General features: G+C 36.9%; 1 protein-coding gene across 1 annotated transcript; it reads right to left on the reverse strand.

The window, feature by feature from the left end:
- Positions 1 to 28,032: 28,032 nt before the first annotated feature.
- Positions 28,033 to 55,584, reverse strand: LOC131070887 (uncharacterized protein C12B10.15c). Its single transcript, XM_058006547.2, has 5 exons — positions 55,164 to 55,584; positions 54,849 to 54,941; positions 37,256 to 37,449; positions 37,032 to 37,095; positions 28,033 to 28,556 (listed from the first exon to the last, which is right to left on the reverse strand). The coding sequence occupies exons 1-5, from the start codon at positions 55,333 to 55,335 to the stop codon at positions 28,516 to 28,518; spliced, it is 564 nt and encodes a 187-aa protein (XP_057862530.1). The 5' UTR covers positions 55,336 to 55,584; the 3' UTR covers positions 28,033 to 28,515.
- Between the last annotated feature and the right edge of the window lie 16,505 nt (positions 55,585 to 72,089).

The following is a 72,089-nucleotide window of genomic DNA, read 5'->3' on the forward strand; positions in this document are numbered from 1 at the left end:
CATAGATAAATACTAGCGATCACACCTTGGCATGCAATGGGTACACCCAAGAGGCTTGGAAGGTCAATTAAGGAATGTTTTGGTCTATTTGTCTGCATACAAGTGTTGTAATGTGGTCGATTGATAGGGAGATATATATGAGTAAAAAGAGATGGATAAACAATGAGGTAGAGATAGAGGGAGATATGGACAAACAAATATGGAGAGGGGAATAGATCGATATAGATGTGTAGGAAGAGGGAGAGGGATAAATATGGATGGATAGAGAGAGGCAAACATGTCCAAAGATAGAGGAGGAGAGATAAAGAGGGGGTGTGGGGGGGGTAGATAGATGTAGAGATGAATATAAAGTGAGAGGGAAAGAGGGAGATGAATATAAAAAGAGATAGAGAGACACAGAGGGAGACATAAAGATAGAGACAGAAAGGAAGTTTGAGAGAGAGACAAAGAGAGAGATATAGAGGAAGAGGGAGAGGGAGAGGGAGAGGGAGATAGATGGATAAGTAGAGAGAGAAATAGAGAGTAGACATAGAAATATAAAGGGGACGATAGAGAGGGAGAGAAAAAGATATATGAAGAGAGAAAGGGAGATATCGGTAGCGATAGAGAGATACGGGAACAAGAGGGATTGAGGTAACTTACATCATATGAGACTACTTCGGACTTTTATTTATAAGAGAGAGGAAAAAAACATTATATGTACCCTACCTCTACAAAATTCAAACCTATAACCTTTCTTTAGAAAATGAAATTTGGCAAATGGCAAGTGAATATTTGTTTAAAATGCCTTTAAAAACATAGAGTAGAGACATGGGTCCTTATCAAAATAGTGGCAAAATTACCATTATTTGTAGTAATCAAAGCATTGAGGGACATAATTTGTTTGGAGTTAGAATATTTTTCCCACAAAGCTCCAAAATTAGGAGGAGGACAGAGACAGATTGGGGTTTTAGTCCAATTTGGAACCAACGGTATGGCCCTCTAAAGTAGACATAACCAATTGTTTATAAAGCCAAGCTTTCTGTGGTACATTTTCCAATTGAGCTTTCTAAAATAAAAGGAGTTTAAGGATTAAAAAGCGAAGGAAATTCCTTCACAGACAAAAAATAGAGGAAGATATATATAGAGAAAGGGAGATATACAAAGATAAAGAGGGATAGGAAAATAGATAAAGAGATAGAGAGATAGATAGATAGATAGATAGAGAAAGGTGCAGATAAAAAGAGATAAAGGGCAAAGAGGTAATGATATATGGAGAGAGATACAAAGTGAATAAGAGATTGTGTGATATATATAAAGGGAGATATAGATAGATAGAAAGAGATAGATAGATATACACAAATATTGGGAGATAGAGACCTGGAGAGATATTGATAAAAAGAGATAGAGAGAGAGGGGGGGATAGGGAGATACATATAGATGTGGAAAAAGTGAGAGAGAATGGTGATAGAAATGAGAAATAGAGAGAGAGAGGTGTAGAGAGGGGGGAGATAGAGAGATAGAGATGGGGAGGGAGAAATAACAATCTGTGTAAGTGATAGAGAAATATGGAGAGAGAGGGAGAGATATATAAAAATAAATCTAGAGAGGGGAGGGGGAAGAGAAATACAAAGAGGAGAGAGAAGTAGAGAGATATATAGAGGGAGTGATTGGGAGATAAGGATAGCAAAGGAGGGATAAGGATAGAAAGGAGAGATAGAGAGATGTATAATTTGAGAAAGATAGAGGGGGCAAGAGAGAGATAGAGAAGGTGATGATGAGATATAAAGATAAAGATATAGAAAGCAATATATAGAGAGAAATAGAGAGCAAAATATATATAGAGAGGGGAGTCGAGAGTGAGAGATAAAGGAGGTGATAGGGACACAAAACAAATATTGAGGAGAGAGATAAAGAGGGGGTGAAATAAAGAGATAGATATAGAGATAGGGAGGGAGAAACTGTAATTTTTTTGTGTGAGTGAGAAAGATATATATATATAGAGAGAGAGAGAGAGAGAGGAAATTATATATTATAGATTTTTATATATTAATTTAATTTTATACTATATAAAAACATATTATATGGTATTTAATATTTTTTATTATAGAATCTAATACATAATAATAAATATAGTTATAGTATTATTTTTAAAATAGAGTTATTAATCTACATTATATAAATACAACATATAATATTGATACAATTTATATCATATAAAATATTATATATAATACTAAATATAATTATGTTGTATATTATTTTAAATGTTTATATATTATATTAAATTTATATTTTAAAAAAATTATTATAAAATATAATATAAAAAATTAAATATTACTAAAATGGTATTTTTCAAATGAATTTAAATTATATAATAATAATAATATAAATTATATTTAAATAGATATAATTTGGGAATTACAAGCTTTTATTTAATTTTTCAAATGTGAACCATGGATTAAATTTGTCAAATTGCACTCACAACCATTTTGGTATAGTTTTAGAGTTTATAGATTCTCGTTAGACCTTCAATGTCCTAAATATCTTTTACGAACCAAAAAAAGTAAAAATAACACAAAACTTGGAAAGGACATAATAGTGACAAGTGTAATATAATTTTTAAATAATTTTATTACAAAAATCAAGCATGCATTTTTTATTTGATCCTTAAATAATTGTAAAATAAATTAAATTCATATCTTTCATATTTTTTAAATTAAATATTAATTACAAAATAAATTATATAAATTACTCTTAATTTCTTTTTCTTAAATATTTTTTACTAATATAAAATAAATGAAAAAAAATAAAATAATAGAAATAATACCACTCCATAAAATGACCCATATTATTTTTATTTATTTTAAAGAAAATTAAATTAATATTGACATAAATTTAACAATAGCTCCATGATCTTTGCTCAAAAGAGAGACAAATAAATTTAATTGCATTGGCTACCGTGAAATAAAATTTTGAAAATGAATTTTCATTTTATATAATAATATAGGTTGTATTATATTAAATATATTTTCAAATAACCGAAACTTAGGTGATTTATATGTATTTATGTATGCTAGTTAATATTCTTTTTATTGCATCGCATGGGACCAACCGCTCAAAGTCAAGTTGCCCTGCTCACTTTACTATACCACACACTTCACTACAACTTGCTCCTTCGGACTCACAGAAAATACATTTCATAGTATGAAAGCAAATACCAGTGGTTTTCATTAAAAACGTAAATAAATCTGATGGGGAAGGGAAAAAAGTACCGACGAATGAAGGGCGAGAACAAAAACGATGATCTAACGGATCTAATGGACGAAACCATTTCAATGGTCTTGCATTTTGTGTAAAGCATTTTGCACCGTTGATATTTGAAGTAAGTTGCTCAACTTCATATAGGGAATGAAGGGTGAGAACAAAAATGATGATGTAATGGATCTAATAGACGAAACCATTTCAATGGTCTTACATTTTGTATAAAACATTTTGTATTGTTGATATTTGAAGTAAGTTGCTCAACTTCATATAGGATACACCTTTAGTATAAAGATATTCTACTATGTTAGTACTCATATAAATTTGTATAGAAAATAAATGTTATTCTCTTCCTATTACTTATGAACCTCACTCATATAATTGACATTGGAAAGACACACACCTCTTCATTGCCAAAAGGCACAAGTGTTGAAGTGCATGTGATTGGTTAGTTGACCCATTTATTTATTTGCGGGTAGCCTTATATTTGTAAGCGACTTTATCCTATTGGTTGGCCACCTTTATTTGTTACAAGGCCCTAGTACATGTCGCTTTATTACATGTATGGTCAGACGTAATTTTGTCTTGTCAACGCATATAAACTTTTGTAGGACACATTTTTATTTTTTATTTTTATTTTGCAATGTATGTGTTAGCATTTAAATTTGGTGGTCAGTGCCTTTGTAAGTGGTGCTATCAATGGTATAGAGTAATTTCCACATAAAATAGCATTTTTAAAAAAATCAGATTTGTAAAATATAATATTTTTTGTGGGATTTTTTGTAATTTAATAGTAATGGGGATGTAAAGCATGAAGATTTAACTCTTAAAAATTTCACATAAAACTTTGTGTTTTGTAATTTTTAGAAATCGCACGACGAACCGTTTTGTGTGAAATTTAGCCACTTCCCTAATGACCATTGATCCTAGCAACCATGAGCCCACTATCTGCTACCATTTCAAATCCGTTCTTTACATGCTTCCACTTGTTCATACTAAAGAGTCACATTTCAAACCTTAACAACTTCAAAGTCTCAAAAAAGTAAATTCCTACAAGAGGCTTGCTTGAGGTATTCATGTTTTTATTTCTGATGTAGATGCAGCTAACAACACTGGCATCATCTAAGTTTTTTATGATTGTCCATATGTTCTGGCTATTATACAAACCAAATTATTTTTCATAGAAAATATTTTCTAGAATCTGATTGTGTTGACATTGAATTCTCTTCCCACCAAAATTCATAGACTTCATGGAGACATCCAGGACCAGAGGTTTAGCCCATTAGCCTCCTGCTTCTCCTCCTCAGTGTCAGCATAGCGTTCCCTCAACAAAGAGAGGGTGAGTGCGAAGCTGTGTAACACCTACATATGGAATTTGTTCAGGCCCACCATTTGGGCTTCCCAAGTATCCATCTTGTTCTTGAGTTGTTTAACCTCATCTTTGATAGACTGTAGATCGAGAACAGGGTTGAGGTTTTCAATTCTCTGTGTGATGTCTAGCACTCAGTTTTTCCATTTGCTACAGAGTAGGGGCCTCCTGGGGGTTCTCAGTAGCCAAGTCATCAGCAGTTCCAGTAGTCTCTTTGGGCTTGCCACCAACAATGGAATTAGCAGTATCCTTACCCATGTCCATCAGAGGGATAGATTGCATCACCTGTTCAGCCAAGTTTAAATCTGTATCCAAATTTCCAGGATCTAGAGCATTGTTGTCAAGGATTTACACACCCATAAGACCCTCAGTGTCCGTGTTCATAGGGGTCGTATCTTTATCATCAATGAGTTCCTGGGTTTTCCTTTCAAGGGTAGTCATGTCAACAGCACCAACAGTGGTCGGGACTATGGGGTCCCTAGTCATATTTTTTTTTTTTTTTTTGTTATGGTAGGTTCATGAAACAACAGCATAAATAGATGCTAATACAAAATATCATCAACAAAATTAAGTAGCTACAACAATAAAATATAGTAAATAATTAAGTATATTTTACAACAAAATTACAAAGAATATGAGAAAATTGCTACTAAGAATCATAGCAAACCAAAAAATTTCTTAGCTCGCAGCAACAAGAGGCTACAACAACCACAAAGGAGAGAAATATCAGTAGTACAACTACACTATCACATAGCAAATCAGCAAAAACTGAACTCCTTATATAGCTGGAATGCACCACACAAGTAGAAATTCTCCAAACATAATATCGACTTTGATACAGCAACTTCTTCCGAAAAAACTTAGCCTTCATTTTAGGAAACCATATAGCAGCATGAAACCTTTTCATAAGATGCATCTCATTATTTTGGAACAAGACAATATGATCATTAATCGCTTAACATATTACCCTATCCACCATTCCTACAATCAAAGCCAAAAGTATTTTCCTCAAAAGCATTGTATGGCACTTGAATATTGCTAAGGAAGATCTTGAGATCTAAGTTATTCTGGGTGACGGACTACAAAAGTTTGATATGGGGGGACAATTTAGCACAAATCATCAGGTATTCCATTTGAATGGTATAGAATGTCAGGGAGAAGGAAGCCAGGCATCAGAATTTCCAAATAAACTTTCGGATGATTTTCCTGATGTTGAGGCGCAACATTATGGTATTAGGAGAGGTCGAGGATAGATTTCCAAGTCCAAATCTGTGGGCAATTTGAGCGATGAATCGCCTAATTGACTGAAGTTGTCCTTGTAGAGATATGAGTTGGTTGATGTTCTTTGGTGGTCGCATCTCCATAATGGCTTGTACTTTTGTTGGATCCACTTCAATACCCTTAGCTGAAACTATGTAGCCTAGTAACTTGCCTAATGTAACACCGAAGACACACTTCTTAGGGTTGAGCCTGACTTGGAATTTTTCCAATCTTTCAAAAATCTTTACTAAAATGCTTAGATGTTTTGCCTGGGTAAATGATTTAGCTAGTAAATCATCCACATAGTCCTCCATGAAGGTAAGCATCATGTCATGAAAGATTGTTGTCATTGCTCATTGATAAGTTGCCCCTGCATTCTTTAAGCCAAAAGGCATGACATTCCAATATTACGTTCCCCAAGGACAAGTAAATGTTGTTCTATCTTGATCCTTTGGGGCTATCTTGATTTGATTATAGCCTGAAAAACCGTCCATTAGTGATAACATTGCATGGCCTACTATGAGGTCTATAATTATGTTGATACTGGGAAAAGGAAAGTCATCCTTTGGACAGGCTTTGTTGACATCTCTAAAATCAGTGCATATTTTGATACTACCATCTGGTTTTGATACTGGTACGATGTTGGAAATCCATTCAGTATAATCAATAGGTCAAATAAATCCGACGTCTAATAGTTTCTTCAGCTCAGCTTTAACCATGAGTGCTACATGTGGATTCATTTTTTGCAATTTTTGCTTGACTGGCTTAGCTCCTAAAACAATGGACAAATGATGCATGATTAATTGTGGATCAATCCCGAGCATATTTGCATATGACCAAGCAAAGTTGATTTGCTTTTCTTTGAAAAATTGGATAAACTCTGATTTTTCTTCCTCTGTCAAAGATTCTGCAAGGTGTATATTTTTGGCTGCTTTTGTAGTACCAATGTTGATTGATTGAGTGGGCTCAATCAATATGGGTGATCGCTCATGATAATGCTCAGGAAGAGTGTCAAGTCTCCCATCTATAGGTGCCTTAAAAAAGTTTTCACCTTCAGATGCGTCCTTTATTTTTACTTTTTCGTGATCTATTGCTGCCATGGATTGGTTTTCAGCAGTAGATCCTTTATTTTGTTCATTTTTGCGACTAAGAGACTTGGCACTCCCCTGATTGAAGATGTCGTTACTTTGTTCACTGGTAGAGTCTATTTTCGGGTTAACGGTACACAAGTAATAGATAATGGATTCATCATTTGGGAAATTTGGTATATCATGAGTTTCGGGTTCGTCCCAGTCTATGAGGTGGTAAGGAGTCATTAGGTGGATCAAATTCAGTTGTTGTAAGTGTCAGGATGGAGGTATCATCATGGTTGGCCTGGGTGTTAAAGAAGTTAAGGATTTCGTCGAGGTCTTCGATGGTATCATCTTCTGTGTAGACTTGCTCATAATGTCGCTGCTCATTTTCCTTGGCATCATAGATATTTTGTGGACCAAATTCAAGTGGTCTAGATTTTGTGTCGTGTTCTTCTTGAGAGATGGGTGTATGGCTGTCATTTGCACCAATATCTTCAGTAACATTAGAACAACTGCCCCATTCATATTCATTGGAATCAGTCTCAGAGGTATTATCCTAGATTCTGGCAGTGCTATGGACTGGTATGTTGTAGGGTGAGAAGGGATCCTTGATGATTGATACAAGTTTGATAGCTTTCTCTGATTCTGTGTCAGATCATGCTTCCACTCTTTGTATTTGTTCATATATTGTCTCTCCTTGGGGAGGAATGATGTTACTAAGAGGTGATTCCTCTTTGTCGGATATTGGTTCTTGAATATGATGTGTTTCTGTAGTAGATGCTTCCTTCTTTTGCTTGATGGGCTTCCTTTGATATTGTTTTCATTCTTGATTTTCACATTCTTTGCGTATTGTCTCTGCTGACTCAAATAGTGCTTCCTGCCAGGAGTCCTCCTTGTATTTCTTCTTTGCTTTCCATTGAGGTTTTTGGTATTTGCCTGGTGTCTTCCTTGGTGGTAGAATGTATTCATAGCCCAATCCTATTTTGTCTTTACTAAATTGTGAAGGAGGATCTAATGGTTCTGTGACACCTTCCTGATGTTTACCAATAGGTCATTTGCCATTGTATCCCATTTGTTGCATGATCAAGTAGCATTTTCCATACAGGTGTGTTGGTATAGCTACTTCCACAGTAGCCGCTCTATCTTCTTCCTCATCCTTGTATAACCAACTAAGGATGTCCTTTTCCTCTGATTCATGTGCTAGAGTGCCTAATTGGATAAATTTGTCAACAAACTTGGTGATGGGCTGGTTTGCTTGATGTGTTGATGTTGTAGGTAATCCATGAGATTTAGGCAATGTTGGTAAGTTGTCCAAACACAAGGGTTCCAAAAAGTATTCTCCCATGCCTTTCTCCTTGATTTTCATTTTCTGCTTGAAATCCATAGATAGTGATTTAGACTTTTCTTGTTGAAGATCTGGTGTTGAGTAACTTTGTTTTTCTCTATTATGTGGAACCAAGCTGTCTTGGGCTGCCCCCATAGCATTACAATGTTGAAAAGGGTTATGATCTGCTGATATAGAAATCTCCTGCCCATTGTAGGGGAACTTAACACACTGATGATAAGTAGAAGATCTCGCTTGCATTTCATGTATCCAAGGTCGACCCAATAAGATATTGTATGTGAGGTCTATGTCTAAGACTCGGCACATAGTGTCCTTTTGTATTGGTCCTACTTGAATTGGCAACATTATTGTTCCTTTGGATGATCTCTCTTCGTCATCATATGCTTTGATAGTGATCTTTTTGTGTGGATCAATAGATTGCTCAGAGAAGCCTAATGCACGGATAAGTTTCAAGGTACAGATATTGAGGCCAGCTCCTCCATCTATTAATACTCTTTTGACTTGATGCTTGTAGACCAAGACTTCAATGTGGAGTGGAGTATTGTGTGGATGGCTCAATGAGATATTATCATGCTCAGAAAAGGTAAGGTTATGAGGCCCTGTCATATGAGCCACCATGGCTTGAAATTTGTCAGCATCCAGATCTTGAGGTACATTTGTTTCCAATAGTACTTGTTCCAAGATGTCTTTGTGTTTTGGCAAAAGTTTTAGCAACTCCAGTATAGATATTTGAGTAGGAGTTTTGCGCAGTTGACTGACTAGATCATATTGAATTTTGGGTATGGTGTTTGTTGTTGATGTATGCCCCTTCAAGACATATTTTTGAGCTTTGGTTGTTATGTTGACGGATTCATGTTCACGCTTGTACTTGATTGTGATAACATTTACTTGATTGTCCTCAGTTGATATATGATTGATGGTGGTATTGTATATATGATTGATATGAGCTCCACGTGTATCGTTTGATGTTGAAGCTCCATCCTTGTTGTAGTTGGGAAGAGGATTCTTAAAGGCTCCATGGTCACCATTTGTCTTGAGACCATCGACTGTTAAATCGCCTCTATCAATCATGTCTTGAACAATGTTTTTCAGTCTCATGCAATCATTTGTTTGATGACCTTTGTTGCGATGAAAATCATAAAAGTGTGAGTCATTCCACCATGGTGGTTTGATTTGTGGTTCAAAGTTATTGATCGTGGGTAAGGAGATAATTTTGTTTACCAGGAGTTCTCTGAACGCTGACTCCAGTGATTTCCCTAGTGGTGTGTAAATGTGTTTTTGATAGTTGTTTGCGTTACCTCGTGAGTTTGTATTAGGTCCTCGATTGGTGTTATTGTTGGCGTTGTTTGTGTTGAGTTGATCTCAATTGGTATTTGGTGCATAAGTGGTAGTACCTTGATTAGCACCTTTGGGATTCTTTGTAGCTTAAGGATTACTTGATAACGCTAGCACATGTTGCTTGGATTTTGCATCATTTGATTCATTTCCTCCTTCATTTCTAGTGTTTTTATTTCTGGTCCAGAATCTGGATTTGTCTAAGTTGTTGTTGTTTTGGTTGTTGTAATTGGATGAACTTGTTCCTTCTTTGAAGAATTTCAATGATCCTTTCTTGACACATGCTTCCTCCACTTGGATGTCATTTTCAATCAATTTGGCAAAAGATGGTATGCATTGAAGTTTGAGTATGTAACTCATCTCACTATTCAAGTTGTCGATGAAAATTTCCATCTTTTCTTTTTCAGGTACATCTCGAGGATATCTCGAAACCATATGTCGCCAACGTTGAAGGAATACCATGAAGGTTTTATTGTTTTCCTGTTTGGTATTGCAGATATCTAGCATAGTGATAGCATGTTGAATGTTGTAGGAATATTGAGTTATGAATTTGTTGACTAATTCATCGAATGATCTGACAGGAGGTGTGATTTTGGATAACCTTTCCATTGTTTTTCCTCCCAAGATTCTTGGGAATAACCTCATCAAATAGGTGTCATCATGGGCAAATTCAAGACTCATGGTACAAAATTCCTGAACATGATCATGGGGATCGCTTTTCCCATCATATTTGTCAAATTTGGGAATATCTAAGTTTGGGGGAAAAGGCACCATGTTTAATCGTCTGTCAAAAGGATAAAGACAAATTTCAGTTAAGGAGTACCGTATTGTTGTCCCTTGTTGCATGTCTGGCATTTGTCTTTGTAACATTTGCATTTGTTGAGTGAGAGAAATCAAAGGTGCATTATTTTGTCGAGGGAAGAGTTCTTCTCTTGTATTAGTTCTAAGCTGAAATGGTGTGTGGAATGGTATGTTTTGCTCTGGGATGTTTTGTTCAGGGATATTTTGCTCCGGTAGATTTTGCTCGGGTATGTTTTGTTCAGGGTCACGTGCTTCCTCCTCTCTTTGTCATTCTTGATAGTCATTATTGCAAGATCTTGTTCTAAATATATCAATGTCAAAGTCTTCAGGGAGTTTAACTCCTTTGCTTGTGAGCATGAGTAGATATTTTTCCTTATCGTTTTCCATGAGTCTTTCCATAAGTTTTTGAAATGAAGCACTTTCTTGACACTCTTGGAGGAGTTCCTCAGAAATTTTGGTGTCCTCTAGATTTGGACACTTGAAAGGATTTGATAATCTTCGATTCATGTTGGACTCTGGTTGCATTTTGCTTTGTTTGTTTCATTGAGAGCGAGTAACAGCAGGCATCTAATAAAATCTTTATGTGACAAAAGGAATGAACTCCTCTTCGATGTTTTGTTCAGGGGTTGGTGGTTCAAATCAGGGTATGTTGTAAGTGATGCACTCTCTGGGAAAGAAGGTCGGATTGATCTTTCCTCCTTGATTTAGGCGTTGACTGAATGCTGATTTTTGACAGAATGCTCTACTCCTCAATGGTTCTTTGTCAAATTCGTTTGTTTTTTCTTGAAGATACAAGCGAATATGACGAAGAAATGTTTGATGAGATTTGAAGAGTTGGCGATTGATGTATAAAAATTTATTCCATTTGGCAAGTTTCAAAGAACTGGGTTGTTGTTTCTTCAACTTAGTGTTATGATAAATACTCTTTCTTCTCAAAATATGAGGATTACTCATGCACAAGCGATCAATGGTTTCCTTTGATTTGTTTTGGATTTAGTTTAGCTTGTTTTGGAAACTCAAGATTTACTTTATCAAATGAAGGTTTAGATGCCCCCTCACGACAAAGCGCGTCAAATGATATGGAATACGAGCTTTCCTAATATGGAAACTCGATTTGACAACTTGGAATTTTAAAACAAGTGTGTTTTTGGATAGAAATCCATTTGATTGAAGGACCTGTTTGATACTTGTGATGAGGTTTTCTAATTTTGATAGGAGAGATGTGTTTTATCTTGCGACTAGTTTTCAGATTTTGGACAACTTTGTTCAATGGAAACCTTGCTTTGAGAATAGTTTTTAATACTCTGTTTTGATTTTCTGTTTGATGAAGTTCAGGTTGAGGAAGGAAAGTTCCCTAAATTGTTTTCAAATTTTTCAAAAATGACCTCTGTTTTGCCCCCTGTTTTCTTGGTTTTTTCTATGTGCTAAGACAGAGATGCAATGCGCTACATAAAGTCCTTAATGCGCTAAGCTGCCCCCTGTGACGCGTTAACTGGTTTTCTTTGATTTTGTCTTGGTTTAAAAGGTTATGCACTAGTATGGTCCGCCAATGCGCTGACTATTGATCTCTACGCGCTAAAGTTTGGTCTCCACGCACTAAGTTGATGCTTCAACGCGCTAGACAGTTTTCAAAAGGCGCTACTTTAAACTACTAGTTTTGGATTTCTATGAAGCACTAATGTTAAGACTTAATGCGCTAAGTGAAGGTTGAATGCGCTAAAAGATGGTTTCCACGTGCTAAGAGGTTGCTCTTACGCACTAAACTACCCTGATAGTTTGACTTGGTTATTTTTCTGCAATTTTTGGAACTTTGTTTTTAGTTTTCAGTGATGATGGATGATTTTATGAAGTAACAGATGAAAACACAGCACAAAAGAGACAACCATTTTGCCTAATCTAAACAATAAGTGTATGTTCTACGAGGATGTGTTCAAATCCTCAATGTTTTAACAGGTTTAGATACAACATGCACTTCAGTCGAACTCTTTATTCAAGGGTCATAAGCAACATCATAGCCCACTAGTCTCGTTACTCTGTTAGCTCAAACAGTCGTGTCACCCCCTAGGGGGTGCCTGTTTTTTGGCTTTTTGCCAGAAATTAACCCAAAGTGAATTGCTTCACAATTGAGTAGTTATCTTGGGAGATATATCGTGAGCGATCTTGGGGGTGGATTCTTCCCCATCCTTGCACTATGATATTACAAATGTCTGGATACTGACTCGGCTCAAAGTTTTTATGCTAAAGTTCGTAATCAGGCTTCTCGTTCGGCCGTCAGTGATAAACTCCCTCAGGAGACTTCCCAACCTTTAGAACAAAGGCTTTACGTATCTCAAGGATATTGGGGGAAGGCTAATCATTGCGCGCAACCGTTGAAAAGGACTTTCGTCACTTTCCACTTTTGATTATAGTGGGTTGGAACACTTGGCTTCAAAGTCATTCCCCACTTAGGTCGTTCCCTTCACACCGGCCAAAGAATGGCTTTAAGAGTTTTCCAACCCCTTGGGAAGGCAGGCCTGCTAAAATATTTAATGTAATATCACTGAAAGCATAAGAGTGGTTTGGCTTTTTGATCACCCAGTTAAGGGGAGAGCATATACCTTCCACTTTCGAGACAAGGCAAACAAGGTTCTTTTTATCCTTCAAGGCAATGATTTGCTAAAATCTATATGGAGATGTTGCTCCACAAAAACATGGTGTTTATTTTACCCCTTTAAAGCAATGATTTTCTGATCTATGAAAAGGAACTGGTCAAGAAAGCAAATTCAATGTTTGGTCAACAAAAGAAATCGATCAAAAAGGGAAGATCTTCCCTCTTTAGTTGCAAATGACTTTGGACATGTGTGATTCTTTTTCTTTGCAAAAATTTGAAGTGGATCCTTTTATGCACCAAAGGATGGTGAAGTTCTTTTTAAACACCTTTGTTTGCAAAAATGAAAAAAATGCTTTGTTCTTTTTAGAGCCCAAATTAAAAAACAATCTCCTAGAAAAGCAAGAAAAGATTGTTTTTGTGGTTCTTTTTATATCCCAAATAAGGTGAGTTCAATTTTATCTAGCAAGAATTAAAAAGACTCTAAATTCTAACTAACTTAAATAAGTTAGTAAAAATTTAAACTATTTATAATTCTAAAAATAAAACTAAGCTCCTCCCTACAAAAAAATGTTAGAAATTCTGCAAAATACTGATTTAAAATAGTTAGAAAGATTTTTTTTCTTGTGGACTTCTACAAGTCTAAGTTTTATCTTGGTTGCAATTTAATTCTTTCTTTTTGTCTGTGATGTGCTACAGAAAGGACTGTACGCGCTACAAGATAACTGGGATGCGCTATCGGAGAGACCTAATGAGCTGAACTGTTTTTTGAATGCGTTGCTCTATTATTTTCCTGCACCAAGACCTACAGGAAAAATGTTAATAAATTTTATGTGCTAAGTGATGGTCGGTACACGCTGGGGAAAGAGTCCCACGCGCTAAACAGTGAGCCGGATGCGCTAGAATGTTTCCAAGATGCTCTAAGGGATGTTCCCTACGCGTCGATTCTTGTTTCCCACGTACCTGCAAAAGTGATTAGTTTTAAAAACCGATTTGATTAATGGGGTAGAGCCCCACGGTGGGCGCCAGAAATGTGTGCGGGAAAAGCAGGTCAATGATGTTAGAGTTATCTTGTATTAGCTAATAATTATTTATTTAATTATTAGTCTATTAAACTCTACGCTTAAGCTAAACTTAGGCATTTAATAAATATTGTAAGTATTTAATAATTATTCTAATTATTAAATACACATTATCCCTTTAGGGTTTCTTTAGGGTTGCTATTATCCTTTTATAAGGATTATATTGTACTTATTCATTCAAACTGATTTTCTTTCTGAATGATAATTTTCTTCTTCAGAGCATTTATGCTTTTTTGCTTTATGTGCTTCCATTCTTCTCTTGTGACAAGTATTTGCATGCAGGTGTTCTTGGGATCTCTGAAGTTGTATTTCCTCAACTTCTTCATGGTATCAGAGCCTACATCTACTACTGCTTGTTCCTAATTTTTCAGAAGATTTTTTGGAGGAGGGTTTTAGTTTTTTCAGAGTTTTTTATTGGATCTGGGGTTTTTGTTTTGTTTTTTATCATTTTGGGCTCAAACGGACCTCATCGTTGAGTTCAAATGCCCTAAAACCCCCATTTCCATATAAAATTTGTCAATTTTTGACAAATTTGGGTTCTGAAATTTTTTCTTTGGTTTTGCCTTTTTTTGGCATGGATTTCGAGAAATTTATCAAAAAAATCATAGCAGTTTGGGCCAAAACGAACCTTACTGTTGGCTTCCGAAGGGCATTTACATTCATTTTGATATATAATTTGACCTATTTCGGTGACAAGTGCATCTGGGCCATGATTTTTTCATTGACATGCTTTACGAGACACAAAAATCCATATGGCTGTACCTACAAATGCGTTAGAAAATTTTCATCAAAAAAAAAATTACCCTTTTTATGCCCAAAAAGAGGGGTTTTTTTCTTTTGGCCATAACTTGGTCATACGGAAGCGCTTTTTCAAAAACCTTATATCGTCGAAAAGCTCTTTCCGAGCTCTCTCTAGATCTGCAGGTTTGATCTTCTGATTTTTATTTTTTGATGGTTTTTTTTTCTGTCAAAGCTAGAAGTTCCTATTTGCACTCTGGGAGACATAGAATGAGCATCTGAACTCTATTTTTTTTTTAAATTATATCATTGGAAATATTGTCCTATGTCATTTCCAGCCATATGAGTTTTTTTTCCAAATTCTGCTCCAGGAATATTTTATTCAGTTTTTTGCTTTTTAACACTCTGGTGGATATCTTGGTTGTTTCAGGTCCTGGGATCTCTTCTCTGAGTAGGATGTCTCAGTTTTGGTTCTTCTTTCTGTTTCCAGTCTTCTTATCATTGTAGCTTTTATTTATGCAAACGCACAGAGATAAAGTGTCATCATGCATTGTTTACTTGGGATCTTGCACATCTTGTGCCTTATTGTACATGCACTTCTTATAAAGTGCCATGGGGGGTTGGTGTTTGCCTTTTGTTTGTCATCTACCTTTGTCACGTGAGTGTTCCTTCCACGACATTAACCTCATGATGTGTGTCAAGTGAGTGTTCCTTCTACGACACTATGTACTTTCTCTGCACCTTCGATGTTCCTGGTTCTTCATCATGCAGTTCTTGTTGGCCGTTCTTTTCAGTGTACCTGTCCCTCTCCATTTTCAGCATTATGGGGAGGTTTGTCCTATTGGTTCTAATGCTTCCGTGGTTCGATTGATCATCTCTTCAGGCTTTGGTGTTTTCATGCCATCTATATCTTCGATTTCAGTTGTTTGCCTTGTTTGCCTTCTGATTCGAGTAGTGTCATTTGAGGGCACTCATACAGATTGTAGTCTTCTCTACCTGGTCATGTTCTATTTCAATGGAGGTTCTTTAGATTAACAGTTACTCTTCGGCAGTGTTTGCAGCTATTTCCTGCTTCAGTGGTGTTCTTCTTGCTTTTCCATCTCTTTTTGGAGTAGAGTTTTTTCCCATGTGGTTTTCTCTATTTCTCCAGTTCATAGATATTTGGTTGTGATTGGGTACCTCATCAGGTCTTGTTGTCAGAACCCAAATTTGCCTTCACCATATAGTTGCATTTTTTGCTTTATGCATTTAGTTTTCTAACTATGCCCTAAGTTCATCTTAAGGGGGGTGTTAAAGTTATCTTGTATTAGCTAATAATTATTTATTTAATTATTAGTCTATTAAACTCTACGCTTAAGCTAAACTAAGGCATTTAATAAATATTGTAGGTATTTAATAATTATTTTAATTATTAAATACACATTATCCCTTTAGGGTTTCTTTAGGGTTGCTATTATCCTTTTATAAGGATTGTATTGTACTTATTCATTCAAATTGATTCCCTCTCTGAATGATAATCTTCTTCTTCAGAGCATTTATGTTTTTTTTCTTTATGTGCCTCCATTCTTCTCTTGTGACAGGTATTTGCATGCAGGTGTTATTGGGATCTCTGAAGTTGTATTTCCTCAACTTCTTCAAATGAAACTTAAAATGTGAAAATTATGTTCAAAGGGACTTGTCCACACACCCACAGGACTTCTTGGTGCAAATTATGGAGTCATGAGGAATGACTCAACTTCCCAAGGTAGGTTCCATGGTTCTCTATCTCACAAGGTCCCTCAAGCCAATGTCTTTGCTCTCAGATCACTGAACAAAGTGACTTAGGGATGACGAATGCAAGAACGAAGGATGCTTTAGATTGATTTTAACATGAAATGCATCTTATCTATGCATGATTCTACAAATGAAGTAAACTAGATTATAAAATGACAAAGTTAGTAGCAATGCTATCCTAACATGATATACTAGTTAATGATTTAAGCTAATGATAAAGAACATACTCTAAAATGTTTATTAGATTAATTCCTATTACAAAGAGAAGCTAGATGTATTGATAAATTTGAGCATAAATGAGATACTAAAAGCTTGGATGGATGTTTGAATGGAGGAATGAGAGCTCTATTTATAGTGAAATAGGGCAATGGAAGGTCAGGATTGAAGGAGTTAATCAAGGGTCGGGATTGAAAGTTATCAATTCATGTTTACAATTTTCAGCAATGAAACGGTGACAATTGTCAACATAAGACTACTTGAGAGGAGATGTAAGAAGCATTAAATGCTTGAGAAGACCTCATGGTTACCTTAGAAGGTAAGGGTTAAGGTTAGGTTAGGGTTATCCAATGGATAAAGCTTTTACCCAAGGGGTAAACTCTTGTGCAAAGGTTAAAGGGATAACCATGGTCAAAGCAATAAATGCTTGATGAGACCTCTGGGTTAGATGAGGGTTAAGTTAGTCAAAAATTCTCTAACCATGCCACTGAGGGTTAGTTAACCATTAATGGTTTGAAGACTTTGGGGACAAATTTGTAAGAGTCCTTCCAAATTTGGGGGTATTCAACAAGTTAGCTTGTTGAAGGCATAAAGGCTTTAATGCCTTTTGAAGACTTTACTCCAAATTTGAAAAATGACCTCCTCAAATTTAGGGAAAGGGGATAATTGATGGGTTTGGGTTAATTGATTGGGATTAAATGGATTCTAGAATAATTTAGGAAGGGGATTAGGATGCAAGTGGGAGATGTAGGAAAATGCAAGTGGATGAGGAATAATTAAAATAAATTGCTTTATTTCAATTTGGTTGCAAGTTGGGAAATTAAATAAATTAAATTTATTTAATTGGGGTAAACTATTTAATTAAATGTAAATTTAATTAAAAAGTAGTGAGAAGGGATTTAATTAAATAAAATGATTTATTAATTAAATGACATAAAGAGCTTAAGTGAATTTAACTAAATAAATTGAATAATTTATTTAATTAAATAGAAGAATGTGGGTGATTTAATTAAATTATATTTAACTAAATAGAGGAATGAGAATAAAATGAACATTGAATATTCATTTAGGAATATGGTCATTTTTATACGTCTATAGAGGCAAATACCTTGAGTGTAAGGGTCAATGACACCCAAACCCCCCTTGTCTTTTGGCCGAATGCAATGGCTCCGGGAAATAATAGGCAAGCCTCTTTTATTGCCCCACTCAGCTTTAAAGGAAGCTTCTAATAAGCTGAGTCAATTGACTATAGCATGCTTTCGATGGAAGCTAACAAGAGGAAATATAGACATGGCTAGCAAGGAAGATTTTGTCGGTCACTTGAATTCTCCCAACCATGGAAATAAATCTATTGGTCCAATTGAGGAGCTTATTTCTATTTTTGACGAAGAACCACTTCTACATATCTTTAAGAGAGACTCCAATCCTAAAGGGTATCCCATGATATCTTGTGATGACACCATGTTTTACCTCTCTCCACTCATGGGGAACCCAAGGAGGGCAAGAGGAGGATCTTGTCTTTATAAATTCAATTTTATGCATGGCAAGTTTAGATCCCAAAATTAAATAATATAGTTCCAAAATATCAAACATATTGGCCACTTCATCCGATGAGTATTGGATGAAGATCAAATTGTCATCATCAAAATGTGAGTTAAGGGTTGTAGCATTTCTTAGAAGCATGATTTCTCTAACTAGCTTATTGGCAATGGCATGTTGGAAAAGATATCTCGATGCATTAGTAGCAAGCACATATAGGTACAGAGCTACAAGACACCCTTGAATGAATTTTTGCAAGGAAATTGAGGAGAAAGAATATGTATAGCCACTCTAGCATTAGCATGCATATAAAGCATTTTAATTTGTTCATAAAATTTTGGGCCAAAACCAAGCCATTTTAGCATTTTGAGGATAAAAGGCCAACAAATGCAATCATAGTTTTTATGAAAGTCCAATTTAATGATAAGAGCATCTTGAGCTAATTGTTGGGCCCATTCCATAGTCTCCCAAGCTAGGACCAAGTTATCTAAAATGAATCTTCCACCTAAGAAATTAGTCTACTCTGGACTAACAATTTGTTGAGTGATATGTTTGATTCTTCAAGCCAATGCTTTAACAATGATTTTGTAAAAGGTGTTGAGGAGCGTAATAGGCCTCCAACCATTGGCAATGTCCTCCTCCTTCCCTTTAGGGATAATTTTAATCAACACTTGATTGATAATGTTACCTAAGGTCCCAGTTTCTTTTCCTTCAAGGTAGACATTGTAAAAATCCTTACAGATGTGAGGCCAAAGAGTTCTATAAAATTCAATTGGTAGCCCATCTACACCTAGACTTTTTTCCAAAGCCATGATTCATCAATTTCCTCTATAGTGAGAATATGCTCAAGGAACTTGCTATAATCAGGGTCAATTTTCTTGAGAATGTATTTTGCAATGCTCTCTTCAAGAATGGGGAGAAGGTTGTCATCTTTGGATTCATCAGTAAAAAGGTTTCTAAAGTGCTCATAAAAGGTTTTCAAAATGCTAGCATGATTGGTTTGCAGCATACTATCAACAGTTTTAATAGCATGAATATAATCACGTTTATGTTCGTGTTGAAGATATTGAAAGAAAAATTTAGAGCCCTAGTCACCATCTTTAATCCATTATAGTCTGGCCCAAATTTGAGCACCTTTGCCTTTGTAAATGGCCAATTTACGAAGCATATTTTCAGCATTGATAACAAATTGCTAAATGGTACTATCATGTGGATTGTAGGCTAAAAGTGAGCAACCATGCTCCAATTGGGCTTTAAGAGGTTTCTCAATTTTGCGGTGTTTAGTTGCAACTCTCATTCCATAGTCACAAGGAAAGGCAGTGAATCTAGCAATCACATTTTCTCACCGACTTATCCATTTGTCAAGCTGAGGTTTTGGTTATGCTTTCCAAATAGCAAGAAGACCATCTATACAATCTTGATTCTTAAGGTTGGTAACATTCAACTTGAAAGGGAGATCTTTATTAATGGAAGTGGAGTCAGAGAAGTTTAGGGTAGTAAGGATGGGAAGGTAGTCAGAGAGGGTGCCAAAAAAATCAAGGGAAACAAGACGGCCACCCAAAGAAGGAAGAATGAGGAAGTTGGGAGAAATGTAGAAGTAGTCCAGCCGACTCAATTTCCTAAAGGGTCCTTCACAACAATTGTTCCAAGAATACCAGTAAGGCATTTGAAGGTTGCTTTTCCCAAGAAGAGGATCATGAATGCCAAAAGAGTTTTTGAAGTCCAAGCTTCAATACTGGTTTAGATGAGCTAGCATAAGAAAACCAACTACGGTCAACAAGGTGTTCAACCATGTTAAAGTCACCCCCAAAACCCAATCAATAGTCTGGAGTTTATTACACATCCATTCCCAAAGGGTAGTTCTTTCAATAGGGGAATTAGGAGCGTAAATAGAGCAAAATACTAAAAGCATACCCTTAATGAGGGTGATGAACCAAACACAATGGTTATTTGAGTCCACACCATAAGCCACAATATGATTAGCAAGCCAAGGGGAGAGGCCCAAGACCACCCCACCACCACCATCAATATGATTGGTATGCAAGAATTGAGCCCCAAGCCAAATAGTGGCTAGGATCACATCAAGGTGAACAACACCAACTTTCACTTCTTGGAGCATAAGAACATCAATCTGATTATTCTAAAATGATTTCTTGACATGAAACTTACGTGAAGGAATAGTTAGTCCCTACACATTCCAAGATTGAATTATGCACTTCATTAGGTAGGGTCGGGGAGGAATTCCTCATCTAACTATAACACATTGAATTGGTTCATTAATGCACTAGCATGAGTGGTCATCATTGAATAATTCACATGGTTGTCAATAGAGGGATCATGATCCATGGGAATTTGCAAAGCATTTTGGGGCTGCATCTCAACATAATTATGAAGTGGGGGGGTAGAGACTATGGAAGGATCGCTTCTGCTAGGAGGGGTTTCTTTTTTCCTTTTAGAGGCTCTAGACTAAGATGACACCACATCTATAAAGGACAAGCTTTCAGGTACTTGGGGGGAATAGTAGGAGAGGTGGGTGATGGAAGTGAAGAAGGGGGGTTAGGGGTGGGAGGGGTCTTGTGATGGTTTGAAAAATAGAGGGGTTGTGGGGGGTGGGACGCCTTAACAAAAACTTGCAATCCATCATCAGCGGGAGGAGTGACAAAAAGAGTATTCTCATTGCAAGGAGGGGAAACTTTGGGTTTATGGAAGGCACATTCGTGGATAAGATGGCCCTCCCTGTGACAATAAAAACAAGCATTTGGCTTGTTAGATAAACAACATGTTGTTCAAATTTAAAACCTAGACCAAGAAGGTTGATTGAGTTGGGAAAGGGCTTAGTAAGGTCCATTTCGATACATGCTTGAGGATGGGTGTGCAAACTTGCCCATTTATCTGAATGGTGTTTACACCACAAAACCTTGCCTAGTTGAGCTACAATATCTTGAAGGAAGGGATATAAGGCAAGGTTCAGGAAAGGGAATTCAACCCACATGGGATATTTTGACTTGGATATGCATTCTGAGTAAAATTCAAAGTCCCAGGCTTGCATGTAGCAATTTTGACCGCAAATATTCCAAAATCCACATTGTAAAACTATGTGGACATGATTCGAGTTTGAGAAAGTACAAGCGACATAACCTTTGCCCAACCCCCTAAAAGATTCAATGTTCCAACCGTTGAGCTCCTAGTTGTTACGGGCCCATTTAAAGAAGTCTTGTTCTAAAGGCATAATTTCAGCCGGTAAGGTAAATGAAATAACCTTACATTCCTGCATATCAGTGGGTTCGTGTTGGATTATAGGGTTGTTGAGGTGGAGGCGGAGGCGGCATGGATTTTCTAACTATTATTTGTTGGGTGCATAGACGACTGCGAGGACCCGTGAGAAGCTTTGGTGGGCATGTTTTCCATGTTTTAAACATTAGCCATGGTTCTGGGGGGGATTTGATGGAGCTCTTTGTCAGCTTTAGACCCAACCTTTTTCGGGGCTTTCTTTTCCATATTTTGGGGCTTGACTTTCAACGTTGTGTGGGCTCCAAGGCTGGTTGCCTAGGCAATACGAGCTACTTCCAATTCCAGTATAAACCATTGCAAAATTGAATGTAGATCTAGTGCTAGGAAGATTGTTAGGGTTTCAAGCAAAGAACAACGCGAATGAGGGTTTGACTACAATATGGATGATATAGCACTAACGTGATGCTACAAGGAGGCCATCAAATATTAAATTATTGATGAGTGCTAGACACTAACAAAATAATTATATAAGACTACAATTTTTGTGGTCCTCTCCCATTATTTAATTTGATGGATTTAATGCATTAATTTTATTTGAATGCATTTTGTATAATGTTGTACAAAAGATATGTTTTTTTAATTATTATCTTTCCTCATTAAGAAATTATCAGTGTTCCACGGGGATGAGTCCCCCCCCACTTTTTGGCCGCGTCTCGGAGACGAGGACGTCTCCGAGACGGGGAGATGGGGACGCGATGTCCCCTGCCACCGCCACCCAAGCGTCGTCAAAGACATCTCCGTGTCTCCCAAGGAGTCGTCTCCACGTCTCCTAGGGAGATGTTTGGGCATCTCCACGCCCTTCGAGAGACGTGCAAATGTCTCTTGAGGGATGGGGAGACACCCAAACATCTCCCATCGCCCCCACGTATATGCAATGTTTAAAATTTTAAAAAAATAATAATAATTAGAAAATTGACATTTTGGGGGGTTAAGGGGTAACCCTAATTGGACGTGGGCTAATAGAAAAATAACACCCGACGCCTTAATAAAATAATAAAAGTATTTTTGGCCTCGCGGGGCGCTACTCCTTGACCTCGCCCTGTATTGCGACAGGGAGCGCACAAGGGGCGTTGCCCCCAAACCCCAGTCAAAAAATATAGGGGGAAACCACACTGATGGAAGTAGGGAAAATTTAACCTCCGAGTTTGATTAAGCTCCATATAACAACATAATCAGCATTGAAGAAATATTGGTATTTAGATTTAGTATTTCAAATTTCCTATAGTTTCATTTGAAATGTAATTCTTATACTATTATACTGTCATACATCTTTTCAAAACTAGTTTTTCAAGTACTATATGTATATGTATAACTACATTAGCACCACCACCCCACCACACCCCCACCCCCCCCGCCTCCCCCCCCCCCCCCCCCCGTCATCGTCCCCCCGTCGTCCCCAAACTTAGGCTCTTGCTCCCCCCGTCCCCAACGCCCGTGGAACACTGGAAATTATAGGAATCTATTTAAGTAATACCAAGATTTGAGGATTATTTTGGGAATTTATCCTAAAAGGTAGCTTTAAGAACATTTTTTTGGAGGGCTTATACATATAATTATGTATCAACATTTAATATGTAAATTAACATGGAGTGTTTTTTTTTTACCTTAAACTACATAATTAGTCTTCTAAAGTGAATTTCCCTCAAAGAATACTCATTCTTGTTTATTATAATGGAAAAACTCAATTTCTTTTACTAAAACAACAAAGATGACAAGCTAAATCAAAAAATAAGGGCAAAATTTTGAAAACACTTACACATCCATCGAAAAAATGGAATGTTCTTAAACTTTCAAAGCATCTCTTGACCACTATACTTTATCATTCTCGAGTGTTACTTTACCTAAATTTATTGCATGTATAATAAGCCTACTTAAAATGGGTGGCTATTGTCATAATACACTGTTCGAGGAGCAAGCCTAGAAAGGATAGCTCACCCATTGCTTAATTTTTTTATGGATCATTACTATATGTAGCAGCATGTCTACTTTTGAACAAGACAATTAATTATTCATGCTTATAATCATGAAAATATATGTTGATCTCCTTGCTACTTTTATGAGGAATACTATATGACTTTGGCAAATGACAAATGCCTAATATTATGGTTTTTCTTTGCACCCCGAATCAAGTTTGATCGATTACTATGTTACTAACTCTATTGGTGATTCTATTATAGATTATGCCTTCAAAATATATGGTTTGGGTACTATTGCATGGATGGTGCAATTCTTTAATAAAAAGGCTTTCTATGTGTCTTTGAATTAAAAGGGTGAAATATGAAAGTAGCTATTGAAGAATCTATATAGCTTTGAAAATGTATAGAAGAGTTCTAACTACATACATGTAAAAGTACCATCTAACTTGAAGTTCATTTTATTATTTTCAAAGAATATCATTTCTAAAGAGAGAAAAGCATGTTGAAGATCATGGGCACCTCACTAAAGTGAAAGTATTTCATCATAAAAGTTCTCTCCAATTCGATCATAAAAGCACATTGAAGATCAAGGGCACATGTTCTATATTGTAATCTTAGCCATCACTTATTAAAACCTTTGTGCAATGATTGGCTTTTAGGTGATACCATTCATGGGGAGTGTATAGGTGATGCCATTCAGGGGGAGTGTACATGACACTGCCTAGTAGCTAAATCGTAGATGTAAGACCTAATAGGCATAAGACCTTTAGGCATTATATGCTCCAAATTCATACCAAATGTTTGGCCTTAGGTGATACCATGAGGGGGAGTCTGCATGTCAATGACATTACCTAGTGGCTAATTTCAGTTTTAAATCATACAGGTAAGCATAAGTAAGTCCTAATAGGTATAAAATAAGACCTATATATGCATTAGTAAGTCCTTTATTGTTTTAAATACTGCAACTAGGGATTAGTAAGTCCTATAGGAACATTTGTGCTAAAGTCTTGTAGGCATATTGTAAATTCTTCTCCTTGTAAATCTTCCACTGTAAAAGCATTGTATTAAGTCATATGGGAACATTTGTATTAAGTCCTACAAGCACTATGTAATGAAAAATAGGGAGAGGCTAACTTGAGAAGACTAAGACTCTAATATATTTTTTTATAAGACCTCATAGCATTATTTTTAAAACACTAAGATTATAAATTATGACAAGATGAGTTTCATGTAGTTCGAAATACACGATCTTCATGTTGTCATATATGTGTCCCTATTTATCATTGGCAAAGAAGACCTATGTTACTGGGGTACTTCATTTTTTCTTTTATTGAAATCGACATGTGATGCCCCCTTATTAACATTAAGGGGGAGTGTTAGAACATAATGTTATTAGGTGTCATACCCTTATGACATCTATATAAGGTTATAATATAAGGTTACAAAATCTTATATATTATAGGCTTTATAAGCATATCCTATTTGAAATAATTATAATCTAATAAATATTAGATTATTGATTATTTGTGAAGGAGGGTTGTTGAAAAGGAGTGACTAATGTTGCCACCCTTTTATATTTAAGGAGGTTCTCTCTCATTTGAGAGAGAGTGAACTTGAAGATTTGTAGTGAATTGTATCATTGTGCACAAGAGGTATTATTGGCCATGTGGAAGTATTGGAGGAGTGTCCCTAGGTTCTAGTCTAGTTAATGATAGACTACATTTGTAAGTGTTTTAATAAAATGATGCTTTATGGGGTTTTTTACCTAAAAAGGCTTTCCCCATGTATATCATGTGTAATGTGTTAATTTACGGTTAATGCATTTATTTTATATCTTGTTTATAATTATTAGTATCCTAAGATCCTAATTGCTAACATGTAACAATAAATGCCTAAATGAAAGAGAGATGTAGAAGATCACTTAGCTATTTCGTGTTTGCCTTGATTGATGCAATCTAATTGATGTGAAACCTAAGACTACAAAGGTGTATAGATTGTCATGACATACTAAGTTTTGATGTTCTACAGGTCAAGAAAAATTGTGTTTGAGATGCAATTTTGACCACTTGCTACAATTGCATCTTGTTGATGCAATCATGTCCTCTATACTTGCAAATATGAAAAACTAGTTCACATTCCCATGATATTTTAATACAAAATGCAATGTTGACAAACACCTTCAAGAGTCCACAGTACAAGCGTTTAAGGTCTACACTTCCTTCTAAGTTAGTCAAAACTTTACTTGTTTCCATGAGATTGAAAGCACACAAAACAAGGATGCAAGATACCTAGAATGAAGCGTCACCACAATAATTGTCCATGCAATGCTAATGCAAGCAAAATGATACTGATTCATTTCTCTCTTGATGTCTCTTTCATATGGCACTAATGACATAGAACTTATCTTTAAATGCACAACCCTAAAAACCAAATTAGAATAAATTGGCATACAAGTCGACAAGAAACAATTGAATTCCAAATTTGTCTACTATAAGAATAATAAAATATGAAATTTGGAAAGCAAAAAACACAATCACATGGGCAATTAATTCCAAGACACATTATCACAATCACAATTTAATCCAAGAAAAAAATCTTTTGAGATCAAACCAACCCAATTCTAAAGATAAGGCATTGTAGCAAAGAGGTGAATATTAAATTCAAAAGTACACAACAATCGAGCACTAAAACAATATATTCAAGACAAGGCCAAATTGGAAAAAAAAAAGAAAACACATTGAGCTTAAAGGGCTCTGTCACAACATGGTAATTCCCATCAAATGTTTCTTCTACCAAACAATGATAGGGCCCATCCTATGTGTATGTGTTTGTGTGTGCATGTGCGCATGTGTGGAGGTGTGTGTGTGTTCCTATGTGTGTGTCTGTGTGTGCATGTGCACATTTGTGTGTGGAGGTTTGGGTGTGGGTGTCTGTGCGCGCGCACGCGCACTACAAGACAATCTAGTACTAAAACAATATATTAAGCCAAGGCCCAAATTGAAGAAAACTAAGAGCCAACATTGAGCTTAAAAGACTCGATCAAAACATAGTAGGGCCCATCAAATGATTCTTCTACCAAACAACGACAGGTCCCATCTTTTGTGTCTGTCTGTGTCTGTGTGTCTGTGTTCGTGTCTCTGTGTGTGTTTGTGTCTGTGTGTGTCTGTGTCTATGCATGTCCATGTGTGGTTGTGCATGTGTTGTTGTGCATGTGTGGGTGTGGTTATCGTTGTGGCAGTGGTTGCATGTGTGTGTGCGAGCATGCCTTTGTGTATATGTGCATGCAGGTGGGCATGCCTTTGTGTGTGTATGGGTTTGTGTATGCATGCGTGTGTGTATGCGTGTGCCTCATTGTGGGTATGTGGGTGCCTCTATGAATGTGTGCGTGTGCGCACCTCTTTGTGTGTGCCTGAATGTCCCCGAGTGTGTGTGCCTGAATGTGTGTGTGTGTGCGCCTCTGTGTATACGTGCGTGTGCACCTATGTGTATGTGTGCATGTGTTTTAAATGAGCATTACCGCATCTCACATTTATTATTGGATACATATCTCTTATTTTCATTAATGGTGATTACGTATGTCAATTCAGGTCTTGTCTAGTAACTCAGAAATTCAGAATAATGCTGATATGTAGTTAATTTTCCAATTTCAACTGCTATGATATTTTAGCAATCACACTTAACAGCTTTGTTGGCCTTGGATACTTAAAAGCAGACACAAAGAGATGGATTTGAATAAAAACTCAACACAAATCTTAAACGTTGCCTCGTCTAGCTCTTAAATGTCTTAACTTCCTCCGTCTGTCGGACTCCTGTGAATTTTTCACAATCGACTCTATTTATTGTCATCAGATATTAAGAAAGTCGTATATAGATCTGGTTTAAATAAATTTATTCAAACCAAAAGAACTTCAGCCAAAATCTTTAACTCTGCAACGCATCTAAAACTTAAAATACTTGCATCAAACAATAGAATATGTTCTGCTTTGATTTGTTCAGATTCATTGACTTTCTGTTTTAGTGTCTTCATATACTAGGAGACGATCATATTGAGTAAGGGCTCTAAATAAGTAATTCAAAATAAAAAAATTAAAAAAAAATCAAAAAGCCTGCCACATCAAACATTTATATTTAGCTGCACCCAAAAACATTAATTCGATGTACCATATATCTCTTACTTTCCGTAAGATTGTGTAGGCCAATTCATATCTTAGAAGAATTTATCTCTCTTCCAATTAATGCCAGGTTTGAAATGTTGCCAACATTTATGTATTTAGCATCTACTCTGACGAATCTGAACGAAATTATTATTTAACAGACTTATGCTGCAAAGGGCAACATTGAGCACAGCACTATGCCATGAGACGCAATGAAGAGTAGCTGCCCAAAGACTCCATGACATGAAAAAATGTATCCTAAATTCTATGTCTACTTTTCATGCACAAGAATTACTGACAAACATTATAGTGACACAAAAAAAGGATCAACTTTTCCATTAATCATATCAATATTATGATCGATACATCACTATTCATTCTCTCCTCTTCCTCAGGAGATCACATGCACAATGCCCGAGATTCCTGATCGCAAAAAGCATTCTTAAAAAACAGGCAATTTCCAGCAGATCAATAGAAATATGACATACATGAAAAGCAGATCACGTGAACAATGCCAAGGACTCCTGATTTGGAAAGCATTTTTACAACAGGCAGATTCCAGCAGATCAATAGATACATTAATTTGCATGAAAAGCAGTTCATGCAAAACATTGTGTTTCTGACTTCAGTTCCCTGGAAAATAAAATTGCATCCCCTCACAAAATATCACATGCTTCCAAATGGCATTGAACAGCGATGAACTACTGTAAGTTACAGTTTCATTTTATCCTTGGAAATAGTAGGCAAGCTTCCAAAAAGCAGCCCTTTACATAGCTGAGCGCATTTGCTTTCCTCACCTTTTGTTTGCTTTTCTCTTTTGCCCACATGAAGCTCCTTGTGGTAGAAATAAAAAACCAAGAGTTCATAAGAATAGAAAAAGATGAAATAACCTGTGGTCATCAAAAGAAAAACTTGAATATAATTTCATTACAAGTTACCAATAATTTAAAAATGCATACAGATGTTTTATTCAACTGCATAGTTTTTGAGTCAGACTTATTGATCCATATTTCATGAGAATGATTATCAAATATGGGCCAATGAGACTGACACAAAAACTAGGAGTCGAGTTCTGATAAAACATCACATCTGAGTTTTTAAACTGGAGCTTGAACGCCATCTGAATGACCTCTTCAACAACCTGCATGAACCTGAGAGGTCACACATTCAAATCTAGGAGGTAGGGTGGGTCGTATGCGTCACTGAATGATAAGTTAAGTAATTGGAAGCAATCCTTTTGTCGACTTCCACATGGGGGCTCTCATACACCAAATTGGTCTCGTTTGGCATTGACCTAAAAATTACCTTTAACTTTGCCTCCAATTAGATAACACTTTAAATGCATCAGTAAAGAGGTATACAATATGCTTTCTGCTATAGCTTTATATTTGTATGCAATCATTGCTACCTGTCACATTTACTCTCCATGCTAATTAGCACGAGCCAATTGTTTGATGTTTCACCTTAAATTAAGCATGACAACCATGCCATGCTTTAAAGTTTGGATCTATTTTGGTCAAATTGGGTCATGCATGCAAGTGAAATATGGTAAGCTTCAGCTGCTACGCTTACCAGATTTACTTGTGTTAAGAGTCAATGTAGAGGGTCATATGAATTTAACAGCTGTTATCGCACCCCTGCAACAAAACCATTTAGATTGTAACTCCATAGACAGGAAGAGAATAATGGGGCCTGATCCTCAAGACCTTTTATCAGCTAAGAAAAAAAATTCCATGTACTTTAAAGTTTTGTTTGTGTGTGCAAGTCTCTGGGATGGGAGAGAGAAAGAAATTTACCCTCAGTCCTTTTTCGTTCCTTGTTTGTATGAGAGATCGACCTTCAGTCTTTTTTTTACTTGTTTGTATGAGAAAGAGATTGACCTTCAGTCATTTCTTGTTCTCATTTGTATGTGTTTTTGTGTGTGTGTGTGTGAAATAGAGAGAGAGAGAGAGAGATTGCCCTTCAGTATTTTCTTCTTGTTTGTATGATATCAAGTTCAACTTCCATTCAAGGGGCTCACTGATTTGGAAATGGGTTCCCAATTGCAGCAAAACAAGCTTCAAGAAAACTAATTATAAATGATGAGTGGTCAATTTACTATACCAAACAACATATCTTAAAGCGTTTCATATTCTCTGCTTTCTTTTCCTTGCAGTTCACACTGCTCTGTTTCTTCTATGGTAATGAATCACACAAGTAATCGAAATTAATTTAAAACATATCCAGGACCTGTGCCATACTGGTTTGACTCAGTTACATGGATTTTTCAATAAGCAGATCAAACCAAGGAAAAAGGGGCAATTTTATATAACTGAAAAACACACAATTTTGTCACCCATTACCAGCGTTTTAAGACTCGTGGACTCGCCACGGACTCGCGAGTCCATGGGAGCCACGAGTCGACTCGCTAAGGACTCGCGAGCGTTTTAAGACTCGTGGACTCGTGGACTCGCTAAGGACTCGCGAGTCCATGGGAGCCACGAGTCTACTCGCTAAGGACTCGCGAGCGTTTTAAGACTCGTGGACTCGCCACGGACTCGCGAGTCCATGGGAGCCACGAGTCGACTCGCTAAGGACTCGCCTACGAGTCGACTCGCTAAGGACTCGCGAGGCGAGTCCTTAGCGAGTCCATCTGAAAGACTCGCGAGGCACGAGTCTTTTGCACGGACTCGCGAGTCTTTCAGATGGACTCGCGTGACCCAGAAAAAACATCATGCAAGCTTTAAAAGTGAGTTTTTTTAATTTTTTTGCCCTCATTTGGCATTCTTGCTTGGTTATGACAAGTTTGTAGGGTGTGGAGGAGGAGAAATACAAAGAGGAAGATGTAGTCTTCTTTTTAGTTTGTTCATTGTTGTTTTTCACATTTGGAGTTGGACATATCATTATATGTAATTTTGTAAACATTTATAAACTTATGCTGCTATTATACATTTTAGAGTTGAAAGTTGAAACTATGAGTATGAATGATGAAATTTTAAATAGTGTATTTGTAGATCATATGACATGTGTAATGTTTCAATTATGGCTCTTATGTTCTCTAAATGCATTAATTTCTTTATGTTTTTTTTGTAAAACTACGGGTTTTTTTTGCCGAGTCTTTCGCGAGTCTTTTGCGAGTCCGAGTCCAAGTCCAAATTTTTGGTTTGCTGAGTCCGTGGCGAGTCCGAGTTTTAAAACTTTGACCCATTCCATAGGTTTTTCCTATTAAACCCTCAAAAATGATTTTTTTCTCATTTTATCACTTTCAGGCAGCAGCATATAGTTAAACAAATGGAATTCAATTGCTCGCCTTTATTTATAAATTTTGCTTTTGCAACTAATTTAATGTTAGGGCAATGGTGGGAGTACTTTGGCCGTGAGGACAAATCACTTCATTGGGTGGCAATGTAAATTCTAACCCAGCAATGCAGTTCTTCTACTTGTGAACGCTCTTGGAGTGCATTTGAGCACACCCTAAAAACATGATTGAACCAATAACAGATGAATGATTTGGTCTTCATGCACCACAACCTTTGTCTTAGCTTGAAGATATAATTCAAGATTATAAATTTTCCAATCATGGATTTCAAAATATTTCTATTTTTGTAGCATACACTTATAGGTTGAGAAATTTATGTGTTCATCATTGCGAATCTCAGGTGGTGTTGAAGATGACCAACCAATTGATCTAGCTGAGAGTGATTCTAATTCAGAATAGATCACAGCTGAGGAACGGCCTACATTTAATAAAAGAGGATTTGGATATGCTAAATGAGGTTTTCGATGATCATAACTGTGCTCATTTGGAGCATCTGGCTGCACATTGACTTCTGCTTCACACATCTACTCCTGGCTACCTTAGAGGCTATTTGAATCTTGAATTTGTATTCTCCTTTTTTGTTTTGTATAAAACTTACTACTATGAGTAATTAGTCTATAACAATATATACTCTTATGACTAGAATTTTGATACTGAGAATTCAAAATTAATTGACAACATTGAATATTTACTTATGTCTTATAATTGACATTTGGACTTTGTTTCTTTTTCTACATGCTACATTTTTGTGTTTTAATAAGAATTTTCGTGTCTTTTAAATTGTCATGCCATTGCCTTGTAAATATAATGCAACTATGGTTTCTCTAAAATTCTTCTCCTTGTAGTTAAATTATCAACCCAGTTTCAACTCTGTATATTCCCTTCCTAGTCTCCTTGCTAGATTCACAAGACAACAATCTAAGCAAATGAGATAAAGTCAACTCTAAGCTAAATAGAAATTTTAATGAACACTTATATAATTAAAAAATAATAATATTTATCGCCTTTAGGTTTTTACAGTTTAAATATACAAACATGCTATCAAAGCAACATATCAGCATGCTAAATGTATCAAAGCAGAATTTCAGCCCGCTTCAACTTCATCTGAGATATCTTCTATTCTGCCAGATATGATAAAAACCTCCATATCTCTTATCTCCTTCAACTCCAAAACGGAGTACAGCTCAACAACTGTGATTCTTTAACATCCAATACCATTACGATAGCAGCATTGTTCAATATAAAATAAAAGCCTGTTGAGAGTTTTGTCAAATATGTTCATTCAAAGTTTTTGGAAACTATATTCAGGAAAAAGGATATATTTTTAAAGGTCTCTGTGTCACTGAAATAATTCTGGCTATGAAAGCTTTCCGAAGGCCAGAGAAGATTGCTTGCAGGGTGGTTTGATGGTCAGTGAGATATGCATGTTACATGCATAGCAATGGTCCCTATAGGATTACTCAGGTTGGCAGCTAATTGGGTACACAAGGGACCTCTAACCCATGGAATAGATGTTCCAATGCATGAGAAGACTTTGACAGATCTCCATTGGATAGTATCTTATAGACTTTAAAAAACAGTTATAAATGCAAGCATAGAATACCATATCACTCGCATGAATTTGTTGTTATTATGTTAGTGTAAATATGCTCCAAAAATTATATCAACACTGTTATGCTAGACAAGTAAATTTAGGAAATATGAACCCCTACGACACTTGGCAATTTTTTCCAGGGCATAGCCTGGTTGAATATACCTCCTGTTTATTATTGCAAAGGAAACATTGGCCTATATATACTTCGATCATTTCTAAACTTGCAATATAAGTTTATAACCAATTCTGAGAATTGTTTGCAAAATAACTAGAGAAAAGTGTATATGGGTGCTTCTAGTCATTTTTAAACTTGCAATACAAACCAATTTTAAAGATTGTTTACAACATCACCAAGAGGATAATTATATGGTGATTTCGATCTCTGCTAGATTTTGTTGAGGTCTTTGTTTCATTAAGAGATCTTTGAGCATTTGTTTTAATTTCAAGTACCTTGGGTTACTGGATTTCCCTTAATGGCACCGTGTAGGGGAGGACCCCATTCCCCCACTCGTTCTTTCAAAGATAAAGTATCTGGATCAGGTTCTTCCATTCTGAAGAAAGAGAGATAAAATATTAGTGGCAAGAGGCAAAAGAAATAGGAGTCAATTAGGCAAATATTCTAATCCATGCATGTCAACTCCTGAGGATTCTCAGATAATTAATTTGGATGTATTGGAATTCCATAAGAATGTATCCACCTTCCAAGACAAAAGTTTGATCTGTATGTTTCTGGGTACCCAACTCTGTATGGAAAAGTTGTACTTCAACAGAAAAACCAAGGGGAAATGTGAACTCTGCTCTGGTGCCAAGGCATATTTGTAGCTATCTTTGTCACTTAATCATATAGAGATAGACGTCTTTGGGAGGAAGGCTATACTTCTTCAAAATGCCAATCTTTTTTGACTTGGGGGTTTCAACTCAGTAGAAATCCCCACAACAGTACCAATGCAGATTCACATGTACACTCTCCACCAAGAATTTTGGTCCCCTTATGTCTGCAAGATGATTGCAAAGTCTCTATGGGTGGAAAATGATATATCAGGACCATATCATGGCAAAGACCTGAAAGCAATTGACTTTGAATGGATCCAAGCTTTAGATTATGAGAGCTTGCTTTTCAGACATCGGAGATGTCATGAATATGTTTATCTTACTTGAGAATGTCCTACTTTTTCAAAAAAGGATCTAGAAGGATAAGAAGGAAGATGGAATGACGAGATAAGGACAGATTCATAAAGCCTGATAAGACACAAACAGCAAGAAGAGAAAACCCAGAAGAAAAAGGTCATAAGGACATAGAAGGAATGAATGTTAGAGGACTGTTATTTTAATGGAGATGGGAAGAACTCTCGGAAGAGTCAATGGAAGCCCAAAATCCTCAAGACCAAGGAAATAAAATAAGGGCAAAGAAGCCAAAAACTAGCATTCACTATAGAGATGGATCAAGATAAGGTTAATAAGAATCAAAAAATCCTGGACAGATCAAGCTCTCAAGAGGAAGGGAATAGTCAATAGAATATCTCTCTCCGGCAAGAATTCAAAGAAGAGAAATGGAGATTTTGATAGCAATAAAATAGAAAGGTTGAACAGGTATGTTGCCTTATAAACGCCAGCCCTGGCAGATTCAAAGAAAAGAAAAGAGGATATCTTTCTTATGTATTTCATGTTAAAATAGAACAAATTAAACCTAAATTCAATCTAGTCAGCCTATTCTACAACTAAACCAAAATAAACTAGAGCTGAGACTAACCAAAAACAAAAGATATAACTGAGAAGCATAGATTTGGAAAATGGAAACAAGAAAATGTGAACCAGGATTAGGAAAAACAAAACTGTAAAACAAAAGAATAAGATTCTCCTAGAAAGCTGATGTTAGAGACTATATGGGCTTTGGAAACGCTTAAGAACTAATGGTCCAAATCTGGAAGCTGATGTTAGAGACTATATGGGCTTTGGAAACGCTTAAGAACTAATGGTCCAAATCTGGAAGCTATAAGAGGTTCCCTCAGCTAAAATGGTGCTGTGTATGGTGGAAGTGTCCAAACAAGGGCACCAAATGCATTAAGTGGCCTAAATATCCTGCAGGTGCACTATTTAGGTAAAACGGCACAGGTGTCCTATGGATATTGGACACATCTGCCCCCTATGCACAAATCAACTCACTTAAATTTTCACTATAGCTGACTTTTCAGGTGTACAGGTTGAGCAATCAGAATGAGGTACCTCTGACACACAGATATAGAGAAACGAAAGCAAAACCTACTATGCTAATCTTGTAGGAAGAGAAAGAAATCACACCAAAAAAATATATATTCACCTGATGGAAACTAGAAATGATGACCTGTATGGAAGTTAGAAGACTGGAGGAACCTTCTGGCTAAATTTGGGCTCTATAACTGGTGGAACCCAGCTAAGGGTGCGAGATGTATGAAATAGTGCATCTATCCTACAGAGGCACTAAATAGGCAAAGTGGACCTTTTGAAAAATGTTTTGAATATTTCAGAGATGCTCCATCTTGGCCTGCTGCACATTGGCCTGATTGTTGAATAGGCACAAACTCTCCCACAATTTACCTGCAAAAAAATTGACAAGGAAGCCTCCAAATTGGAAATGTTAACAAAATCTGCAATTACAAAATATAACAAAAAATGTGCTTCAGACCTAAGCTATGGCAATGGCCCATGGCAAAAGATGATAGGAAAACAAAGCCCTAGTGGATGCAAGATATGACTAGGTTCAAGAAAGACATAAGAAACACACTAAAAAATGGAAAGAGGAATCACAAAGAGACTAGAGATTATTCTAGGGGTGTAGATGAGGCAAAGAGTGTGAGGATGTGATGTGCCAAAACTAAAAATTTTGGAGTTTTACCAATATCAGCATGAAATGCAACACTTTCACACTTGTGATCACCCAAAACCCGACGTGGGCAAAGTGAGAGCATATTGTAATCAAGATGCTAACCTAGGTCCTACTAATATTTCTCAACCTAATCACATTTATGTTTAAGATCAAGGATAACTTCACATGGAAACAAGCTTCTTTCTAACAGAAAACTTGAACTGCAATAGCATTGCTTATATAATGCCATGGCTAAAGCAAAGACATGACAAAACTATGGAGAATATTGTTCTACATTCATTGATATGTGAATGTAGAAAGAGTAAAAACGATCACGGCAGAAAGTATTGCCCATGGTAAGGTGGTGAGTTAGCGTGTATATTTAATTTGCCAAACACCCTACAGAAGTACAACTCATAGTAATGATGATTTTGTAAGGCTACAAGCATAGACCTGTAACGGACCATGTTCTGGGATGTGCTGTGGAAAAACTCTACCGAAACTAGACTGTATTTATACAGTGATTAGCAACTAGGAGCTCTGACAGGAATATGGGTTAAAAAGGCAGGCACAAAAATGATCACCTACATTGTTTCACTATGCAACAGCTATATAAGTCTTGGGATTTCACTTTTCAGCAACTCTGAAAAATTATCATGTTCTGATTTCGAATTCAAAAGAGGTAGTTATAATGCTTGGTCAAACAAATCTGATATAAAGATTAGATCGTTTCACCATTCCATATTTCCATGTTAGAAACGACTCAAACAACCTTTACCAACCTTTGCAATTAATTGACTAAAGTGAGCGAAAGGAAGAAATCAGTAAATGAAAACAATAACTAAATCCCAGCTTTTGCTGGGAGACTTTCCAAATTCTTAACAAACATACTTGTTTTTGTATTTCAAATCCTAAAACAATACATGCCAAAAACACCAGGGTCCTGTGCAGCTGCTTAGCTAATTCTGTTTAGCATGCACTGCTCAAATTTTTTAAGAGCCATGTATTTTTGTTTTAAAAAAAAAGGAAGGAAAAATGTGCAGCCATGTGGCACATTTGTAGTTAAGTAGTGGCTGCATAGTTCTATTCCCCCTTGTTCATCCACAGCTGAAATTCCAATGCTACTGTACTTTTTTACAAGAAGATTCCAAATTATATGCATTTTGCTAAAAAAAATGGAATAGGACCACCTTTGCCTCCAAATGTTAAACAGCATGCAGCTGAATGGGACCGTGCTATTAGAGTCCAACTGACATGTGCCTTGGCCTAAAATATCTCTGTGATGACTTTTTGATCTTCATTCTTTATTTATGCACTTTATAAACAATGTTCTCCAGATTTATAATCATTTTGTTTAAAATTAGTTGACTTCTATTATGCATGTTGATGTCCTTCGATTGAAACATGTAGCTTCAAAATGCAGCTAATCAACCAAACCTGCTCTTATATTAACATGTGGACCTACATAACATATGGTCTTAGCGTGTTCTAGACGATAAATTACAAAACAAAACACACTTACTCTTTCACAATCGAAAAGTAATATCCCTTTAATTTGCAGTGACAATGTTTTACCTGTTTTTTTTCCATCTCTACAAGTCTCTGCTGCAATTTCAGCTGCTGTAATAGGTTTGTGAATCTGCATAAATAGAGCACACTGAATGATCAACCATTTAACATAAGTAGACATGAGAAAACTAGAAATCCGAAAGCAGCATCCACAACATAATGACAGAAATACAATTTTATGTGAAATGTGCACGGTAAACAGACAAACTATATATTAGAGAACAACTTACAGCATTTGCAACAGGAAACCAATGGAAACAGCAATTAAAAGTGTCACTTTCTGAAGGCATGTTATCATGATTCCAGTAAGTTATATTCTCAAAAGATGCAGTTGCATTCCAAGCATCAACTCCCTCCTTTTCTAAATTAGAAGCTCTAGCAGAATCATTATGGTCCTCAGGTTTCATTTTTTCCAAGACAAATCCTTCAGTTTGTCATGCATCCATTGAAAGGTATTGTTAATGCCAAAGTCACATATACTGTACTAAAAACATACATACATAGAACCAATAGAGTAACTAAAAGGATGATACTCTAAAATAGTGAGAAAAGTAGAACAATAAATTCGGCGTTCTATATAAAAGAAAATATGCAAAATCTAAAACAACTCCAAAAATCAATCTAAAAAGAATATTGAACTGAACAACCCAATGCATTAAGAAACAATTATATTTTTTGCAAATTGTAATATTATTGACTGTATTTGGGTGCATTATCACAATCCATGAGTTCTATGAATATCATATTCTAATACATGATATAGGAGAGTAAAAAAGTTTTATATGGAAGGAAATGGACTGTTAATTGTATCTCTATAATATCTCATGTCACTGCATTTAGCATGTAAAATCCTAAAGATAAGAATAATAACAGAAAGTTGTTTCCACACTGTAAAATGCAGCAAAATAATGTTATCTTTACACATTTCAATAAAACACAACAGAGGTCCAAAAAAGCATTTGATATTTTGGTTCTTCAAATTTCGATCAAACTACTGATCCTCGTGTATGTCAACAGATAGTACTGTCAATTTTGATCAGAAGCTCTCAAGAAAGACAGGCAGTTATCAAAGTCAATTATCCAGTCAGACTCTGCAGCTGACATATAAGTACACTGAGAGTATGTACATATAGATAAGGACATAGATGAAGAAACAGTGAAAAATATATGGCACAAATGACTAATAACCTTCAAAGCATTTGCAATCTCTTGTACTTCGAAATATAATAAATTGTCTAGTATCTTAAATACATATCTTTTTGTTACAATTGACATGTTGATGGCAATGACAATCATAATTTGATTGTATAAACTAAGCTACAAAATTAAGCTTCTGATACATGTAACTGTGCTCTGGTCAGCCAAAGAACCGGGAGGGGTAATGAGATGGACATTTGAAAAAACAAATCATGTGAAATGCATAACATAGAATCTCCTTCATTTAAAACGCAAGAACTAAGAAGATGAACAAGAAGTGAATCGCCCATGAACAAATCAAACAACAGCAGAACTGAAACATAGGAAACATTTTTAAAACTATCAAGGAAAATGGAAAATTCCATTGAAGGAAGCCCATTATATAATTCTTCAGAAGATTTTCAGAGAGAAATTTTTGGAGAATGTACCCTTTACATTAGTTAAAAACTTCAAATATGAATCCAACAACTCCAGAATGAGATCTATTTGTTGATTGATTTCTATTATTATCCATGATAATGATGTGACATGTTTATTATGACCCAAAACATAATCTTTAGATGATAGACAAAATTCTTCAACCAAGTGCAAGGAGTATACATACCGAAAGAGGATCATCCAAATGGGCATAATGACATCACCACAGCAATGTGATGGCATCATTCTTAAACTGTTATCATTAATTGTGACATCATAATAGAAAAACTGAATTATGAATAGTAATTTGTATTTACAATGCTTGTGTCAACTTGGCATTATAAACTATATGTTGCCAGTTCAGGTTCAGAGTCTGCTGATTTCTTTTCCCCAGTTTAGAATGGCCAAGTTCAGCCATACAGTATCTATTATTAAAAATATTTAAATATATCAAAATAATCATAATACTAATGTAAGCTCATTTTGGATTGTCTACCCCCTTTAATCTCTGATGATATGAATAACCCCCTCTAATCTCTAATGATATGAATAACTTACTTGTGGGTCCCATCTCCCTTAAGGAGCTTGAACTACTTGTGTTCCAAATGAACAATAGGAAAATCCTTGGCCCAGATGGTTTTCCCATTAAATTCTTTCAAAAATTGGAACATATTGAAGCTCGACCTTTTGGAGGTGGTTTCTGAATCTCAATCTGATAAGAAAATACTCAAAACAATCAACACCACTTGATTCCTAGAAAGGAGGGGGGAGACTCTCTTGATTTGTTCCACCCTAATACTCTTTACAATGTTACCTATAAGATCATCACTAAACTCATTGCAAATCATCCGAAGCAGATTTTGGCTTCTTTCATCTTGCCGATATACAATGGGATTTGTGAAGGGGCACCAAATCCTTGATGGTATCCCAATAGCCACAAAGGCCACTCGCTTTATTGTTGAATTTTAACACTTTCAGATTAATCTAAACTCAGAAAATCAGACTTTAATTATTAACTAAATTGATATGTGAACAAATAAGAACAAGGAAGGGAACAAAATAAGAACAAGACACGGTTACCCTGGGAAAACCTCCTAGGAGGAAAAACCCAGCCTGAAAAGATCCTCAGATCTGATTATGAATTATATTCATATGAAGGTTACAACACTTATCTCATGTACTTGAAGGTGATTGCATTTAGAACTGATAATGTCTTCCACAAGACTGCACTTTCACAAGCATCAAGTAGTCACATCTGCACCTTTAACCCTTCCAACAGCAATCAGGTTCAAACCCTAGGTCTGTAATATGTGAAGTCTGCTCTCCTCCAACCTCAGTTTGCTTTTCACATGAATGAATTTCACACTTTCACTAGTAGATGTAGTTCGCTGATGTAACAGAAGTATTTCGCTGTAATGGCAGATATAGCATTCCTCCTATAACTCGCATTTAGCAGAACCATATATTTCGCATAGGATAAGATGAAAGATGAATGTATGTTATTGAGGTGAGAAGTGTCTTTACTTATATGATGCATTGACCTTGTATGTCGGCTTGTGTTCATGTCGGCTTATCCTTTTAATTTATATTCTTTTCCCTTTAATCCGAAATGCATTCTATATAGGGTTGGCCCTATTTTAATTTATATTCTTTTCCCTTTAATCCGAAATGCATTCTATATAGGGTTGGCCCTATTTTGTTTGGCACATTAACTTTCATGTGGCGTGGAGTAGCGTGGGGTTTTTATGATGTGCCGTGAGGTATAGGGCCCAGCCCTATACGTTGGAGAAGGGGCTGGCCCCTTAGGCGGATTCCAATGTTGCCCAAGGCAATTGGAATCCGCCATCCCTAATTACAATCAACATTTATGTCAAGTTCCAAGGATAAAGCTATGTTTATCAAGCTAGATATGTCCAAGCCCTATGATAGGGTTAGATAGTCATTCCTTAGGAACATTCTCAAGACCTTTGGATTTTGCTTGGAATGGATCAAATGGTCATGAGTTGTATGGGTTATCCCTCCTCTGTTTTAATTAATGGTATCCCTTCCCTGCTTTTCTCTGCTTCCAAGGGGGCTGCAATAAGGCGATCTTTTATCTTCTTACCTCGTCATCCTGATGGCAGAAGACTTTGGACAGGCTACTAAAGCACCAAAAACCCAATGGTTGGACTATGTTTCATGAACATGACTCACAAATGCATCTTCAACTTGTTGATGAAGCTACTTTGTTCATTGTTGCTAAATTCAAGAAGACATCAACTCAAGAAAGCCTTAGATATCTATTTGGATGCTTTTGGCCAACAGATTAATGAGGAAAAGTTCAATATATTTTTCTTTAATACCCCCTTGATCATCCAACAAACAAGAACTCGTATCCTTCATTATGAAATAGGTTAGCTTCCATTGAGTATCTTGGTATCCTCTTCAGTTGGTACCCCCAAGAGAGATTATTGGAAGAAGATTAATGATAGATTTTGAAGGAAAGCTAGTCAACGGACCTTTCAAAGGCTATCTATCCTATAAGCTTTGCTTATCTACAAATTCCTTTTGTTATCTACTCCTAAAAGCTTTCCCAAGGACATGATGCTCTTTCTAGGAAATTTTAATGCGGGAGCAATGTGGATTCTCAAAATTAGAGTCTTATTAGTTGGGATCAAGTGTGTGGGCCTAGGCAACATAGTGTGTTGGGCCTCATGCAAATTATTTTCAATAGCCAAGCCTTGGCTGCAAATTTTTATTGGTAATGGTGTGAGCATTCAAATCAGCCTTGAGTGAGAATTATTAACTTCAAATATCTTGGAGTTGATGTTATTAAAATTCCGAGAATGGATCTAGTTTGAAAACGTTTAATGGTCTGGAGTACAAATTAACCAATGAGCTTCAATTGTCAAGGATGGTCTTTTTTGGATTGTAAAAAATGGTCAAAGGGCCCTTTTTTGAAATGATGCTTGAAATCTCCAACCACAATCCTCTATGTCTTTACTCCTCTTCAGCCCTTGAGCCTTTAAGGCAACAAAATGGATCAATTTGTTGACTTATAGAGTACTCTTGAGGGCGGGAAGGGGGAATCCCTATTCTATCATTGGAAAGACTCTAGCATCTTGCCTAGGGCCATGATCCTAAAGGAACTTCTACAGTGGCTCTTGGTTACAAGTCCCTAGATTTGAATACTGGTGAAAATAGAGATTTCACTTGCTGGAACAAATTCAACTGGCCTAAATGCAGTTTCTTTGTTTGGTTGCTCTCTCAAAACAAATACCTCACCTGGGATAATATCAAAAAGAGAGCATTTCAAGGCCTTACAAAATGGGTTATGCGTGGCAGTGAGGAATAATTGTTACTTGCCTTTTCTTCCATTGACCCTTCGCCTTCGGTATTTGGCTAAGTTACTAATTCCGATATGGGTGTGAGTATCAGAGCCCAATATGAAAGCAAAAAATTCCTTGGGTACGGGTACAAGAAAATATGTGTGTATGTATATGTATATGTATAGACATATATATACACATACATACATATACATATATATACACATGTATGCATATAAACATACATATGTATGTAAATACTATATATACACATACACACACACACACACACACACACACACACACACACACACATATACATTTATATGCATATAATCATACATCTATAAACATATGCACACACACACACACACACACATACACATATATTACATATACATATGTTGCATATACATATATACACATACATACATATATGTGTATGTGTACATATATATAGACATACATATGTACAAATTGGCCTATGTATATATATACATACATATATACAAATGTATGTATATACGTACATATATACAAATTAACAACTTTGAAATCATGCTTGGCAAAGGCTTGCAGAAAAAATCAGCAGCCAAAAATTCACAATAAACAAGACGATGCACACAACCCAATCTATGGCAGTAGAAGTAATAAAGACCCCCACCGTATGACCAAAATCGACAGAAACAAACTACAGCAACAAGCAGTATGACTGAACTCAGCAGCAACAGACATACAATATATACCAACCAGCCAACAGGCTACTGGATGTACAATAAACTTGAACATGTCACTCATTGTTTGACATATAACCAGTTTTCCATTTAGGACAAAGATATCACAGGTAGAATTTTCCAATTGTTAGTTGAACAGGCACATATTTTGAGGATAATCGAGTTTCTTATGTGACGAACCTTCATAACACATGCAATTTTCACAATTTTATCACTTAAGGGCGAAATTATGTATGCAGCAATTTGTCTATTTATAAAATGTTTTAAAAATTAAGTTTTTTCTATTTTTTTTCTGGGCAGCCCTTGGGTCCCCCAGTGTTCGCCTGAGTTCAGCCCAGCTTCACCCAGGGTCGCTCACAAGCACCCTAGGTTCTCTGTCGGTACTCACAGGGAACTCGGGGAGCCTAGGAGGGACCCTGGGTGAATCCAATGGGGAACCCATAAGGAAACAAAACCAAAACCATACCCACACAGATAACCGAGGGGTTTTAAAGGAGCCCAATAAAATAAATATTTGGGGGCAATGGTGGCAAATTTGGAACCAACTTGTCATTCATACTACTTCCTTGTTTGAGTTTTGGGGGTGCATGGATAGGTTTCTTCTTTGGCCTCTATTCTCATTGTCACCTAAGAGCTTGGTCCTACTTTTATCCTCTGGCAACCCTTGCTTGAATGGAATAGTTGCAACTTCCATGGACAGCAAAGCCTCATCTCACACATAAAGTAAAAGGTCATGGATTATATTAATGAGACCGTTTCTACCAAGTGTTCTAACAGTGAGAACGTGTCTCCCTCTAATCTTCAACTTCCAACATGTCTTCAACTTCTTTCTATTTTTTCACTCGTGCACTCCCACTTGGCCCTAAAGAATTCTAGAAAGGTAAATGGGGTTGGCAAATAGTCTCTTCCCACACCACAGCACCCCTGCAAGTTTCTTCAAAATAAATACTAATGTCTCTTCTCATGGCAATCTAGGTGCTACAAGATTTGGATGAATTGGTCATGCTAAAGATGGTATTGATCACTTCTTCTTCTCTATTGCTATGAGGATCAAAATTAACAATCAGATGGAAGCTCAAGCCATTCTTTTGGCTCTTGAAAAGGCTTGCAATAGATTGCAAAAAAGATTATTTGTCAAATGGATTCCTTAATCATGGTTTATCCTTTGTATAGGGACAAAACCTACAAGTCCCCTTGGCAACTAACAACATTAGCTAAACAAATTCTTCATCTTACTCCTAATTTTGAAGCTATTTTCTTTGTTCATATTACCAAGGAATGGAACTCAATTGGGTTACCGGGTTCACCTCTGGGCCCCCCTGGGACGGGTCCTGGTTCAACCGGGTCCGTGGTACAGGTCCGGTTCGAACTGGGTTCGACCAAGGTTCGAAAAACCCAGAGGTGGTTTGACCCTGGTCGAACCCAATCAAACCCGAGTGGCTCCTGTAAAGTCCAAAAATAATGCAAATTTAATTTTTTTTTCAATTCCGCCTTGTAAAAAGTGAAAGTTATAACCTAAAAGTGATTCTAAAACATTTTATTCACTCATTTCACCTCATTTGTGTTGCAAACAAAAGTTTTATGAGAGCATGTTGAAGAAAGGGTGAACAAAATTTGGCTTCCAAGATCAAAGAGGAGTTGAAGATTGATTTTTGAAGCTTCAACAAGTGTTGCAGCATCATTTCCATACATTTTCAAGCTTCCATTGCCTGCAAGAGGTAGGTTTTTAAACATTTTTTTCCAACTATTTTTGTTTCACAAATTGTCAAACATGAAACTTGATTTTTTTTTCATTATTTAGTTTTTGTTTTTGAATATGTTTATATTATTTCTTGCCATAGGAACTAGAATGACATCTACATCTTCCTCCATTGGCAATGAACAAATAATTGCAAAACAAAGAAATGATCCAAATTCTCCCTTATGGAAATATGTGGACATTATAAAACAACTTCCGGGAGGTGGGGGATTCCGTTGGAAATGCCATGGATGTGCTATTGAACATAATAGTTCATATTATCGGGTGGTAGGCCATTTGTGTGGAATAAAAGGAAGAGGCATCAAAAAATGCCTTGGAAAAAATGGTAAACCTATACCAAATGAGACAGTGATGAAATATATTAGGGAGCATGAGGCGGCAGAAGAGAGGGAAGCCTGTAGATTGAACCAAACCGCATCAAAGAAAACAAAGGGAATGCAAGGCCCTTCTAATCTCAGTATTGTAGTAGAAGACCACCCCTTCTTTGCCACAAATGAACCTCAAAGTGAACCACCCTTGACACGTAAAAGAACAAAGGGGCCTTTAGAAACCGCATTCCAAAATGAGAGTAGAGACAATGCTGACGAAGATATAGTAAGGTGCATTTATGCAAATGGGTTGTCATTCAATGTTGTTTTCTCCCCATATTGGAAGCAAATGATAAAAAGTGTTAATGAGGCTCCAAGAGGGTATAAGGGCCCCAATTATGAGAAGGTACGTGGAACATTATTGGAGAAAGAGGTGAAGAGGGTTGAAGATGCATTGAAACCCATAAGGGATTCATGGGTTGAGACAGGTGTAACAATTGTTTTAGATGGGTGGAAAGATGCTAAAAACCATCCCTTGATCAATGTCATAGCGGTGTCCCCTAAAGGGGCAATGTTTTTGAGAGTTGTGGATTGTGAGGGCCAAATAAAAGATGGCCAATTTATTGCAGAAATTCTCATCTCTGCCATTGAGTCTGTGGGACCCCGCAATGTTGTCCAAGTCATAACAGACAATACAAAATTGTAGAGCTGCTGGTTTGTTGGTTGAGCAACGCTATGATCACATCTTTTGGACACCTTGTGCAGTACATTCACTCAATCTTATGCTACAAAGGATTGGGCAAAAAATAAAATGGATCAGAGATGTGTATGCAGAGGCTGAGGACATTCAGATGTTCATCACAAACCACCACATGTATCAAGGGATTTTTAGAACCTATTCGAATTTGGAGCTATTGAAGGTAAGTGAAATAGTAATTTAATTTTACATTTTCTGATTTTTTTTTAAATTTTCAATGTTCATAATATCATTGTGTAAGCTATATTGTGTATTCTTCTTTAAAGTTTGGCTTTATTTTTTAATCATTTGGCATTAATTTGTGTTATAGGTTGCTGAGACCCGTTTTGCATAAACACAATCGTCTTAAGACGACTTGTGAAAGTTAGAGTGGCACTATGCAATATGGTGATCAGCACCAATTGGATTGTATGGAAGCAGAGTAGCACTGAGAGGGCAGAAAAAATTAGGGATAGAATATTGAATGAGAAATGGTGGGATCTTGTTACATATCTCCTAAGTATCACTAAGCCCATCATGAGCATGATTCGCTATACAGACATGGATAGGCCTTGCATAGGTGAGATTTATGATGGCATTGACTCAATGCTTGAAAAAATAAAGGTCACTATAAATGAAAAAGAGAATGATCCCCAGGAGAAATTCTTCAAAGAATTGGAAGTAATTATTGTAGAAAGGTGGAATAAGATGACCACTCCTTTGCACCTTCTTGCCTATGCCTTGACACCTAAGTACTATAGCAATCAATTTCTTGATAAACCAGGAAGGATTCCACCATGGAGAGATCTAGAAGTATCTAATGGGTACAAGGCAGCATTTCTTAGACTATATCTCGATGATGATTTGCGAGATGTTGTTACAAATGAGTTCATAGAATTCACAAATGGGAATGGTCTAAGTGTTGATGCACGTCGTCATAGATCAAAGAAGGATGCTCACAGCTGGTGGTACTTCCATGGCACATGCTTCCAACACCTACAACCCCTCGCTATAAAAGTTTTATCACAAGTAAGTTTAATTAATTAAAATTTTAAATTTACAAGTTTTAGTTTATTTATAGTTTACTTTGTCTTCATAGGTTGCTAGTAATTTTATTTTTATTAATGTATAACTTTAATTGTTTACTTTGTCTTAATAGGTTGCTAGTTCATCTGCTTCAGAAAGAAATTGGAGCACATACTCTTTCATCCACTCAGTAAAGCGCAATAGACTGCTATCAAAAAGAGCAAAGAATTTAGTATATGTGCACTCCAACCTACGTCTTCTTTCACACAAACAACATGACTACACACAAGGGGAAACGAAGATGTGTGATATAGAGCTAGAGCATACTGATTTGGATGCTCCTGCTTCTCAGCTTCTTGCATTGACACTTGATGACTCGGAAATTGAGCCAACTTATAGTGCAAGTGGCATTGGCTCATCTAATGTCAATGTCAATGAGGAGGAGGAGGAGGAGGAGGAGGATGAATTAGATGATCCATTTGATGATTAAACTTTAAGTTTATATTGTTGAAAGTTGAATCGATGATACTTGAATATTTTGTCATTTTGATATTAAACTTGATGTATATGATGCTATTATGGTATGATCATGATGCTATGATTACAAGTTCATGTTTGTTTTGTTGTTTATATGATGCTATGTGACATGCAAATTTTAATTCATGCTTATAGGCTTCACAAATATCAAAATATATATATATATATATATATGTTTTTGTACTAACGAACCCAAACCCCTTTTCAAAATTTTGCCGTACCAGCGTACCGGGTTCTTCGAACCCGAACCGGTGAACCCAAAAATGCTACTAAGGAAGTGAGAGTCCCTATCTCCTAAAAAAATTTACTAAACTTCTCCAACTTATTCATAATGATCAAGCCTCGCCCTCCTTTTTCTTCTTTATTGTGACTAAAGCTCTTGATTGCCATCCTACTTGGATCTCTTCTTCAAAGGCCCTCTGTTGGTATTATAAGAGGATTTGTGTTTTCAAAGAGTATGGTTGTCAAATGGGCTCTCCAAGCTCTTTTTGGAGTTGCAATAGTGGAAAACCTCTCTAGCTTTTTTCTCTTCTGACTTTATTTATTTCTCTAGCCATTTGGAAATCTCTATTTTGTAAAGTATAACAAATTCCTTTCAATATAATTCTCCTCGTTAACAAAATTAAAAATTAAAAATTTTAAAATAAATGTATATGCATTAGAGAACTCATGTCTTAACAAACTACGAGACTTGAACTAGCAGATTGAACATGCGTGAAAACATATCTCTTTGCCCACCTTTTGTAGCTAATTCCAAGGCGATGAACTTTAACAGTAGTTCCACTATTGGGTTTATATTTTATTATGAATACATTATATAAATATCTAAATTGCCAATCTTGGTATTGGATCCTGATCCTTGTTTGAGTTCATGGATCTGGGGAAAAAAAATTGGGATTGGGTTCATTTAAGTTTTATCCATACAAAAGAAAATGTAAAAATCATAAACATATATCCATATATATTTGCAGCCTAAAAGGCTAAAAGCAAGAACCAAGTTTAGAATACCACAAAGCATAACATAATCAGTAAAACCAACATAAACTCTAATGTCATTTAAAACATAATTGATAAATAATATCAAATGTTCATTGTGTTGGGTCTCAAATCAACAGATTGGATAGGTTCTAAGGAAATGCCAACTCCTATGATCAAACCCTCCAATTGACTTGGCCAACTTATAGAGTAAACCTATTTGGTTACTGACTCTCTCACTTTAGGCTCTGCAGGACCTAGGCGGGTATACCTATTCACTAGTTGTTTTCAAAGATTAGTGCTTTTTATAGCAGATTAAGTATCTTGATCTGGCTTCCTCCGATCACAGAATGGCATAAGTTCCTAGGATGGATATATAGCAAATGAGTTCAAGATTGTTGTTGTGGAAGCTATTTGATCTATGTGCTTAGAAATTTATATGTATACACTATTGCCAACTTACTTTATGCTTCCTACTCAATTACTCCTATTGTAAAATAAAATATGATGAATATGGTGATAAGTTGTAATTTACAAATGGCCAGTGCCTTCTTCGCTGTCTGGGCTACAGAGTCTTTATATTGCCTTAGGACTTATTGTGTGAGCTTGTGAGACAGTTTTTAAACCCACCCCTTTTATGGATATGTCAGTTACTATTTCTTATGAGATCAATTGAATGCCTATATTATAAGTTGCTTGAATGAATTTAACCCTACCTTTAAGGGACCATCCAAGTAAGCACTGCAAAGAACAATTATAATTCACAAGCAAAACTTTTATTTCAACCTTATAACATACAACATAAATTTCACTCAAAGAATATGAATAACCTTATCTTCTTTAGATAATATCACAAGCAATTGCCAACAACGAATGAAATAATCCACAGCACATGTGCAAAGAAAAGACAACTGATTATATTATGTATCCGCCAAAATTTGTGTAATAGGAAACTTACAAGCTATCATATACCACTGTATTCTTGCTCTCATCTTATATCTTTTATTACAAGAAACCTTTCTCATATATATATGAGAGCAAAGGCTATTTATGAAAAGACATGTCTTTTCGAAATACTAACTGTCAATTTGGACATTCTTAACAAACTTAAGTAAAAAGAGATTAAGCATCCCTAAATGATGAATGTAATCATCTTCTTTAAAAGTCTTGATCTTGATGCTCTGTTTATTTAATTCTTCTCCCTGTGAAAGGTATTCGAATATCATCTGGTTGACGGTAGGAGCCATATCTTTGCTTCGATCCAATCTTGATAGAGCCCGATCCCTGATGCTCAGAAGTTCATTCCGCCATTCATCCATAGACATTAATTCTCCTTCTTTATAAATCGAGGGCATTCCAATAGGGTTCCCATCATCTAATTCTTTAAGATCTCCTTTTAGCACATCTTCGAATTTAACATGATTTTCCATATACGAAGTCCCTTCTGTTTTCTCCTCTAGCGTCATCACATCAACACTGTTTATCACTTCATGCAATCGTGTTTTTAACCTTTCATGCTCTCTTAATGCCTTTATGGTCCCAGTGTACACCCTCCAATAATATTCAACATGGATGAGCATGGTATTGAACCTGTGTTCAATGATATCATTAACCATTTTATCCATCTTCTGTTGAATATTACTCACCTGTTTGGCAGCCTTCTCTGCTTGATATTTCCAATACAGAACATCAAAGACATCATCCAAGCTTCGTCCTGTGGGATATGCAGCATATTCATTTAAAGGAGTCCCTGTCTCAAATTGCAATATCCTTGTTTGTAGCCTTTGATTCTCCTCTTTAGTCCTTTCATATAAACCCTTATAGGTAATGTTTTCCCTGACCAAAAACTCTGTCTGATCCAAATTTAATTTGGCTACATCCAAGTTTAATTTTGTAGTGACCCTAGGGTCAGTCTTTCCTACCTGATGGACCATAAGGTGTCCAAAGGTTTCTTCAACATCCACAATAATTGGTCTTTTTCCTCTCGGATATAGTGCCCATTGTAGGAGAGCTTTTTGATCAGGATCATACCCCGAGCCCATGAACAATTTATCTACTTCTTGAGGCAATACCTGTTGATTTGTGTCTTGCTTCTTCAAGAATCCATCAAACAGAAGTGCTGAATTTATATCCCAACCTGAAAATATGATAACTCCAGCCTCCTTTAATATTTTCCTCCCCTTCTCAGGGGTCATATCTTTCATGAGAGCATCTATCTCATCTTGTAGCCTTCTCATCTGTTCTTCTTCTGATCTTCCAGTCATACTTCGTTTCACATGAGCCCCTTTATACTGGTACAAGAATGAAAGGAATTCTCTTGAAGAAGCGAATCCGTCATCTGCAACAAAGTTTTCATGTTCTGTCATCCTTATATCAACTATATCTCGAATATTAAATTCACCAGTGTCCACATCTACCTCTGCTTCAAAACCAGGGGGATAATCCTCTCTAGGGGAGTCAGCAGGGATGCTACTAGCAACTGATTTCGGTGACATGTGAGCCAATGGTTTACTATCCTTTTCAGTGTTGACAAAATGGAGGAATTGTGGGGGTACTCTATTCATAATCTCTACCTCATGCTGAAGTAGTTTTTTGGCTATCTCCAAAGGATCTTGGAGGTTTCCAAGTAGATCTCCATCCACCATCCCTCTTGCTCTCTTCCACTTGAAGGCTTCCCAAGTCATCTCACTTCTTTCTCTCAAAACCTTGGCCTCTTCCCTTTCAAGGTTCCTGATTAAATCGTCTGGCATTTGAGCCACATGTATTCCGGCTTTTAGTTTCTGTGATGCCCTTGCAGCTCTTATATATCCTTCAGGATCAAAGTTCTCTCTAGGATCACCCAGAGTCATGCCATAATAATCTAATTTATTTTGAAGTAAATGATAACTTTTAGAACTTTTAACAATGAAATCAGAAAACACCAATAACCCTGGCACAATAGATTGTTTACCAAAATCTGTGAGATGTTTGGCACTGACAGCAGACAATTGTCTTACAATCTCTAGGCTAGCCACCCTGTTTGGCACTGTAATTGGAAGCATGTATGGCTTTCCTTCATACCCGAAAACCCTGATTTCTGTATGATTAGGGTGGCAATACCAATCACCCCAGTTGTGATCAATCTGAGACTCTGGAGAGAAGTCTTTTGGCCTGAGGAATCTTTTGATTTCAGGAGACAAAGCATAATTTCTATGTTGTCCGAAGGCTGCACTGAGTGGTTTTACAAAATATTCCTGAAAGTGCCAATACTGGTTGTTCATAAATCTTTGATCCCATGCAAACACCCACAATTGGACTGGCTTCTTCAAACCATTTTTATCATAAGCTCTGATGCTAAAATCGTCTGACCAGAAATTGACTTCTTGTCCACAATAAAGAATAATGTGCATTAATAAGGAATACAATGAGAAATGAACATTTACAAGATCTCCTTTTAACTTTTCCAACCCATGATTTAGGGCTTCTGCAACATAAGTGGCATAGTCAAACGGCCTAGGGTCTTTTGACTGTAGATCAGCACAGAGAACCATAACCCCAATATCCATGAGAGGATGAGCTTCTAAGCCTAATACTTGGGCTGCAGCATAGTATGTATACTTGAAATACGGATGAAATTGGTTGACATCAAAAGGCACCTTGTCATCTTTACTGAAAGGAACTAAGGACTTTCCCACTTTTGGCCGGTGAATGGGTAGTCTCCATTTCCTATAGATGTCCTCTAAATTGAAGAACTCTTGCGACAGCTTCTGTATATCAATTTTCTCTTCTACATCCCAGTCTAGATCAAACGCCATATCAATGGTCTGTTTGTTAATTACCACCATAGGATTCCCTCGGTAGTCACATATGGTTTTGGTTTTTGGATCATAACAATCTACTAAGGCTTTCATTAATTCGACATCCACAAATACATTCGGAACTGCCAATTTCCCCAAATTTTTCTTCCACAGGTTACTCACAGGCTCAGGAGCATCCCTTCTCTTGTAACCAAATAAGAACAACTCATGTCCTCTGATTTCAGTCCATATGTCTCCTAAATGTTCAAATCTATCTTCCAACCCTTCCTCTTCACTTTTGAATTTTTTGGACCTTACACTGGATGTCGGGCACTGGTCTAACAGATCCTGAGCTAAAGCTCTACCCTCCTTGTTCTGTCGTTTGGGCTTCTCTTCAGGGTTCAATTCCTTTCCTTTCCTACTCTTTTTAGAAGAAGAAGATGATTCCATAATTTCAATCAATGTGAGATATCACACTTACTTGGAGAATTGTCGAGCTCTTCTGACTGTTATTTACGAACTTCAGCTAACTCCTTGTAACTTTCCGTCTTCTGCACCAAAGTCTGGTTCTTATGAAAATTCGATCAATTCAGCTGTAACTGTGTGGGCAACTTGTGCAATAGTTAATGTCTCTGTGTTTATAACGGCTACTCAAATGTTCAAACTTAATTGCAGATGTGACATCCTCAACTTGAGCTTTTAATTCCTTCGCGGGAAGTACTATTCAGCTGAAAAAAGATTGTGAATCGAGATTTCGATGAAACCCCTGTCTTCGGTTGAATGTTTTAATCTTTCATCGAAAGTTCATTTTCCTCGATATCAACTCATCGGTGAATGGTCCTTGTCGAAAAACCATCTTCTAGTCTCCTCGAAATCATCCTCTCCTCGATGAAGTCTTTTTCGATGAGTTATTCGTGAGTCTCATCGAAATCATATTTCGATGAGTTTTATACTTCGGTGAAAGTTCACGCGAGCCCTCCGAAATCTTCTTTTCATCGATGTCCTTATATCGATGAAATCCCTCTGCTTTTATCGACATATTGTTATCGATAAGATTTGCTTTTCGATGAATGCTTTTTAAGCTTCCTCAGCAATTTCATTTCCTCGACTTCACCTTTTGTTGGCGTTTCACTTTTCGATGAAACTAGGATATTGATGACCGGCTTCCTTCTTTTACCGAAAGAGATATTCTGCCGAAGACATCTTAACTTAGTATTTTACACACTGTGAATAATTTCGATGAAACTATTCTTTCGGTGAAACTCATTCTGAGATGCTCGACGTGATATTTTGGCCGATGATCTTTTAGCTTTCGCGCCTTTGGGAAGATTTTTTTTTATTCAAATATACTGTTCAACACATTGTTCAAACTTCAAGTTCAATATTAAAATAATTTTATCAATTTTCAGTGTCATTTGGATTTTCTAAATCATCAGCATCATCATGACCGTTGACATTAGATGATACTGGAGAATTTTAAAAACCACAAGCAATACACTACCACTCACACTAAAAGCGTGCTCAATTTCACCCTTTCTCAAGTGCAATACATTTAAAGGTGGAAGCATCCAAGTCAGTTTTGTCTGGCTCCAATCCCACAACTACAAAAGGATATGGGGTTACTGCCCAGAAAGGTCGACCCACAATGCCCCTCGTAGGCATTTAGGAGCAGGCCCCCTTGACGGTGTTTGGAGGCAACAACTCCAGCAAAATTGAGGAGTAGCACACCATTTTCATTATTTTAAAAGGCAAATTCAAAGGTGAAAAAAAATTAAAAACTTAGAAAAATGGACAGATTCATCCTAGGTTCCCCTGATCCTTCCGAGTTTGTCCTGGACTCCGAAACAAACCTAACCCCATTTTTCCGGATCTTGCCTGTATCCACAAGTGGACCAGACCAGGTCACGGAAAAGGTTCAAACCAAACCCAAATCTGGCTGATCTACAGTGGGATCCAAATATACAGATAAATATAATTAATTAATTAATATGTAAACTAATTTTATAGACATAACTATTTACTAAATTGATTTATAAATATAAACATACTATATTTATATAAACTATAATGGAGAGTAATGAGTCTTCAAACACTTGCAAACATTTCGAGTGGGTCAAGTTGAGGTCTTCCCTATAACACTAAGCAGTAAGGCCTGAGAGTAGCAATCTGGATGTTTACCTGGGACAGAGTATCATCGTTGAGGAGACAGCCCTCCCAATTCAAAGTTTTTACCCGGAAGTTTCAACCCAAATAGAAATGTGCAGCATCAACATCTTTTTGGAACTCAGGCCACAAGTTTTTCCAAGAAATAGCAGCAAGGATTCAGAAACTTGCAAATATTTATGAGAAGATAATTTACAGGGCTTATTGGTGATTTAAGGAAACAAGTTTTTCATTTTATTTAAAAAGACACACTTTTTTCCCCACAATCTAGTTTGCCCAGGTTTGTACCATGTACACCCAAGGCACATCCCAGGCCTATGTATTCGGTCCAGGTATATTTGAGCCCAGGATGTACCCTGACCATACACACCTAGGATCCAAACCCAGACTAGTTTGGTCCTGGTACATGCAGGGAAACGGAAAACCCAGTAACACAGCTCCATTTGACCTCAAAGGTACCTTCAGAGAAACAAAGGATGTTTGCAGGAGAGAAGTTAATTTCCGCTGTAATCTCCGTAACATCAGCACCCAACTTTATCACGTCGGAAAGGTACTAGTATCTTAAATTAATAGCATTACAATTTACACTGACTTCCAACATTAACAATCTACAATATAACGTATGCTCTGTTTTGCCTATTTGATGAATTACAACTGAAATAATCTTGTCCAGGCATCCCATAACTTCTGCATACCTAACGTTGTGATTTTACAATTACAGAATGTATTTAAGTTTCATGTTTGTTTAAAAGTCTTAAGAGCGTGATTCAATCATACTCCAAGCCACATCAGAGACCACATAAAGAGTCGTAGACCAGCCAATGCAAACTACTCGATTCCTTATTATCTTTGTAACAAAAGGCAATCCAAAAGATAAAATATAATACCACAATAGCTTCCTGGGATTGACAGAGTAGTTCCAGCTAACTTCCTTCCTCTGAAAGAAGCTTCCTTCAACTCAAGCTCATCCACGACCACACCTGCAACTCAAATCCACAAGGACACAAATCATTATACATTAGCATGAAATAAAACTTTTAAAATATTTGAAATAAAATTCACAACCCACAACCCATTTAAAACTTTTAGAAAGCAGCCCAGACCCCACCAACCCTAGGGTTTTATTAATATATCAAGAAGTGGAATTCAGCTTGTAAAATAGATAGAGAGAAAATGACGAGAAACTGAGAAAGAGAAGTTGCCTGTGATCTTGGGCTTGAAGTAATCAGAAACAGGGCATTGGCCATTGTATTTGATGACACAGGGAAGCTGATGTACTTTGTCTGTTAAATCCATACACCCATCAGATATCCTGATGCTTCCACTCACTCCACTGCAAGATACAGAAAAGCCATTCTCTGTAACGCCGTCCATTACGTATGTGAGAAGTAAATGTAAGTAACGATCTTAGGCGACTGAAAATCAGATAATGAGCTTGTTGCCACAGTACAGAGAAGTTTGTTCAATCCGCGAGCGGGAGAATGAGATCGCTGTTATGTTTGCTTTCCAATTTAAATTAAATGAGAGAGGAATAATAGAGATCCCTTCTTTTGCAAGCTTTGAATATTTGGTCTTTTGGTTTCCTTGAATATTATTGAATAAAATTTAAGAATAGTTGAGTTCGCTTCTTTTGCAAGCTTTGAATATGGAAGAAGTTTAGGGCAGTTTATTCGTCTTTACATTACAGTGCAATGATGTGAGCGTTTAAAAAAATTAATTAAATAATTAAATAATTAAATAATTGATATGTGGAAAAAATATTATAAACAATTAAATTTATAAATACTATGTTAATTATATATGATAATTATATCGAAAAAGTATCGATCTATTAGTTGCAAACATTTGTGTAGTACATGAGGCCAAGTAGTAGGCTATTTAGCAAATGATTTTGTATGTGCAACAAAGGTCTCAATGGAGAAGTGGCAACTTCAAATCAACTATACATTCTTCCAAGCATGACAAGAAAAAACCTTTGAATCAAGAAGATCAGCAGGCTTCATTAGTAGAGAGGGAGAGAGAGGAAGATATATGGATAGAAAGAGAGAGAGATAGAAAAGAGGGGGGTAAGGAGATGGAAATGGGGGATATAGATAGAGATAGAGATAGAGATGGAGATATAGTTAGAGATGGAGATAGAGAAGATGGATATGGAGAGAAGGAGATGGAGAGATAAATAGAGAGAGGAAAGAGATATATAGAGAGATGAAAGAAAGAAATATATAGATACAAAGGGAGAGATAGAGAGAAAGAGAGAAATATAGAGGGAGGGGCAAAGGGAAAGATAGGTAGAGATGTAGATGGTGAGATAGAGATATAAGGTCATATATCTAGAAATGGAGAGAGGGATAAAAAGAAATGGAGATCGATAGAGTGATAGATAGAGAGGAAGAGGAGAGAAGGAAAGAGAAATGATGGAGATAGAGAGCAAGAAAGAGAACGAGGGAGAGATAGAGATATATGAGAAGAGAATGGGGGAGAGAGAGGTGGACATAGAGAGATAGATAGGTGGATATGGAGAGAGAGAGAGAGAGAGAGAGAGAGAGAGAGAGAGAGAGAGAGAGAGAGAGAGAGAGAGAGAGAGAAAGAGAGAGAGATCTCAATAAATAAAGAGGGAGAGATAGGTGGATATGGAGAGAGAGAGAGAGAGAGAGAGAGAGAGAGAGAGAGAGAGAGAGAGAGAGAGAGAGAGAGAGAAAGAGAGAGAGATCTCAATAAATAAAGAGGGAGAGAGGGAGTGATATAGATAGAGAAGGATATAGAGAGATAGAGAGGGATAGAGAGAGATAGGCATATAGAGATAGAAAGGGATATAGAGAGAAAGAGTAAGATGGAAACATGGAGAGAAATAGAGAGATGGAGATGTAGAGTAGGGTAGGAGAGATGGAGTGAATAAGGGAGAGAGGTAGAGATAACACAATATAAATAGAGAGGGGGAAGAGAGGGAGATAGAGATATAAGAGGCAAGAGTGAGTGAGGGAAGATGATTGAGACAAGTAAAATAGCAAAAGGTATAGAGAGAGATGGAGATAAATAGAGAAGGGGAAATATAGAGAGATGGAGATAGGGAGGGAGAAACAAGGAGTTTGTGTGTTTGTGTGTGAGAGAGAGAGAGGAGGTGAATTAGAGAAATATAAAAAGTGAGTGATAAGGAGAGAGGGAGGGAGAGGGAGGGAGATGGAGAGATGGGGATAGAAAGAAGAGATAGGGAGATAGATATAAGGAGAGAGAAAGAAGAGAAATGAGAAATAAAGATAAAAAGAGGGATATGGAAGGAGGGAGAAATGAGAGATGGGAGGAGAGAGCATGAGAGATGGAAGGGGAGATGGAGAGATAGAAAGATAAAGATATAAGAAGTTATATAGAAAGAGGTGGAGAGAGGAATATATGTGTGTGTGCGTGGAGAGAGAGAGAGAGAGAGAGAGAGAGAGAGTAGGGGAGATATATATAAATAATGAGTTAGAATCAAAGAGAGTTAAATATATATATATATAGAGAGAGAGAGGGGGGGGGGAGATGGAGATATAGTAAGATAAAAAGATATAGGAAGTGATATATATATATAGAGAGAGAGAGAGGGGGGGGGGAGATGGAGATATAGTAAGATAAAGATATAGGAAGTGATATATATATATATATGTGTATATATATATATAGAGAGAGAGAGAGAGAGGAATAAATTAGGGGATAGAGATAAATAGTGGAGAGAGAGAGTATGAGTGAGAGAGAGAGAGATAGAGATCAATATAGGGAAGGAGAAACAAGTGTGTGTGAGATAGAAAGAGAGATGAAGACAGTTTGGGATTATGTTTTGAGTGACTTTGGAAAAATGGATAATCCTCAATCTTTGGCTCTTAGTCAAAGATGTTTCAACCTAAGATCCATGATCCTTTATCAGATAATAAAACAATCTCATGAATGATATAAAGTCTTAAAAAAAGAAGACAAAGTGGAATTATTTTATACTTAATTTTGTCAAAGGAATTCACATTGAATGAAATCACTGGTTCCTTGATTTATAATGAATGGCATTTCAGTAGACCACGAGATGTCTTATTGGAGATAGATCCTATATTTTTGTAGTCTTGTGTCTAGTTTTTTAATTTTTATTTCCCAACCATTAGAAATATAAATAATAGCTCATGAAGATGGATAAATGATTCAATTAGGTGGTGTGCTAAATGGTGGGTGAAAAGGTGTTATGCCAACATTGAACTCCATTTTTTGTTTTTCCAAATACTTGAATCGTGTTTCCCTCCTAGACATCTTGTGCAATTGGGTTGAATCAAATATCTTTGAAGAGGAATATTTGGTGCCAGACTGACACTAAGAAGGGACGACCATTTTAGATGTCATGATGAATAAATGAGATTTTAGTCCTCATATTTTATTTAGTCCATTGGGTTGACCATCCTTCAAGAGTTTCATAAGAAATCAAATAGTTAGAAATGTCACCCATCAAAAAATAGTAAATGAATTCCTCGTGAGTGCTTTAAATTATTACTCAAAACCAATTTTTTCCAATAAACGCACCAAACACTACTATGAATGGAGCCTTCAAATATATTGTAATAGACCTTTTAGAACTTAAAATTGTTATTTTTACCCAACTGCACTATTCAAAAACTCAATATTGCCACAAATAGTACTTGCTATTCAAGTTCCATAAGAAGTAGTTGGTGGTGGAACACATGCTATCTATGGTAGTGAAGACACATAGACATTTGTATGATAATTATGAAATAAGCCATGTCCAAATGAGCATATGTAATGCAATATGATTTCGCTTGGTCCTAACAACTCTTAGACTATTGTAATCGTAGCAATGTGAATGTTTGATGCCTTGTCTCACCATTATTATTTGCATTATCCAAAAGAATTCTAAACTCAAGAGAAAGAAGAAAAATATCAAGCCCGAGTTTAACTCTAAAATGAAACTGCATATCTACTGTCTACTACAAATTTATTATGAACAAACATGTATGAATGTATATACACGCTCTCTCATATAAATTGTTAAAATACATGCATAGTTTTACAAGAAGCTTGGAAGATAAATACTAATATTTAGCATACCTATTATAGCATAATCTAAAGGACTTGTTCATTACTTTTTCAAATGCTCATAAGAAGTATAAAGATGTTGCAATAATTGAGTAATTCAAAGGGTATCAAAATAAAATAAGAAATCAGGACCTATGCTATAAGAAATTTAGAGAGAAAACAAAATCTATCATTAAAGCTTTTGCAAATGAAGCAACATGATAGATTTGCTTGTGTAATGAATTGAAGGTGTTCATTTGGAACTAGTATTGTAGTGATTAGATTTTATTTGGAGACATTGGTAGAGCAAGCAAATCTAATTGACAAGATCTAGGTAGCTATAAGGAGCATCTGTTGTCAAATCTACTATCATTGGTGTTGATAGCAATGGGTTTGTATATGTATCTTAATCTTATAAATCTAGTTCTTCATCTCTATCACAAACAATATATCCCTTATAGGGTGTGTGCAGGATCATGGGGGTCCAAAAAGTGGCAATGGGGAAAAAACGCATTTTATACTTTGCCAAACACACCAAATTCCACTTTGACTTTTTGTATGGGTTGACCAAAATTTGAATTTGGTTTGTTAATACCAAACCAAAATGGATATCTGTTAGTAATGGATATTTGTTATTACCAAATATTCATTTTGTGATATCATTGTTGTGATGTCATGTTTTCCAAAATGGATATCTGTTTGAAATAGATATCTGTTTTGGAAACCAAAATGAATATATGTTTTGGAAACCACAACAAATATTCGTTTAAAACAAATATCCATTTTGGAAACCAAAATAGATATTCGTTTTGCTTAGCCTAAAAAATATACTTTAGTAAAATGGGCATAACTTTTGAGTTTCTTATCGAAACTTTGATCTTTCACAGGCGTTTCAAAGGTGATTCAAAGACCTATTAAATAGACAAGGTAAATTTATTAGAGTATACACCAAAAAATAATTATATATATTTGAATTTAATCCTTCATTTTCAAAACTTTAAATACTCACAAATTTTGCATACCAAGTCTTTTTTTTTTTTGCTCCCAAAAGAGTTTAAACATTTAAGAAGTAGTAAATAATGAAACATTTTTTATTTTACACACTAATGAGACTAAAAAATGTACATAAATCATCATGGAAGGCTGCCTTGTCGTCTTTGATCCTATGCACACATTTGTCGGAGTTGACGTAGGAGAAAATTTCCTTCTATACCTCTTTATCCTTCTCTCTATTTACTTAGGTATATCTCACTCTCTCCCCCTCTCCTCATATCTCCCTTTCAAAACCATCTCTCTCTCTCTCTCTCTCTCTCTCTCTCTCTCTCTCTCTCTCTCTCTCTCTCTATATATATATATATATATATATATCATACATCTCTTCCTTCTCTACTTATCTCACTCGTTTTCTCATCTCATCTAGATCTTTCTCAAGTTATATCTATTTCTACATATATCTCCCTCATTCTATTCCCATCTCTCCCTCTCTCAGTCTATCCCTATCACTCCTTATTTCTATATCTCTTTAATAATCTCTCTTCTCTCTATTTATCCTTCCTCTACCTTCCTATGCCTATACCTATTTATTACTTGTCTCTATCACCTCATTTCTCTCGCACTCTTGTCCCCTCTATCTTTATCTCCCCATAGATCTATCTTCACGTATACCTATATCTCATTATCTCTAAATCTCTCTCATTCACTCCATCTCTCCCTCAATTTATGCAGACTCTCTCTATCACTTTCTATTTATATCTATCTCTACCTCCATCTTCACATCTCTATCTCTTTCCGTATCCATCTCTCTTTCTATATCTCCCTCTATCAATATGTATCTTCCTCTATACATGATTAATCAACCTCTCCCTCTCTTTCTCTACATCCCTCTCTATGTATCTCTCCCTTTCTCTACCTTTATCTCTCTATTTACTCCATCTCTATATATATTTGGTTGTCTCCCTACATCCTTCTCTATACCCCCTATACATATATCTCTATCTCTCCCTCCATGTCCATCTATCTCTATAATCTCTATTTCTCTCTTTAACACTCTATCACACTATTTGCATCTCTCTAACTATTCAATTCCTCTTCCTTCATATATCTCTGGTGTGTAGAGTATCTTTCCCCTTTGACTTTTGTTGCTAGGGAGGTAAGGGGAGAGAGGTGTGAGAGGGAGGGTAATTGGGGGGAAGAGATGATGAGAGAGAGAGAGAGAGGGAGAGAGATGCAGAGAGAGGTGGAGAGAAAGACACAGAGAGACAAAGAGAGTGACAAAACTAGGGAGGGGACACGGGGTAGAGGGAAGTGTCAACAAAGGGAGAGGTGAAGAGAGTGTGTGTGTGTGTGTGTGTGTGTGTGTGTGTGTGTGTGTGTGTGTGTGTGTGTGTGTGTGTGTGTGTGTGTGTGTGTGTGTGTGTGTGTGAGAGAGAGAGAGAGAGAGAGAGAGAGAGAGAGAGAGAGAGAGTTGGGGGTAATTAGGGTGTAGAAGGAGAGGAGAGAGGGAAAAGTATCAACAAAGGGAGAGAAGGAGAGATGGGGAGAGAGGTGAAGAGGAGAGCGAAGAGAGGTGTGTGAAATGGCTCCCCTAAAGGATAATTAGGGGGAGGAGGGGAGAGAGAGAGAGAGAGACAAGGAGTGATTAGGGGGAGGAGGAGAGAGGAGAGAGGTGTGTGTGAGAGAGAGGGTAGTTAGGGTGAAAGAGAATGAGAGAGAGAGGGGGGGAGAGAGAGAGTAACTAGGGGGAGGGGGAGAGGGAAGTATCAACAAATGGAGGGGGGGAAAGAGGTTAGAGAGAGAGGGGGTAATTGGGGGAGGATAATGTGAGAGAGAGGGGGTAATTAGGGGGTAGGAAAAGAGTGGGAGAGGGGAAAATATCAACAAAGGGAGAGAGAGAGAGAGAGAGAGAGAGAGAGAGAGAGAGAGAGAGAGAGAGAGAGAGAGAGAGAGAGAGAGAGAGAGAGAGAGAGAGAGAGGGGGGGGGAGAGAGGCACGAGAGAGGGTAATTGTAGGGAAGGGAGAATGAGAGAGAGTTGGGGTAAAGTGAGAGGGGGAGAGAGGTGTGTGAAAGAGTGGGTAATTTGAGGAAGAGATAATGAAAGAGAGAAAGTTGGGGGTAATTAAGGGGTAGGAGGAGAGGTGGAGAAGGGCAAGTATCAACAAAGGGAGAGAGGGAGAGATGGGGAGAGAGGTGATAGGCCAAAATAGGGGTAAGGAATAAACCGGATTCAGCTTGGACTGAGTGTCAATTCGGGGATTGTAAACTTGTGAAAGGTGTCGAGTTGTATGCCACAAAGGGGTGAAAGTCGTGAGATGAGTGGAGATGAAATGCAACCTATAGAAATAAACCTACAACAAAGCAAAATAACTCCAACGACAGTTTCTATCATTTCCTAGCAACGGGAACAACAACAACTTATATCTCTAAAACATTTAATCTAAGAATTATAGTACGAGAAAGTATTGATAAATGGTTTAACAAGTAATACCATAATTCATGACCAAATTACAAGTGATAATAATCAAACTGTTCTCACGATTAATGCAAAAATAACTCATTGCGATAGGACTGAAATAACCCTACAAAAACACACAGACTAAAATAATAAAAACTACATAAATCACTAACATTCTGAGCAATGGGCCCTGCCTCCCCAATCCGTCAAGTGACGAAATGAAAGAGAGGGAGTTATGTTGGATTGATCAACAAAATGCTATTTTCATTTCTCACATAAAAATCTCCATACAAAAGTTTTCCTTATGCTGCTTATATATATGCAGCCTATAACTGCTATGTATAAGAATACCGTATTTGCCTACAACAAGAAAACTAAATGATATAATAGTCTACGTAAGAACTGTACTGGCATCTACGAATCAAAAATAAATCTGTTATAACAATGAGCAGAAACAGAGAAGGAAGATTTGCAGTTTTCTACAACTACCAAACAAGTGCAGTTTTCAAAAACTAACATTCACGGCTTCCTCAAGAAAGTGCATCCTCCACACATTTAGCTAGCAAACTATGCATCATTGACCAGTATTCTAATCTATATTTCTATCCATTTGAAGAAGTCACGAACTGAGTTGTATAGGAACATGGCAACATCATAAATTGGAAGAGGCTTATAGTTGCGATCATGAAAGCTCATCATAGATGGTGATGGTGCATGCCCAACCAGTATTCTAATCTATATTTCTATCCATTTGAAGAAATCACGGGCTGAGTTATATAGGAACGTTGCAACATCATAAATTGGAAAAGGCCTATAGTTGCGATCATGAAAGCTCATCATAGATGGTGATGGTGCATGCCCAAACTGACAACCATGGAATTATCAAGAACAAATAAATAAGTCCATCATAGAAATATTAAATGTAAGTGGTGTCACCAAGATTGCACCTGTGATGTTGAAGCTGAAAGCTTAGCAATCTTGTGAAACATGGGATGATTTATAGGCCCGTGGGTTGCCTATGGTGGAAATCAACCTCCAGAGTGAGCTGGTTCTCTGGTGAAACCTCCAACAGACCTATGATGCTCAAGCTGAAAGCTCAGCAATCTTGTTAAACATGGGATGATTTCCAGGCCTGTAGGTTGCCTATGGTGGAAATCAACCTCCAGAGTGAGCTGGTTCTCTGGTGAAACCTCCAACAGACTAATCTTCTGGGAAAAGGGATGGGAAAAAAATTTGAATGGAAACCTATCCTAAGAGGTGATGCACCAAATGTTAACCGAGACCTGCAACCTGCTTAACTCACAAAATCCTTCAATAAAATAGACCTGAATCTCTCACAACTCAATCAAGCAATCAGATGCATAAGTATTTCCTAGAAAGGACTGAATCCAAAGCTTGCTTGTAGGAAAACAATGTGTTTTCACAACTACAAGCTACTAAATTCAACTAGCACAACTTAAGACTTGCACCTATCATGTATCTTCTACATCAACCATCTTTGAATGAGACATATTTAAAGGATTAAAACATAAACCACAATAAAATATCAAATCATTCATCCATGATAGGAAATATAATGTATTGAGAAGGAATATTGCTTCTATTTTATTAAAAAATAAAGGAACGTTGCTATTACAAAACTCGGAAATGAGTTATAATGCTTCATGCCCAACTGAAAAGCAAAGGAAAGAGAAAAAGGAACTAGCTGAGAAAGATAGAAGAAGAAATCTTTATAGAAAATAAGCTCTTTCTTTAACTGAAGGATAGAACTGATGCTGGACTTCACCTCTTCATTCTCTAACTCAACTTGAACTGAATGCTCCACCTTGAAATATGCTCCAATTTGCATGAGATGTCTTCTTGGGTCAAATGAAAGAGAAAAGCCTTAAAAAAAGGAGTCAAAACTGGCTCTAATTGCCTGTAGATTGCTGCAAAAGTTGTCTTGAAAGGTAATTAACCCATAAGGAGTCATTAACTAAAGTTTATCTGCTGGAAACACCTCCAAACTCCTTATTTTCATGGGTCAAACTGATGTTTGACTTAAAATCCCCTCCTTTTCAAGATAATCAACTAGCTGATGCATTACTGAAAACTCCATCTCTTGATTTTGAAGTGATGTTAAAGTGTTTGAATGATGTAGGATTGAGTTGGAAGTATGAGTGATCTTCCACAAGGTTGTTATTCTTTATTGCAAGGTGATTATCCCAAGGCTTTTACTAATAGTATTGTTGTTATGACTGCAACTTGAACCCTTATTCCTATTTCCTTAATAGTTAGTGATCTATCAGATATTGTGTTTGTTCACATGCCTTTTGACTGTGTCATCTACAATGACAGTTACATTCATATATACTTGTGTGATGGTCTACTTCTTACTGTCCTTATTACCCGTCATTCACTGCTCTACGAGGCTTTGAAACCTTCCTTGGTTCTTTGATACTCCTTTTGCTTTTTGATGTATTTGACTTGCAAAGTAAGCATTGTATCAAGATATTTGGAATAATGAGCCACTTGTCTTTCCTTTACTGTATCTGGTTGAAGCTACCACTGAGATTTGCTTTGTGATTGAGTGCTTAAGAAATGGAGTGACTTTTAAGTCCTTTAGACTGTCATGTGAACTGAACCTGTATTATGCATCTTTTGTTCTTGAAACTCTTTTCACTGTAATTAGTCTCTTATTATCATGGAGACTCTTTAACTACTCTGAGTGTGCACAAGGCTTATCTTCGCCTGAAGATGATAGTCTTTGTTCTTTTGATCATTAGACTGTGTATTTGATATCATTTGCCTTTGGAGTTCTCATAACTTTTTCATCTTGAGTCTTAAACTCAAACAACATCATCTCTATTCCTTGTTTGTTATAAGGATGTAACTTGACATTTACATCTTTATGTCAATGACAGAGAAGCTTAGCCCTGTGACTAATTTTATATCTTGATCATTGATGTTCTGGGCTGCTTCCTACATGCTCCATATGCTCTTAGTGACGACACTTATGACGGTGGTATGACTACACTTTTCCTCATCTGAAACTTACTGTCACTGCTCTGATTTCCATTCATATTACTGCTCAAGTCTCCTTTTAACCTTCATGACAGGGATGTTGAAGGATCTCTCATATAGACAGTCTCAAAACGGTGCAATAATATCTTTGTATCTTTATTGGCCCTTGACTGTATTTTTGCTTTATTACTCTGTCATAAGGCTTATAAAACTTGATCATTATTATTGCATTCACTATCTTTATGGTGCTTTGTGATCTAGCTCCTTTTCTTCAGGCTGCTTTTGACTCTGTGGATTTGTCACGGATTTTGTAATTGTCACAATGAAGCTTTTACCATGTATCCACTCTGTAAACTTTGTCAAGGATCCTTGTACTTTCATACTAGGACTATCATTTTCTTTATATCCTCATACTGTCTTTGATTACTGGGCAATGTCCTTTATCCTTTCACTGTTATTTTTTCTTGTCATGAATTCTTGACCTATTGTGTTTTGCCATCAAGAGACCCCGTCTCTTGTCTTGGATTGGCTACTCTGTTTGGTATGTGGTGTACATTACCAGTCAGCTGCTCTTTATTATGACTGAGACACCTTGTTCTCTGTCTAGAGGACTGCTCACTGCATTTAATCTTTTATATATTCATATGGAAGCTCCTTTGAATCATTATACCCTTTGAATGGTTTACTATGCCCTTATGCTTTGCTGTTATGAGTAATGTTTGAAGCTCTATCTTCCATTGTTTTTGTTTGAAGACCTTTTGTTGTATTCAAACCTGCAACTTTGCTTTTAATTGCACTAGACAACTACCCTCATGACAAACTTTTAGATTAATTTTGATAGTGAATATGATCACTGTGATTTGCCTTTTAGTCTATCCTTGATGGATTGAAACTTTTACTATGTTCTCATGAGTATTTTGAGATCCTTGTGAGTGTTATGACTGTAATTTCTACTCAAAAGGGCTGCTTTGAATCCCTATTGACTTTTCTCTCCATCATTGTGACTGTTTTATGACCTTGGAGATTGGACTGTATTCCTTTTTGGATATTGGACTACTTTGTGATGATTGAATATGTCTTTCATGATCAGCGATGACTATTATAGATTCTTAGGCCTCCTATATCTGTATCATTTATTTCCATACCTCTCTAGACTGTTCTTTCTCACTGTGATAATATTTTGAGCTGCATTTTATATGACTGTCTAGAATAGCAGGGCAAAGGCACCTACAGACCTGATATCTAATCATGGTATTTGGAGGCTTCTTCTCAGTCTTTGGCATCATTATTGGTTGTGTTATGTGCTTGAATGTGACTGCTAAGCTGCAATTCTCTATCAAAATGATAATGATGCGACTGCTTCTGAGCTGCTCATATGCCCTTCATACCTTCATCTTGGATTGTTCTTCTATTCTTTTGAAACCTTGCTTGGTATAAGAACTGGCTTCAAGGTTTTAAGAGTGTATTTAATTTGCCTTGAACAATGAAAACTAGTCCTCTCAAGATTCCAGTGATTACTCCTTTTTACATCTTTGGGACTCGACTATGAAGAAGGGACTGCAAACATACAGATTTGTGTCTTTGTTGATGACTAAGAATATCTCAGTCCTCTTGACAGTCACCTAGAAGGTCTTTTCATATTTCTACAAGACGATTGTCATTTTCTTGCTCTTAGATGTGCCTTCTGCTACCATTGTTTTGACAGTCATATCTTTGATTGCCTTTGACAAATCAAGGATGTTCTTCCTTAATCTCTCCTTTGGGTTTTGATAAAATGATTACAATGACCGGGACAATGCCAAAAACCTTCAAAAGCACAAAAAGATTTATTTTCTGATGGAAGGGGTAAATGAAAAGTTAAAGAATAAGGCAAACCTGGAACAATAATGTGCATGGCTTTTAAATAAGCTTTACATGAGATACCAATGAATCCAAAATATTGTTATCAACGTTTTCTCACTACTATGATCCTCTTTCCACGAAAAACCCTTAAAACATTCCCTTTAACTACTCTAAAATTGTTGTGTGTGATCTCAGGACTGCTCCTCGTGTATGCATGAGCTTTGAGGTGGGTTTGAAGGCTTATCCCAGGTTGAAACCCCTTGAAAACTGGAAAACGTGTATTGCATAAACACCTTTATCTCAGGTAGACTGAAGATGAGGAAAAATCTTAGCATGAACTGGCTCTTAAGCCTCTGTTGGAGTATATCAAGGAGATTGGGTTGCCACTTTGAGCCTGCATAAAATGAACTTATAGAAAAGTAGGGCTTTGAACTTAAGTCTTCATCCCTAAAATATATAACTCCCAATCTTGTTTTCAATTCAAACTCCTTCCCACGCAATGCAAACACCCTTTTGATAAGACTAAGGTAAGAGGATATGCAATGTAGGAACTTAAATTAGAACTTCTAGCTTATATCAAGCCAAAGATAACTTCCTTTTGACTTCATACAATTTTATCTCTCCTTTTACCATTTGGCAACATAAATTAAAGGAACTAAAAATAACTTCTCCCCCTTTTAATCTTTTATGGCCCTCTTAAAACCTTATGATAAGACCCGGGGCTCCTTCATAAGGCTATTTTGGCCTAAGGGGCGAAAATAGGTAACAGTAAGTACAGTCCATGTGGCAATGCTAAGTGACAGGAAAGTTCCTGCATAGAAGGTGACAGGAAGCATACTAAAACATATATTTTCCAAGGCGTGAAATAACAATGCTTATTGATAAAGAATCAACAATTAATTTTTGTATATTTAATCTCGAAACTATATATATATATCACCATATGCAACATAAAGGTGACAAAATGGTATGAAATAGAATGGAAGTGGAATGTTGGAATGAGTATGAAGATGCATAAAATAGGCTAGAATATGGCATAAAATGGAACATAGTTTGCTCTCATCAAGAGGTTCAAAGAGAGAGGTCCAAATAGAAGGTAATTAAGGTGAGGGGGAGAGGGAAGTATTAACAGAGAGAGAGAGGGGGGGAGGGAAAGTATCAACAAACGGAGAGAGGGGAGAGATGGGGAGAGATCCTTCTAATTACCCTCTCTCTCCCCCTCTCCCTACGCCTCTCCCCTCTCCCCTCTCTCCCTCGCCCTAATTACCTCTCTCTACCTCTCTCTTCACCTCTCTCCACATCTCTCCCTTTGTTTATACTTACACCTCTCCCTCTCCTCCTTTCCACTAATTACCCCCGACTCTCTTTCTAATTCTTTCTTCCCCCTAATTACCCCCCCTCTCTCTCTCACCTCTCTCTCCCTATGCCTTTATAGATGCTTCCCTCTCCCCCTTGTTAGGAATTGCATGCAAAAAATACCAATTATATGTAGATAAATATTAAATAGAGGAATAAAAACACAGAAATAATAACAACGAAGAGACAATATTTAACGTGGGTCACCCAAACTCGGGCTACATCCACCAAACAAAGAGTCCAATATTATTATCCAACAAATCGAACCGATTACAACCAACAATCCCTTGCAACTCAATACTGTTGCAAAAATGCTACAAAATTCTATACAAAAAACCCTAACCCTTAGTCGTTTTAACAAGACTTATGTTAGTTACAAAAAAAAGGGTTACAATATGTAAGCCAATAGAAAAATAACACTCGATGCCTTTATAATATAATAAGTCATTTGAGCCTCGTGGGGTGTTGCCCTTGGACCCTGCCTTGTACCACGACAGGGAGCGCGACAGGGGCGCTGCCCCCAAACCCCCATCAAATAATTAAGGGGGAAATAGTACCAATAAAAGTAGGGAAAATTTAACCTCCGAGTCTGATTAGGCTCCATATAACAACATCCCTCTCCCCTCCCCCTAATTACTCCCTCTTTGTCTCTCTTCACCTCTCTCCCCATATCTCCTTCTCTCTCTTTGTTGATACTTGCCCCTCTCCTCCTACCACCTAATTACCTCCAACTATCTCTCCCATTCTCTCTTACCCCCAATTAAAAAACTTAAAATGGAGAACAGAGGAAGAAATGGGAAGAAAAAATGGTTCCAAAGGGACCAGGACAATGAAAACTAGGGCTTTAGAAGGCCCTATATTAGCAAATTTGAGAATTTACTATTCACTTTTACTGCACATGAGAGAGAATTTAGAGAAATTGAGAGCCCTTTTCTCTTACCTTGTGCATTCTAGAGCTTTGTGAGCATTGGATGAGATGGCGGCTAGGAATATCTTGAGGCATCATGTGAACATGGTGCGAGTGTCAAGCAGAGCCAATGACTTGATCAGGAGGTATGTCCCAAAAACCTAGACTTTGCTTTAATTTTCATGCATCTATTAGCATTTAATATATCAAAAATAGCATTCCCGTCAGTTCGCAAACCAAAAGAATGCATTCTAAAGTGACGAGAATGTGCCCCTTCCGCTCACGCACAAGAGCAAGATTAGGTTAGAATAAGGGATTTTGGCAGTGTGATCTCGCAATAGTGGGTTTGCACATGAAAAACGTGGGAAAGCGTTTCTGCAGCCCACGAAACAACAAGATTTATATCCTGCCTTTCGGGCAAAGGGAGGAAAAAGATATAGAATGAGAGGCTCATGATATTGTGTTCCTATGCTAGCGGGTTCACATAGCAGGACAAGGAGAACACAATCTCGTCGTTGAAGGACCAAGGGGAATGCATTCCCATGGTCAGGGAGAGGTCAATCTGCCAAAAATGGCAAGATTGAGGAAAAATAGAAGAAAAAGAATAGATAACGAAGAATGATCTAACATGTTGCTTTGCTTGAGTGCAGTGGAGCATAGACATCTTGGTCAGCTGAGAGAGGCGATCATTAGTACTCTAGGTTGCAGAGGGATTTGGAGCTACTAAGTGGGCTTAGATTGACACGATTGGATTGGATTGGGATATCTAGCATGCATGCCTCATATTAGGTCTCACATGACCATGTTGATGGTGTTAGCAGAGAGATGGAGGAGCGATACTTCTACATTTCATTTGCCAACGAGGGAGATGATTGTGACAGGAGAGGATATATACCACATTCTCAGATTATCAATTACACGTGTCAAAGTGATTGCAAAGTAGGCACCACCTGATGATGTTATCAGAGGCAGGTTGGGACAAGGGTGCAAGTGCGACATGAACAATTATCGCTGGATCAAGCACTACGACAAGCACCACCTAATCGCCATATTTACTTTTTTGTATGTGCACTGGTTAGCGACTTCATTTTGCCAAATAGAGGTGACCGATCAATTATACTTGGTATGATTCAGGTATGTATAGATGTAGTAAATGGAGGCTGACCTATGGCTTGGGGCACCTTGGTTTTGACAAAGTTATATAAAGATCTCCATACGATATGTTATCATCGAGGTTGTATTTTTGGATATGTGACTCTTCTCTAGATATGGGTTTGGGAGCACATTACGGTGACTCGTCCAACATGTAGAGTGGATCGAACAACTAATTTGCCAATTGTGTATAGTTATAGGGATAGATTAGATTATGAGGAGACGCAAGATGTTGATCATTGGAGAGTCATTTTTTACAGATTGGATGCTACACATATCACCTGGCGGCCACATGTGGGTTTAGCATGATGGCCAAAGGATGAGAGACACATCTCCTATGTGTTTACTCCTATATATATTATCGGTAAACAAGAGCATGTTATAGAGAGATATAGACCCGATAGGGTCTAGCGCCAATTCAATTTTGTTCAGGACATTTCGAAGGCTCCTCATAGATTTAGGAGGATTACCAGGGAGTGGGTCGCAGAGTTTGGGCCACTTTTGGAGGATAGACAGGGTCTCATTGATAAGTAGACACGTCTGGTACCTACAGCACGGGACCCTAGAGCTCGGGTTGCAGATCCTAGAGTGACTAATGCTTATGCAACATGGTGGGCAATGCATAGGCCTACGACGATTGGCAGGGCAAGTCTGGCACCTCTAGGTACATAGAGAATACAGGCATGAGTGAGAGGAGTTAGATTAGATTCATATTATCTAGCTCGAGGTAGAGTAGAGGCAGTAACAACAACATTTTTTAGGAGGGCACAGGGTATACCGATAGAGCTAGTTGGGCTAGCCAAGAGAGGACGGAGGAGGACAAGAGGAGGAGGGGAGACAAGGACAAGAGGAGGGGACGGTCTCAGGCCATGGACGTAGATGAGGGTCTACAAGCATCTACACAAGCACTGACACAGGAATAGGGTCAAAACACACTGAGACAGGTGTGACCTCGTCAGTAAAGGAGAGAGGAGAGGGGAGAGAGCTCATTTGTGCCACCAGATCTAGTTGTGTGAATATAATCTCTCGAGGAGGTAGTAGCCAATACAAAGGCAAGGATTCAGGCGATCACTGTAGAGAGGGATAGCCTCAGGCAAGAGAGGGACATGGCAGAGCAAGCTAGGGCACAACTGCAGATAGAGAGATACTAGCTAGTGCAAGAGAGGGACACAACTATTGCTGTGAGGGATGTTGTGGATCACACATGATGGTAGATAGAGGAGAGAGCCTCCCATTGTCATAAGGAGAGAGATCAGGCACAATGCATTGTTGGGAATGGGGGTGGAGGTGAGGGAGTTTTGGTGGCTATGGTGGATAGACAGTTAGTAGAGATTTAGACATTGTCTCATTGGGATGGATGGTATAGAGATTAG

This window comes from Cryptomeria japonica, chromosome 1, assembly GCF_030272615.1.
Source record: "Cryptomeria japonica chromosome 1, Sugi_1.0, whole genome shotgun sequence".
NCBI classification, from domain to species: Eukaryota; Viridiplantae; Streptophyta; class Pinopsida; order Cupressales; family Cupressaceae; genus Cryptomeria; species Cryptomeria japonica.

Coding starts and splice junctions, on each gene's coding strand:
- LOC131070887 (XM_058006547.2), bottom strand. CDS start 55,335: ATGGACGGCGTTACAGAGAATGGCTTTTCTGTATCTTGCAGTGGAGTG. Junction 37,450..54,848: donor AATCCCAGGAAGCTATTGTG/GTATTATATTTT, acceptor GACAAACTGAAG/GATTTGTCTTGGAAAAAATG. Junction 28,557..37,031: donor TAGAGATGGAAAAAAAACAG/GTAAAACATTGT, acceptor TTCTACCACAAG/GAGCTTCATGTGGGCAAAAG.